Source organism: Mobula hypostoma, chromosome X1, assembly GCF_963921235.1.
Source record: "Mobula hypostoma chromosome X1, sMobHyp1.1, whole genome shotgun sequence".
In the NCBI taxonomy this organism is placed as follows: domain Eukaryota; kingdom Metazoa; phylum Chordata; class Chondrichthyes; order Myliobatiformes; family Myliobatidae; genus Mobula; species Mobula hypostoma.
In genome coordinates, this window is record NC_086128.1 from 36089383 (window position 1) to 36161471 (window position 72089).

The following is a 72089-nucleotide window of genomic DNA, read 5'->3' on the forward strand; positions in this document are numbered from 1 at the left end:
CAATGGAACCCCAGAATATTGAGCTGCCAATCCTACCCCTCCTGCAACCAAGTCTCACTAATGGCTACAATATCATAATTCCATGTGTTGATCCATCCCTGAGCTTATCTGTATTTCCTATGATACTTCTTATGTTGAAATATATGCAGTTCAGGACATAAGTCACACCATGTTCAAACTGCTGATTCCTGACTTTTTTGAGATCTTAACAACAACTGTCTCCACAACCTCTCCACTATTTGTTCTGGCACTCTAGTTTCTATCCCCCTCCCCGTGCAGTACAAGCAAACCTTCCCTATAGGATATTTGTTCCCGCCCCCCGCCCCCAGTTTAGGTGCGAACTGTCCCTTCTGTACAGGTCTCGTCATCCCTGGAAGAGAGCCCGATGATTCAAAATCTGAAGTCCTCCCTCCTACACCAACTCCTTAGCCACGTGTTAAACTGTATAATCTTCCTATTTCTGGCCTCACTGGCACGTGGCATAGGCAGCAATCCTGAGATCACAAATGTGGAAAGTGTTAGCACCTAACTCCCAGAACTCAGTTTGCAGAATCTCGTCCCTCTTCCTTCCTATATCATTGGTCCCTATATGGATCATGACCTCTGGCCTCTCACCCTCTCATTTAAGTATGCTGAGAACCCATTCTGAGATGTCCCTGACCCTAGCACCCAAGAGGCAACATACTATCCCAGAATCTCTTTCTTGTCCAGAGAACCTCCTTTCTGTTCCCCTATCTAACAAATCCCCTATCACCACAGCTGACCTCTTCTCCCCCTTCCCTTCTGAGTCATAGAGCCAGACTCAGTGCCAAAGACCTGACCACTGTGACTTTCACCTGTTAGATCATTCCCCACCCCCACCCCCATTAGTATCCAAAGTGGTATACCTGTTGTTGAGGGGGATGGCCACAGGGTTACTCTGCACTGGTTGTTTAACCATTTTCCTTTTCCTCACTGTCACCCCAGTGTCCTGTGTCCTGCACCCTGGATGTAACTGCCTTCCTATATGTCCCTTAGCCTCCCACATGATGTGGAGTTCATGCAGTTCCAGCTCCAACTCCTTAACGCGGAATGTTAGAACCTGCAGCTGGATGCAGCTCTTGCAGATTAAGTCATTGGGGGACGATGGAGGTCTCCCTGCTTTCCCACATCCTGCAAGAGGAGCATTCAACTATCTTGCCTGCCACCCCTACTGCTCTAACTGTGCAATTATAAAGAAGGAAACAATAAATAAACTGAAAAAAAATCTACCTACAGCTCTTTGCCTTCTCTCACTCCAGCCTCTCCTCGCTGAAGTCTTAAGGAGCTAAAGCTTCAAATCCCCACTCTATCACTATCCACACCAACAATAGCCGCTCAAACAAAGGCTGCTTCATTTGCCCCTGTCTTTTTTTAAATTTGGTCTTACTAATGAATCCGATCTCTGATTGGCCACTATTGAAATGCCGAAACTCCCGCGAAGCGCTGCTTTTTAATGCACACTCGCCGACTGAGTGAGTCACCTCTTCTCTCACTCCCGATCTCTGGTCGCTGTTCAAATGCCGAAACTCCCGCGAAGCGCTGCTGTTTAATGTGCATTCACCAACCTGTGTGAGTCACCTCTTTAACCCTAGTCTAATCACAGGACAAATTATAATGACCAATTAACCTACTAACCAGTATGTATTTGGACTGTGGGAAGAAAGACACATTCTTCATGGGAAGGACATACAAACTTTCTTACAGAGGATGCCAGAATTGAACTCTGAACTCCGATGCCCCTAGCTGTAATAATGTCGCGCTAACTGCTACACCGCCATAGAACCCATCTTGTGCAGTTTTCCTCTGAATGTTGTGGCTTCTTCCAACAGTACGTCAACTGTATAGCTGTGTTTTAGCATTGCAGTTGTGCAGCTATCAATAAATAAATGCAAGTTCGTGGCAAAAAGGATCAAAAGGGAGTTGCTATGCATGTAAAGGGAGAATAAATTGCTGGTGTCCAGGGGAATGAGACTAATTGCATTGTACTACTGGGAGCTGGAATGGACCAACACGTGCAGAGTGTTGGAGCATCTATGGAGAGTTCAAAGTTCATAGTTCAAAGTAAATTTATCATCAAAGTGCATTTGTGTCACCCTGAGATTCATTTTCTTGTGGGCACACTTAGTAAATCCAAGAAAACTAATAGAATCACTGAAAGACCACAGCCAAAAGGACAGACAAACAACCAACATGCAAAGGACAACAAACTGTGAAACTACAAATGAGAAAAATAAGCAATAAGGGAAGAACATGAGATAAAGGGTGTTTGAACATTTGTGGTGGATTCTGTACGTAGTGAAAGAGTTCAGTGATTGGGCGAGTGAGGTTGAGTGAAGTCATCCCCTCTGGTTTAAGAGTCTGATGGCTGGGGGGTAATAACTGTTCCTGAATCTAGTGGTGTGGGTCCTGAGGCTCTAGTACCTCCTTATGATGGCAGCAGTGAGAAGAGAGCACGGCCTGGGTGGTGGGGGTCCCTGATGATGGATGCTGCTTTCCTGCGACAGCGCTCCATGTAGATATTCTCAATGGATAGGAAGGCTTTACCTGTGAAATTCACAGGCTTTACCTGTGAATTTTTGTAGGATTTTCTGTTCAAGGGAACTATTGTTTGCATACCAGGCTGTGATGCAGCTTGTCAAAATAGTTTCCACTACACATCTATAGAAGTTTGTCAGAGTTTTAGATCGCATGCCAAATCTTCACAAACTCCTAAGAAAGTAGAGGCACTGCCCTGCTTTCTTCATAATGGCACTTATGTGCTGGGCTCAGGGCAGGTCCTCTGAAATAACACCGAGGAATTTAAAGTTGCTGACCCTCTCCACCTCTGATCCCCTGATGAGGACTAGCTCATGGACCTCTGGCTTCCTCCTCCTGAAGTCAATAATCAGATTAGTCCAGAGGAATTAAACAATTGGTGTTTTGGGCCGAGATCCTCCATCAGGACTTTAAAAGGGTGTCGGCCCGAAACATCAAATGTTTGTTCCTCTCCACAGACACTGCTTGACCTGCTGAGATCTTCCAGCAGCTTGTGTGTGTTGCTTTGGATTTTCGGCATGTGCAGAATCTTTTGTGTTTATGATTTGCTGGCGTGGACGAAGTGGATTGATAGCCTCCTTCTGTAGTGTTACGTAAGGTAGGAAATCACATAAAATCCATCAACATTAAGAAAAGATGCAATAGATATGACATGGCATCGCTTTTAACTCTTTTAACTCAAGTGGTGTTTATAGTTTTATATTATATCCATCAGCGCAAAGGAATAATAACAGCCCACAAACAATAAATTTCTGTCTATGAGACTGATTTTTATTATGAATTGTTAAGCAAAACGAAAGTACAGTATATAGTAGGCAAATATTAGAAGTCTGCTGCATAATGTTTATTCATAATTGCTATTGCTGTACTGACAAAATTGTAAGCTAAATATAAATTCAGTTTTTATATGCCTTAACATTCAGATATTCGATATGCCATTTACTTTCTTGTTTCATGCTGATATCCAGAATACAGTCATACATTTAAGGAAACTATTCAAAATGAAGTCAACACTTTATAGAAATATACATTTTGGAAGTTTATATTCTGTTGAAAAAATACATACTGCAAACATAAAACTACTCTCTTCATTCTGCATCAGCCCTTTTGCATTCAGGTGTGACAGTATTTGAAGAAAATTGCAGTTTCGTTTCACAAAGACATCTTTAAAGAGGAAGTTATAAGTTGCATGACTTTCAAAGCAAAAGGAAGAATGTCTCTAAACATGTGGATTGGCAGAAAATGAGGATATATCATTGAAAGAAACAACAAATTTGTGGAAAAATGAATTTGGTAAGCTTCTCCTGAGTAAAGACATTGCAGAAATGCTGAAAAGCATAATGAGTGATTGACTTACTGAGATGGAACATGTTAAATGGTCAAAAACCATTTATCTCTTCACTCTCAACCACATGCTCTAATGATCACACACTGTTACTAACTACCGGTACGCATTTGGATCTCAGGTGTACAGTATAATGTCCAATTTCTAAAGTATGGTACTTGGAAAGTTTTTATACTTATTCCAAAAATATGTCATACCAAAATATTTTAATTGCAGATTTCCAAGTGTCATTGAAAAACAGCAGATGTGTTTATGGAATCCAAGCTAATCAATAATTGGTACATTAACCATGATATTGTATTGTATAGTAACTATGAGAATTTAATACATTTGTATAAAATGCTATTTCTACTAATTGAACAGAGTCAATGACCCTTATATTTCAAACAAGCATTTATTATAATCACAGACAGTACTTCATATAAATGTTTAAATGTTAAGAGTTTATATTTTAATACATATGATATATTTCTGTGGTCATTAACTATCAGAAACTTGAAAGTTTTTTTCATCGGTTTGTAAAATATTACTTATCAATCTCCAATAATTTTACTTATGGGCAAATAAATCTAAATAGGAGCAAAAGGCAGAGGCTATTTAAATCAGAAAGCACAGGCATAACCCATTTTAAGGTTATACATTTTGCCTTTGTATTTGAAATTGGTCTGTCCACATTTACAATGGACATTGGCCAGGTGGATTTGTTTTGCTCTTTATGAGTTCGTTCTTGCCAGTGGTGACTCTATAGCACCTCTGTTGGCAGGAATATGCAATTACAGTACTACTAAATTTATAACAGTAAATCTAGTGATAATATTGCATATATAATTACTTTAATATACTGATAAATGCAAAAATCCCTTGTATATTACTGCATAGTGTTAAAAAATTATAGTGTAGGACTGCTTTTCAGTAAAATCGTATACTGTTAGAAATTCCTTGATGAACTGCAAAATCTCCTTTCCAAAGTTCAAGGTGTTACTTATGCAACTCATCAACTATCTTCTATTACTTATAAGCAGCTGCTACAGCAGGTAAATGCAATAAGTACATAAATTCTTAAAATGAATTTTTATTATTATACAATAGTGATGCAGCTTTAATGCCTGTGTCATGCAAGACTCTACAACTCTGCCTGCTAATCTGGTTACTGCGTGTAAAAGCAAATTACTAAAAGCTGGAAAGGTAAAATGTATCCAGTAATTGATTTATCTGCTATGCATGGATGCAAAAGATATTTCATTTTATATAGACAAAAGCACTGATGTCATACAAAGTCTCTTTTTTCACCCATTGGCAAGAGCAACATTTCATTCTACTTTTATCATGTTCCATTGCCATAGCTATAACAAAGCACATTAACCTTCTGAATCGTTCCCCATTCTCTGGCCTTCTTTTCACATCCTTACTGGACCAAGTTTAACCCTTCTAAATAACAAGCCTTAATGTTATCTTTTCCCTGCCTCGGTTATAATATGAATAAAATATTTTTTACCTTTTAAACCTTCCATTATACAGGTATATTCTTTTCTCCAAAGCAGAAACTAATTGCATAAACTTTAGGTATCCTCTTGATTACAATTCTCCACTTCACTTTGGAATTAATATTTCTCACACACTTAGTTCTGAACACACTTTACATTTGATCCTTGGCCTAGATTTTGCTGGGTTTTGCCAAAAGTTACACAGAAAACCATCAGCATATCCACTATCAGGTTCGGGGATTCAGAAATCTTTATTTAAATGCTGAAAACTGCTGCAGGATCCATAAGCCTATTTATTTGAAAGGGATCCGTGGAAGATATGGATAAGATTACAATGTTTCTTTTTGAATTGGTTTAATGATTTAATTATTCAAAATTATTTGGAAGTTAGCTTATTTGCCTTTCTAAACTTTAGTGGTCATTTTTTATTTGTTTCAGTTTATTTTTTCAAGATGTCTGAAGTTCAGATACACTATAAAACAGTTTTGACAGCCAACAGAATTGGAGCATAGCCAAATGAAGAAGACTTGATGGGCAGGGCTTATTCTGGCTCACCCATGTGACTTAAATATGTCACATCACATCTTGGTGTGACCCTGAGTTTAGTCCCTTGAGTTGGTGAAGTTGACCTTTAGGATCTAGGGGAGGGTTGGCAATTCCAAGTGGTGAGTGAAGGTCATAGGTCCCACTCAGGAAAATCTAGCTTATTATTTAATGTACTCATAATGTAACTTATAAAGTCATAAGTACATTTTTAAATGGCTGTTTCCCAAAAGTGATTTGACTGGGAAATGAAATCCTGTTCAGTATTCTAGTGATGAAATGACAAACAGCTTGCTTTATTCATCAATGAAATGCTTACTGGCAGTGTCCTTAGATTAACTAAGACAAGAGGGTAACGAAGTTGTGCAATATAAATTTCTTAATGCATTCAAACTTTATGATCTACTGTTCCAAAAACATTTCACTCCTTCCTTTCTATTTGCCTCAGCCAACTAGCAAGAGCCAATTGACATCTCTTCCACTAAATAGTCATTACTCAATTCTTCTTTTCTGCAGCAGGTGTTCGGTCTCATTATCTGGATCCTCCTCCAGTGATTCCTCATGGATTTCTTCAATAAGGAGGTCGGTGTGGTCTTCATCTTCTGCAGTATGATCTTCTCCCTGACCTTCCATCATCTCCACCTCTTGCACCACCACATCCCCATCTCTCATCTTTTTAACCCAGAATGTAAATGGTGGGATCCTGTAGACAGTTGTTCGACACCGTGCTGGTTTTTGATGATTTGGTGTGAAGGACTTCCTCAGCCTTGATCTGGAGTCCCTAATCTTCTCCCTTCGCTCCTGTGTTACTATCTTGCTGCCAAGCTTGTTCATTTTCTTTTCAAGTGTAGTCTTTGTCTTTTGCAGATTTTCCCTCGTTGCTTGCCTGGTCCTCTCCATGTTCTCCTTTGTTCTTATCCGAGTCCTCTGCAGATTTTCCCTTGTCCTTTGCTTGGCCTTTTCCATGGATTCCTTGGAGAATGCTTTCTTGAAGTCATCCATTCGCTTCAGGCTGCTCTTCTTCAGACGAACAGCTGTTGTTTCCTCTTCAATGACTTCGAGTTCAATTTCTTCATCAGAGGAGAGCGAGATGGCTTCACCTTCAGGTTTCTGCTCATCAGACACAACCTCTTTCCCTTCCTCACTTTCCTCAGGTGCTTTCAGACTTTCTTTTACAGACTTCCCAAGGCTCAACTTCGCAGGCATTGGCGTTTCATCCTGAAAAATACAAAATGCAACATTATGATTTTTTGACTAAATTCATTTAAGCATATTCAGACATTGTATTTGGTTATATATTTTTGTAATTAGCTGCATGAGTACTGAGTGAGTACCTTTCATTCAGATTAGCTTATGTTCATAGACACCAGGGAGCAATAAAACTCCTTGTTCACATGTTACTCACAGAATAAATAGTATACATGATAATATTAAACACAATGAATAACACAAAGTAGCAGAATTGTGCAAAGATTGATAGGGAATATTCTACTACACTTGAACCAATGGTCCAATAACTTGACCTGCAATACCTTATGCTCTACCTCAAAATCAAAACGATAACAATGCGTTATTTGTGTCAAAGCAAATCAGCGAGGATTATGCTGGGCAGCCTGCAAATGTTGCTATGCTTCTAGCGCTAACATACCAACTGTGGCAGGAATCAAACCTGAATGGTGATTGTCAGTGCTGTTAATGTGTTACTCCAACCGCTATATTACCATGCCACCCAACGTGATCACAATAATTTTAACTCTGTAGATGAGAGACCTACACCTTGCCAGCATTACGCACTCTTCTGGCTATTGGGCGTGTACCAACAATGCAAGGAGCAACACAATTATTACAGTGAAACAGCTGCCCAGAATATAGGGCCCATACAAGACTGAGAATGTGTCTCTCCAATGGTGCTAGAAAATAACCAGCAAACTGAATGTCATTCTTGGAGGTCCCCAAAAATCCCATGACAGCATAACGTTTTACAGTGCCAGTGACTGGGGCTTAATTCCCACCGCTGTTTATACATTCTCCGTGACTGCGTGTGCTTTGATTTCCTTCCACGTTCCAACAACGTATGAGTTAGTAAATTGTGGGCATGCTATGTGAGCGACGGTTGCAGGCTGCCCCCAGCACATCCATATGTTGGTCACTGATGTAAAAAAAATGACAGTCTATTTCACTGTATGTTTCAATGTGACAAATAAGGCTAATCTTTTAACTTTAATCTTTATAAGAAAAGGCAGACTATGCCCAAGCAGAATCATCAGTCTCTTATGACTTTCTTCCAGCATTTCAACATTAGTCAAACACTTTGACAGCTAATAGCTGACTTGCAACTTTATTGTCCAAGATGTATTTGGTCGAAGGACTGACCACTGAATCTCAGGATTCTAGCCTTCTGCCAACAATGCAAATATTGGAACATATTGAATGCGATATGGAAAATGTACCTCGTCATTGAACAGAGGGGGCATCGAGATGTTCCAAGTTATCGAGAAGAGCAGTCAATGAGCTATGTTGCAACTTCCTGCCCTGAACTTGCATTTCATGGGGTAGTGAAGTAGTTCTCAAAATTATTCAGACAACAGACCTCTAAACCTCAATGTATTCCTTTCACCTTCACCTTATCTGCTGTTGCTTGTCACCACCACACAAAAGAAGAAACATGAATCACTTAGAAGAGATCATTCAGCCATCAGGTCTGTCAGGTCAAATTAAAACAATCTTGTCAGTGCATTGCCCAGCCCTGCAAATCATTCTATCTTGACTTCCAATCCAATTCCCTTAAGAAGGCATTGTTTAATCTTATTTTCACCATCATACAATAATTAATGTCACATCATAAATGACTTCTATGTAAATTTCTTTTTCTTAAATCCCCCTTGTATCTTTTGCTCAAAATTTTAACCTGTTCCCTCTGCTTCAATCATTTGTTAATAGGATCAGTTTCCTTCCATCTAAAACAATCATGTTCTTGCACACCTGAAAAAGAAATTAACCAGCAAATGATTCACTGCAGTCAACAAAAATGCCTTTCTCGTGCATTTATTTCAGCTGCCTGAATTATCTGTCTCATAATCATGAAAAGAAAGTACAATATAACTCAGGAATTCCTGATGCTTGATCAGTAGGACAAGCAGACGTTCAGCATGGGGAGCTGAATTCACTGAACACACTGAACAAATTACATAGTAGCAGCCCTGGCTTTGCAGTTAAAACCCCGTTGCTAACTCGGGAGGAATGTGTTCAAGATCCATTCCAGAGAAATGAGCAGATATTCTATCTAGGGTGACATTTCAGTGTAGTAGCCCTGAAGGTGTCAGTTTTCAAGTGACACATTAAACTGAAGTCCTGTTTATCTCTTGTGCTGTGTGAGTATTCAAAATAGACCAGTAGAGTTCTCAGGTCCTGTGGATTATTTCTAACTTACCCAATGCCACCAATAACATATTATCTGGTCACTACTCTCATTGCTATTTTATATTCATATTTCAGTTTTCCTTCTTATAAGACAGCATCCATTATTCAGGACCTTCATCACCCAGGGCATGCCCTTTTCTCATTGCTACCATCAGGTAGGAGGTACGGAGGCCTGAAGGCACACACTCAGCGATTCAGGAACAGCTTCTTCCCCTGTGCCATCCGATTCCTAAATGGACATTGAACCCGTGAACACTACCTCACCTTTTTAATACATATCATTTCTGTTTTTGTACGCTTTTTAATCTATTCATTATACCTATACTGCAATTGATTGATTGATTGTTTATTATTTTTTTCTTCTTCTATACTGTTGCTACTAAGTTTACAAATTTCACGACACATGCTGGTGATAATAAACCTGAGTCTGATTCTGATTTTGATTTAAACAGCAGATGGAGGGAGGATATTGAGTGAAAATTGTACAGTTTTAAATGCTTATTTTCACTGAAATCTCAGGGCACGTGAAATATGGTTCTTTGCAATCAGAGTCTACATTAATGCTCTTTCTTTCATGATGTAGCATAAAGTAAAAGCATCAGACAAAATCTCTGACCTTCATCAACTATAAATAGTGTGTGATACGGGGAGTCTGAAATAAATCTTCAAGGAGATTTACAAAATACAGCAATTTCCACACAATTTGGGGTGGGATTTTCCCTAGAGTAGGCAAGACCAGATTTACTACCAATGACTGTGTTATACTGATGGGGAAATCCTACCCCCATCTGCATTTGATCAAACTGTTTCAGAACATCTGCGTGCAAAGATGCTGTGTTTTATACTGTACTTGAACCTCTAATTTGGCAGCAAGAGGAATTGGATTTGCGGGCTCAGTTGTATTCAACTACACATGTTGCACAGACTGACCAGAAGTCTTCAAAGCAGTTGGCTTAACTTTTACCCAAATGGAAAGGGGCCTCACAGTTCATCCTGCAAATATTCTGTGCGAGAAGGACTGTATTGCATCATTTTTAAATTTCCACTTCCTGTATCCATATTAACTGAATTACCCAGAACCTGTGATAGAGGAGATTCCCCAACTGTGACATTTTTCGCATTGTTTATATTGGCCAGGATGTCCACCTTGATCTCCAGCATGAGCAAGAAGGAACGCACTGTCACTGAGGCAACAAAATAGCATGGAGCCCATTTACAGGGCAGTGGGACCTTTACTTTTGTGGAAAGAAAAGTTTGCATTTTCGCATGAAAGCTACAGAAGAAACCGAAACACCCACCTTGTAGTTAATTAAGTGCCTCCGAAGTGTAGTCACTTTTGAAAAAGAATAAGAATTACACCCAATTTATGCACAGCAAGCAATGACAAACAATTACCTGATATTAGACACATAATCTGCTTTTAACGATGTTAAGTGATTCCTAGACTCCTAAACCTGGTACACAATACCTCTCTTTGCAACTACATTCTTGTTTCCCGAACAGATCACAATCAATAAGGATAGGCAGTAACACCTCCTCCACAATTATCCTCAATAGTGGTGCTCACAAAGCTTCTCAGCCCCCGACACTTCCCCCTCTACACTCAGGACTGTGCTGCGGCATTCTACTCCAATTCCACCTATAAATTTGCAGGTGACAGCACTGTAGTAGGCCAAATCTCAAATGACAATGAATTGTGGTACAGGAAGGAGATAGAGTGCCCAGTATCATGGTATCATGACAACAACCATTCCCTCAGTGTCATTAAAACAGAAGAGCTGGTCTATGACTCCAGGAAGGGGAGTGGTGCACAATCTCCTGTTTACATCAATGATAATGAGGTCAAAACAGTTGAGAGCTTCAAGCTCTTAGAACATCACCAAAGGCATGTCCTGGTCCAACCACATTGATGCCACAGCCAAGAAAGCTCACCAGCACCCTTATTTCCTCAGGAGGCTAAATAAATTTGGTATGTCGTTTCTGACTCTTCTCAATTTTATCGATGCATCACAGGAAGCATCTTATCCCAATGCATCACAACTTGATATGGCAACTGCTCTACCCATGACTGCAAAAGACTGCAGGGAGTTATGGACTCATCTCAGCATATCAGAGAACACAACCTCCCTCCATGGACTTTACACTTCTCCTTACCTCGGTAAAGTAGCCTGCATGATCAAAGACCCCACCTACCTTGGACATTCTCTCTTCTTCCCTCACCTCCTATCAGGCAGAAGACACAAAAGCCTGAAAGCTCGTACCATCAGGTTCAAGGACTGCTTCTATTCTGTTGCTATAAGACTATTGGATGGTTTCCTAGTACGATAAGATGGACACTTGACCTCACAGTGGGTCTTCTTATTGTCTGCCTGCACTATATGTTCTTTGTAACTGAAACACTTTATTCTGCGTTCTACTATTGTTTCACTTTGTACTACCTCGATACATTGGTGCAATGAATTGATCTGTAGAAACGGTGTGCGAGACAAGTTTTCCACTGTACTTCAGGACATGTGACAACAATAAACCAATTTACCAATTTAATTGAAGGATAAATTGACAAAATTGTGCTATTGTATCTTTGACATTTAATTGAGACAGCAGAAGAACCAGCTTAATAGCTAATCCAAGGGAATCTCTGAAAGTATAGCACTCCCTCAGTGGTGTACAGAAACATCAGCCAAGACTTCTGTGTTCAGGTCTTTAGAAGGGAAACCTTCTGATTCATGGCAGAATGAAAGTCCTACAAAGCTGAGTGAGTACTTTCACGGTAACTGAGGGAGATGAGATGGCAATGGTCTTTGTAAATGGATGGAGACCATTTATAGCCTTAACCTCTAAAAAATTTCACCAACCATGGGTCTTGCCACCAGTATCAAAGGTCCACCACAACTTCTGATTTTCCTGGTACCAGTGGATATTGAGCTGAGTAATGCCAGGGGGCAGAGACTTTGCATTGGAATTTCTTTTCATATTCATTTTAGGATGTAGGCAGCACCAGCTTTTATTAACCTAATCTAATTCCCTGTGAGAAGGTGGAGCAATTGAGGTAATGAGCCTTCTTGAGTTGCAACCTCTGTAATATTGGCTAGTGGTTCCAAGAGTTAGATCCAGCAATTATGCACATATCTGTTGCAAATACATGACTCTGGCCTGTGAGTACCTCTGGAATCTAGGGGTGAGTGGGAAGAACAAACTTATACTGCCAGCTGTGTATTCTGATAGCTAACACTCCAGCAAGCTACAGTGGAGCTCTCTGCTTGCCTAATTCTTAATGTTGAGTCTATCTAATTTGGAATTGTTTGAATGCAATACAAAAACCCTTGAAAACTGAGCTGTTTTGTAGATACAACTATTCTTAATTTCCACCAAGATGGAATTACACTGCAACCATCTGAGGAACCCATCTGGAATCATTAAGGACCTCCATCACCCAGGACATGCCCTCTTCTCATTGCTACCATCAGAGAGGGGATACAGGAGCCTGAAGACACACACTCAATGTTTTAGGAACAGATTCTTCCCTGCCACCATCAGATTTCTGAACAGACAATGAACCTATGTACACTACCTCACTAATTTTTTGCTCTCTATTTGCGCTATTTATTTATTTTAATATAGACATATATCTTATTGTAATTTATAGTTTGTTTTTATGTACTACAATGTACTGATGCCACAAAACAACAAATTTCACAACATATGACTCTGATTCTGAATAAGTTCCTCTGTGTCTCGTGTACTCCGGAGTCAGGCTGAGATCTGACTCCTTTGCACTTACTGTGAAATATGAAAGTGACGGGATAATTACAAATGTTCTTGCAGATGTTTGTGTTTTAAGAATATTATTTAATTATTTTAAAATTGCAGATGTTTAAAATTCTTAAAGGTTATTTTACTACTTAGCTACTTATTGTGTTGTGCCTTCAGTCTAAAGCTATAGGCTCTGCTACATCCAGAACAATTACAATTGCAAAGTCTTTGAATAGCTTGCTGGTGCCCTCTGATGACAGCCACTGTGTACTTCACAGCACAAACACAGAAAGATAGGATCAAGAAGCTTCTCATCCAAAGACTCGTACGGCAGGGCTGTTTTCCAGTTTGTTTTGTGAACAATTTTTGATTTTTATTTTGGCAGACAAGATGGAAATGGTTGCATAATATTTCAAAGATTTTGGCTCTGATGTTAATACAACAGCAATTATGGTGAGTCATTTAATGTCAAGATCCAGAAGTGACGTTTAAAGTTTGGATTTAATCGCTATACTGATCATTGAGAAAATACCGGGATCATTCCATGCACTCTCCAGAAATAATTGAAGGCTTTAGTGAAATATATAAATGAAGAGTGTGTGAAGGATTCAGTTTATAAGTGAGTGTGGAACAATCATGAAGTGAAATGTTGGAATGTCCACAACTGAAGGTTTTTAAAGGTTTTAAAGATTTCTCCATAAAAGGCATAAACAAGCACTGATATTGCAATCAGTGTCTGTGTGGCAGCAAAATACCAGGGGTAGGGAATGTGAAATATCTATGCTTGCATAAAGCCAAAAGTAGGTTGGAAAATTACTTTTAATGCTCCATGTGGTTGAGAAGAGCCAATTTTAAACCTATTGGTTAAACTTAAAACTCACACAAAAGCAGTTGTTGGAAGTAGAACCTCAGGGGATTATAATAAAAGGTAATATAATATCTTCTTAGGGATTAAGTCAATGATACAGGCAGAAGCCTTGGCCACAACACCTAAATGTGACAATTTAGAAGGAATGGTGATTAAGGGAGCCTCCCCAATGTTACCTGATACTTAGGAAACTCCTTTCCAAATATTTAGGCTAAACATTGGAAGGAATTCGAAGCTCTGATTCAATTCAAATAAAAATATCACATTTCTATAGTGCACTGAATCCATCCTGGTGTTTTGCATGGAATTATGTGGAATTTGCTTCACAGTAACTTTCCATTTGGCCCAATCTATGCTGGTGTTTACACTTACGTATCCTTCTATCCTTCTTCACCTCATCTCTTCTGTCTTTGTCATAGAATCACAGAATAGCTACGATAAAAGGGAAGGCCATTCAGTGTGTTGAGTTCATACAGTTCTACATAATGTAGCTAATCCCACTTCTCAGTCCTCTCTCCACAGCACTTTCTGATATTGGTTCAGCTTTCTTTTGTACGCAGCAATTGAACCTGCCTCCACTAATAAAAGCAGAGCGCTTGCTGTTTAAATGTTGTTTCTTGTGTCACTTTTAGAGATGTTTCTCCTCATGGGGCACGTGATGCAGCAGCTGGCTGCGTCCTCATACTTCTGGTGGCTTGGGTTTGATGCTGACGCATACTGTGGTATACCTTGTGGGTTTCTGTTGGATGCTCCAGTTTTCCCCCACAGTTGTGCTGCTTGGTTAATTAGTTACTGTAAAAAAATGTCCTTAGTGTTTGTAAGTGACAAAAAGAATCAAAAGGAGAGTATTGAGGGATAAGTTGCAATGGTTCAAGAGAAAATATGGAACGGATGGGACTACTCTGCTCAGAACTGCCATGGACCTGATGGACTTTTTTAGCTTTTGAAAAACAACACTCTCATTATCTTCTCAAGCAACACACACAAAATGCTGAAGGAACCCAGCAGGCCAGGTAGCGTCTATGGAAAAGAGTCCAGTTGACTTTTTGGGCCCAGCAGGACTCATGTTCTCATTCCCTGTATCTATTAACCACATCATTTATCTAGCATCCCCATAAATACCATAAAAAAACAGAAATATAAATGTTGGAAACACTCAGCAAGTTAGGCAGCATCTATGGAGAGAGAATCAAAGATCATGTTTCAGGCCAACGACTGTTCACTGGATCTATTGAAAGGTCTCGTCCTGAAATATTAACTATAATTTTCATATTTCCAGTACCTGCAGCATGTTGCTTTAATATATTTTTATCTGATTCCTCTGCCAGGAGATTATCTGAGAAGAACTTTCTCTGCATTCCTTATTGGATTGGTTTGTTGCTTCGTCCACTGTTGATTCAACTAAATTTATTGTATTAGAAAGACAACATCACTGTACTTCTAACTATGGATAAATGGGATCAGAAGAGCAATGCAGTGTATGGCACTGGATAGTAAACTAGAATTGGGCGAACAGTTATGTCATGCTATAGCATGGGAGGATGTAGGATTGAGCCTCTGATTACTTACAAGCTCCCAAGTGAATGGTTTAATGACTTGGAAGAATATCTGAGGAAAAATCTTCAACAGTAGAATCTCAGAATGCAGCTCCAGAGCAAGACGGGACCGGGATCGTATTGTTCCTTGAGTGAAAGATGGGGCTTTGAGTCAGGAGACCATAAAGAGAAAAGGGAAAATTTGAAATGAATTAGTTGGGAAAAAACTAAAACTTAGCAGTGGATGTATTATCTTCAGGATGTATTGGGACAAAGCACATATCAATCCAAAGAGACAGTGTGCTGTCTTGTACGTAACTCTTGTTTAAACTCTTGGTGCAAACTGAATATCTGTAAAGCTATTGTTTGAGAAACTGGCAAAGGACACACTATCCAGTATGATTGCAATGCTAACATACCAGTGAATACAGGGAAACAGTATTTTCCATGCCGAAGGAGATATGAGGTAGATAAGCCTAAGAATACTTATATTTACCATAAGCACATTTACTTAACAGTTAAGCCTTTCCTTCAACATCAAAAGGTTCTAAATACTGGACCCCACTAACAATATAGGCTGCAATAAGGAGGAGGTATTTAAGAATGGCATTAAATGTTGCCCTTGCCAGCTAGCCCACCCCTGACAATCAAGTATAAACAAAATAATCTATTCCTGTTAAGCAATTTGAGGAAACTCATTTTGGAAGTGAAGCCAAATAGATGCTACTGTAGGTGAGAATTGCTTTTCTGCTCATCTCCGAAATCTTGAGAGGTTCAAACAATTTATGGCACATACAATTTTCTTAGTATAAAGTATACGATAATGACTTAGCTTCTTCTTCAAATGAGTCAGATGTCAAATAGCTGAGTCTACAATACCTGGGTACTGAGAATATTCAATCCCCGATAATTAAAGTGAATAATAATAGTTTAAAGTACCATACTTCTACTCCCTTAACTGATAAGCAACCATTCTGTGAGATCTGGAGGAGGGATGAGGAAGCCATAAATCCTTTTAGAAGTGAGATTCTTTCAGTTTACAATCTAGTGGTTGTGATGAATAGCTGTCAGATCAAAGTTAATTCAAACTCTTAGCAGCATGGGTTATCTTTTTTATATTTATTCACTTACAGGATGTGGGCATTGCCCGCTTTATTGCCTATCTTAATAAGCTGCAATTGGCTTTAACAAGTGGTATAGGTAAAAAAAAGGTGGGGAAATGGAAGGAAAAAGGTCTGCACTTAAATTCAGATGAAAAACAACTGAATCTTTACACCTGGGCTTTCTGGTTTGTCCTATGAAGCATGAAGTGCTGAGAAAGGTCGTCCCACACTTACAGAAAAATGAATGGTGATGCAAATGGAACTTCTGAAGGTTATTGACAGGATGGATGCAGAGAATCTAAAAATAGGAGGCACAATCAGAATAAGAGGTTGGTCATTCAGGACCAAGATGAAAGGAAATTCCTTTATTCAGATGATAGGAATTTTTGGAATTCTTTCTACAGATGTTCACTTATCAAGTCAATTCAAGATCAACAGACTTTTGGATTTTCAGTTGGGTGATACAGGATGAGACATTAAGATCAGTCAAAAGCATATTACTGAAAACAGAAGCCAGTTTGAAGACCCTTATTCCAGGCTCTGTTTCTTACGTCACTCAGGTGAGAAACTGCTAGAAAGTTCAGCAGTCTAATGAACAAGGAGGCAATTAAAAGAGAAAGAGAGTACGGCGCAAGCTGGGACACGAGCTGGGAAGTCACCGTGGTAACAGCTCAGAGCAGTTGAGCTAACGGACACTGGAATTTTGGATGGAATATAAAAAGTTGATCCTTTGGTCTGATAACGGCAGAGGAGACATGATGCGAGAGAACTGGGGAAGCTACCCAAGAAACTACTGGTGGAGTTTAAGACCACCGCGAGGGTGGAGGCGACGGACTGATTAATTTCCACCCGTGATTACCAGTGCGGGTGACATCTTGCCCGTGGGGGTCTGCTGGTGGTGAACCCGTGCCGCGGGTTAGTAGACCATTCCCTAGAAGGGGCTCTGCCCATCTGTGTCTGTGTGGGGATCACACGAAGTGACTCTGAAGACTTCAGAAGCAAGAACAACTAAAGCTGCCAACTTGAACATCAACTCAATTAACTCTCTCTTTCTCCATCAATTCAGCTCGACGCAACACAAGGTGAACTGAACTGCTTAAACTTACCTGACACCGTAACAGTAAGTCTGATATCCACCTCCTGGACTATTATTTTTTGTATCCACACACACGTTTACGGATATATATATACACACACACACATATATATATATATATATATATATATATATATATATATATAATAGTTTATAACCTGTATTGTATTATTCGGTTTAATGATATTAATTCGTAGTAGTAATAAATATAGTCTTAATTTATAGTAAACCAGACTCCAGGTGTGTTCCATTTCTGCTGGTCCTTTTCAACCCGTCACGGGGTTCGTGACACTTACACGTAGTACATGAGATGTTACAAATCAGCTGAGTTCCGAGAAGGAAGGGTGGGCGCATGGGAGAGGAGGGAAGCACATTCTATTGGCTAATAGTTAACTGTAGCATTTTTGCTGATCTCAACCTCAACATTTAAATGGAGTTGGCACAATGGATTTTTAAGCAACCTCTCAGTTGAAAAAAAGCAGATTAAATAAGAGGCCATTTCTAGTTTGTCATCACATGGGTCTTGGATTCCAAGGAGCAGTTAAGGATCCCAACAGTCTCAGGTGTCTGTCCTTCTCAAAACAGTTAAATATTACCTGGTTCCTATCACAGTGGTGCACTCAGTTGCTTTGTAATGCAGGGCTAAAAGCAGACACTACACACTAAATTTACCTTTTGAAATATCTGGACATCCTGAAATACCTTCCAGCTAATGAAATTATTTTTCACATTAGTCCTCACACGCAGAGCAGCCAAAATGCGCATAGCAAGGTCCTACCAACAGCAATGAGATAAGCTCCATTTATAAAAGGGGTAGTGAGCACACTTTATTCAGATCATGCTGATCTGAATAAAGTAATTGGATCATTTCCTTTTACCTTGTTTCAGCATTTCAAAAACTAGATGCTGTCACAGTGTCGAGAGAGTGCGGAGAGAATTGACAAGGACGATGATGAGGACCTGAGTTATAGGGAAAGCTTGAATAGGTTAGGAATTTATTTCCTGGGGTGTAGGAGAATGAGGGGAGATCTTATAGAGGTAAACAAAATTATGGGGCTTATAGTGTGAAAAGTGAAATGTTTAAGGGGAATCCGAGGGGGAACTTCTTCACTCAGAGGGTGGTGCGAGTGTGGAATGAGCTGTTAGCAGAAATGGCAGATGTGGGTTCGATTGTAACATAAGAAACAAGTTTGGATAGGTACATAGATGGAAGTAGTATGGAGAGCCATATGGTGCAGATAGATGGGACTATGCAGACCTGGCCAGCATAGACTAGATGGTCTGAAGGGCTTGTGATGCTTCTAGTGTTTCATGATTCTATTTTTAAATCTTTAAATGTGGTTCGAACACTTGATCTTCTGATTTAGGCATGAGAGCAACTTCTTAATCAAGACAATTGTCAATTAGAATTAAAGATTTTTCTACTAAAATTATGAATGCCATTCAAATTCAACCTGATTCCCACACAATAGATATAAGCCTGAAATCAATGTTTGTGCATCAGCTGGAAACTCTTGTCTGCAGTTGCAAGGGTTTTGACTGTTTTAAACCATCTATCTGGAGGTGGACATACCAATCAATGTTCCACCCATGGGAGTAGAATTCTGGACAATGTCCAACAATCCCTCCCATCAAATCAGGGCGTAGAGTTGGTGCGAGTCACGGAACAATCTCTCCATTTCTGCTGGTGGAGGGCAAATGCTGGGGAGAACGCATTGAAAAAATACAAATGAAAAACAGTTCTGTGAAATACATTCAGCATAGAATGTTGGAAAAAGGAAGTCTGACAGAAGGAGTGTCCTAGGGGCAAGTCTATTAGAAGTGGTATATACTAAAAGACAAAGGCTCAGCTTAATATTGCCCCAATTTACAATTAAATTTTGTTTTATTTTTCCAAAGCTTTGCCCACACTTAGAACTAAACCATAAAATGGATAGCTTTAGTTCAATGCACAGAGAGATTAACTTTAACTACTTGCAAAGAGCTAATCAGAAGCAGAGGGGATAAGAAACCAAGTTAACCACAGAGGGAATGTACATTCCAACATTCACAGCCATCTTAACTGCACACTCTCTAAGATGGATAGCATCTGAGTATGGATAGAATGCCCATGCTAGAGTGAAACTGAAAGCCGACAAATGTAATAACGCAATTTCTTAATTAATCGTAACTAAGTTCCACTGCACTGTTGGGTTTGACTCAAGCTCATTTCATAATGCAGTCCACTCACATTCTGATCCATGAAGTCAATGGAAAGTAACGTGGCAGAAAATTCCTCAGTTAAAAATTCTATGGTACGTTTCAACTCTTATGTGTACTACATTAGAGAATTCCATTGGAAAATCAACTGGAAGGCATGATCAGTGATTTACTGAAATTCTGAAACATATTTTGTTCATTAGGAGACACAAGAGACTGCGGATGCCAGAATGCGGAACAAAAAAAACAAACTACATGAAGAATTGAGTGGGTCATGTGGCATCAGTGGAGGTAGGGGGACAGTCAATGTTGCAGATCGAGACCCTGCATCAGGATACATTCTATGTTGATGTGTGTGACTGAAATACAAGTTTTGACTGTGCTTTTGTAACTTATCACTACTATTTAAAGATTATTTGAAAGATTGATACTTTTCAAACAGTACTGCATAATCTTTCAAGTGATTGTATATATAGAACTACTGTCAGTATTTACAATAGAGCCAAATGTGGAACCAAACAAAAACTAATAATTTGGAAAATATGCAGAGCTCCCTCAAAATCCTCAAAATCTGCTCTGAGGTAGTTAGCTCCAGAGTAGTGAACATTCTCTACAGAAGGGAAAATTACCTTGGAATAGCTTTTAAAAGGTATGCCCTGGGAGACCTGCCTGTCCTGTAGAATTGGGATAAACACTCATTTAAATGTTCCGCTAAATATTGTGGGCATGCTATGTTTTGCGCCTGAACGTGTGGCAACATTTTACAGGCTGCCCCAGCATATCCTTGAGTGTGTGGCTGTTAATGCAAACAGCGCATTTCACCATATGTTTTGATGTATAGTACATGGGATAAATAAATCTGATTCTGAAGCATTTTGAAGAAATTTGCAAATTCTGATTCTCCCTCTTTCTCTCACAGTTTGGAATGTGTTCTGAGAAGTGATTCCAAGCTACAATCCTGACTTTCCCTGGCACAGGGAGATACCGTGACAACTGGTAACATAGCACTGCCATATCGTAAAATTCCCAAAACAGCTCTCTGCTCTGTTTTGTCTCTGCTTTTTTCACTGGAGTTCTGCGGGCAATTTGCCCACATCCCTAATGAGCAGTGTTCCACGTTTCACAAACAAGAGGGAAATTCTCTGGGAAGTTGTCAGCAAAACAGACTCTAATAGCAGTAAAATGCAGAAGAATGCTCACTCTGTTCAAACTTTCCAGTCACTTCCACCCTGTTGACATGTTATTTTGGCAGTTGTCTTAGCAACAGTATGCTCATCTCCCCTCCCCCATATGATTTTATCTGTGGATGAGTCATGAGATTAAAATCAAAAGCTTTGGAAACACATTAACAGTCCAGTGTTGAATATCAATGCCATCCCTTAAACTCTGTTGGATGTGTCCTCTTTTAAACTCTATCCACCTCCTACAGTTTAGATCAGGGTGTGCCCTGGTATTTGCTTGCATTTTACACAGTATCACAAAATAAAATCCTACTTCTGTGCTCAAATCCATCCATGACCTTGATCCTTTTTTCCTCTGTTACATCTTCCATTTTACAATTGTCTGAGACACAAGACACCACAGGTGCTTGATTATGGAGAAAATAATGAGGAATCAGTGGTAGCATCCACGTTGGGAAATCCTGGGCCCAAGAGAGTCTGTCTTGGGCCCAAGATGTTGATGCAATCATGAAAAGGGCATGCTGGCCACTATACTTCATTTGGAGATTTGGTATATCATCAAAGACTCCAGCAAATCTTCACACTGGAGAATGTTGTGACTGGTTGCATCACTACCTGGTATAGAGGCTCCTATGCACAGGTCAAAAGAGGCTGCAGAGGGCTGTAGACTCAGCCGACCCTATTACAGGCACAAGCCTCCCCACCATTGAGAAGATCTTCAGAAGGTGATGCCTCAAAAAGCTGGCATTCATGATTAAGAACTGTCACCACCCGGGACATCTTCATTTCTCATTACTACCACCAGGGAGGAGGTACAGGAGCCTGAAGGTACACACTCAGCATTTTAGGAACAGTTTCTTACACTCCACCATTCAGATTTCAGGACCAGTGCAATGGTGATCCCCAACTCACTTTTTCCTCCCTCACTCTGATGGCACAGAGGTGAGATAAGTGTCAGCGTGTGTCTCAGTACCTGGTTATTGCTCCAGGGATATAGTCACTGTGGCTACAAGCATCCATGAGAAGGAACTGGGACACTTGGCAACATTGTGAAGGGACTCATGAAGAGCCCTGTTGATTGGTCAGAACTTGTAGCACTGAAAGGTGTTACCTGGGAAAAATTCAAACATGTTGGGCTACATTATTACTAAATTATTCATTATACCTCAGAATTTCCTTGCATGAATAAAGACCTTTTGGAAACCTAACTGCGCTTACTTTCTTTCATCTTCAAAGTCTGTTCTATTCAAAGAATTAGGACACCAAAACAACCCAAGCTTTTTTTGTGAGATGGTTGTGGTGGGCCATGATTATAAATGTAAGTATTTACTTTTATCTATCAGTCTTGTCATTAACAACTCTTTCCGATTCTTGCATCCTTCCAACAGTGCTGTAGTGGTCAGCGGAACACTTTACAGCACCAGCTGTAAGATCGGGGTTCAATTTCTGCCATTGTCTGTAAGGAGTTAGTATGTTCTCCCCATGACTGTGTGGGTTCCCTCGGGTGCTTCAGTTTCCTCCCATATTCTAAAGATGTATGAGTTAGTGCTAGTAAGTTGTGGGCATGCTATGTTGGAACCGGAAGCATGGCGACACTTGTGGCTGCCCCAGCACATACCGTTGCAAACAACACATTTCACTGTATTTTTCGATGTACATATGACAAATAAAGCTTATTTTTTAATCTTTATCTTTAAACTGGCTGGCTGCCTTTGCGATCCTTATAAACAGGATGAGGAGTAGCTTGATTCCACGTCGGTCATTTTGCAAAGAAGACCACACAGGAATGGAGCGCTTTGCTCTGTACGGCCACACCCATACTGCTGAAGGAATTCTCTGCAGCAAATAGGGCAGCCGAAATTCTCCCCTGGAAATTAAACTTTCTGTCTGCAAGGATGCACCAGATGGAAAAACTCAGCATAAATTCTTTTGCCCCTTTGTGACTGACTGCTGGACTGCGTACTTGCTGATAATATGCATAGCAATATATAAGCCATTACTGTGCGATTGCCAGCATTCTTCATTTTAATAAATTGTTTGCATTAATTTATAGAGCTGACTATGGAAAAGCCAGAAAATGATCTCTCACTACTCTATATTTGGGAATCCCATATACTTAAGCAATGGCGCAAATTCATCTAATGACTGTATTTAGGAGGTCATGAAACATTGGCAGTGTGCTGTTTGGTTTGCAGATTAAAGTTAATAAAATCTTCATTTTGCACTTACAAAGTGAACATTCTTTTTTGATTCTTCACCTCCCAGCAGCTTGGGACTACCCCACCCAAGACAGCTGCAACCTGATCTGACTGATATTCACATGTCCCTGACGGAAGATCACAGGAAAATTCAATGTGCATCTGCCACAAAGCCGATCTTTGTCTGTACTTACACCTTTATCTCAAAGGTTCCTCTACAGTGATTTTTTAACTGATGGTCTTTATTAGTATTCCTCCTGCAGGTGGTCTGACAGAGCAGTACTAGGAACCATTAGTCCCTTCCAGTACCATTCTGTGATTGGTGCAGATGAGGAAGTCTTGAGGGAAATGACCCAAGGGTCTGTATTCACAGGGCGGGCCTTTGGGGACCTCAAACCCAATCACTGAGATGAATCATGAGAGAAAGATAAGCAGACCTAGGGCAGGGTGCTGACCCTCAGAAGAAGGAACAAGATAGGGAGGTTAGAAAATTTTCTTTGTTCACTTAGAATAGAGTCAAATCTGATTCTAAAAGGACAATATTTTGGGAGAAGAGTACCACTCACAGCTGCTGCTTTCGTATGAGTAAAATGAAGCACAAATACTCAGTGGCCACTTTATTAGTACTTCTTATGGTATACTTAATAAAGTTGCCACTGAATGTGTGTTTATGGTTTTCTGCTGCTGCAGCCCATCCACTTCAAGGTTCAATGTGTTGTGCATTCAGAGATGCTCTTCTGTACACCACTGTTGCAACACGTGGTTATTTGAGTTACTGTCACCTTCCTGTCAGCTTGAACCAATCTGGCTATTTTCCTCTAACTTCTCTTGTTAATAAGGCTTTTTTACCCACAGAACTGCCACCCACTGGATATTTTATTTTTGTTTTTCCACACCATTCTCTAGACTCTAGAGTCCCTAGAGAGTCTTTAGAAGATCAGCAGTTTCTGCGATACTCAAACCACCCTGTCTGGCACCAAGAATCATTCCATGGTCAAAGGCACTTAGATCACATTTCTTCCCCAATTTGATGTTTGGTCTGAACAACAACTGAACCTCTTGACCATGTCTGCATGCTTTTATGCATTGAGTTGGTGCCACATGATTGGCTAATTAGATACTTGCATTAACATGCAGTTGTACAGGCGTACCTAATAAAGTGGCCACTGAGTATCGTACTCATTATGAACTGGTTGATCTTCTGAAGTGTGAAGAAGGTGCTGGACTGTTGATTTAACTTCAAGAACCATGAGATAATAACCCTGGTTAGACCATACTTGGAATATTGTGTTCGGTTCTGGTTACCTCATCATAGGAAGGATGCAAAAGCTTTAGAGAGGGCTCAGAGCAGATTTAACAGGATGCTGTCTTATTAGTGAGCATGTCTTATGAGGATAGACTTTGCAACCTTGGGCTTTTCTCTCTGGAGCAAAAGAGGTGACTTGACAGAGGTGGACAAGATGATGAGAGGCACAGATCGAGTGAATAGCCAGAGACTTTTTTCGCAGGGAGGAAATGGCTAATAAGAGGGGGCATAATTTCAATGTGATTGGAGGAAAGCATAGGGGGGATGTCAGAGGTAAGTTTTTACATAGAGAGTGGTGAGTGCATGGAATACCCTGCCAGAGATTGTGGCAGAAGCAGATATATTAGGGGCATTTAAGGAACTCTTAAATAGGCATATGGATGGCAGAAAAATGAAGGGTTATGCAGGAGGGAATCTTAGAATAGGTTAAAAGGTCAGATTAACATTGTGGGCTGAAGGGCCTGTATTGTGCTGTAATGCTCTATGTTCTATAAACATTTACAAAGCATTTGTAGAGTAATAAATACTGAACGTCATTCCAGACCTGCCATCTGCTTTTAACATTCACAGAATTCTATTTTTGTGGAGATAGTTTTCTTTAAATTATCCGAAATGTTTAGAATATCAAACAGAGTTTGACAAGTGACTTGATTAAGTCTTTTAAAATTGCATTTGTTTATTTCTTGTCTGTTTGTTTAGTAAATGAACTGATAATTGGACTAAGCAAAAAAAATCTATGAAGCTGTACTTGAAATTGAATTCAGTGGGAGTGGGAGTACACTACCTGGAATGAATATCTTTACTGTATATCATGTTGCAGTGGGGTTGGCTTCTCTGGGACGTGACCCGTATCTGTCATTTGGGGGAGATAATTGAAGCAGCTGATAAAGCAAAGCTTCAGTAATTCCATTCATCAGCTGACGTTCCTATTTGATTAATGTCAGCTTTGAAATCTCAATCCCACACAACCATTCAATCCATCAGATTTAACTCCATTGCTACTGAGGCCTAACAATTAGGTGTGGCGATGTTTGCTCCTTTGCAGGAAAATAGCTGCTCACAAGCCTCCCTTGATGATGTGGCCTGGTCCCCTACTAAACGCAAGTGGTTGCCCACCGGTGAATGTAGGGATTGAAGACTAACCTCCAAAACACTCTTGCAAGCTCTTTAGGAGAAACTCATGACAAAACGTGTCCATCTTCTTTAATCAATTTACTAATTCACAAAAATTATAGATGGTGGAAGGAATAGAAAACGTCGGGGCGGTGAGAGGTTGCTGTTAATGGTGGGGTGGCTGACAGGTAATCGTCAGCATAGGGAAGATCAAAGCTTTATTTGTGAGAAATTGAGAGCCAATCCTGCTTCTCTTGGCCCGGGAGAACCTCCCAGATATTGTAAAACAAAACAACTATACTGGGCATTTCTGTGTCGACAACGCCCAGTAAGTTTGCCCAGGCAAGGAAACTACAAGTCCTCCCCACTAAGGCCTCAGGTGAAAATAACCTACTGTATAAGTCCCAATGATATTACTGAAGCATGACTGACATTTAAAAACGTCCTTACCGGCCTGGGTGAGGATCCGTTGCATCTGCAATTTAAAATGGTAGTTTGCCAAATGTGGCAAGGAATCAAGTGTTTAAATCTATCATCTATTGAAACAGCTAAGAGGTCACTGGGTTAAAGGTTGTTCACGTTTCCTCAAAGATTTATCAATCAAATCAAAAAATATCAGTTGCAATAAACCAGTCAAAAGGATTTTTAAGAAGTCTTTCAGCATACAACTCTAGTAGCTACTTAACTTGATCTCCCCTTCCCCAGACTGAACCCAGGGTTGCCAAACTTCAGGGATTCTCCGGGGGAATCTAAGGATTGAATTCCAGAATACTCCTGCAAACAACTTAGGAGAAAATCATAACAAAATGCATTCATCTCCTTTGATCACACCGAGTTATTATTTTAAAAATAGAGATGATGGAGAAAACTCCCACTCAGAAATAACCCAATTACTAAACAGATTCAGTTCCCCTTTGAATTTAAAAATTTACCATTGATAGCTAGTACAGCAACAGTGAGGTCCAAGTTCAATTTCCAAAATTCGGTTCAGCTGAAGTCAATAGTTTGAATGCATCTTTCCAAGACTTAACTTGTCTTTTGATATCCCTGCAGCTAAATGGTAATCATACAAAAGCCAGATCAAGTAAAGATTGCGGTTACCTTACCGAAAGGATGTTCAGTGAAGTGGATTGATTTTTATTAGAACAAGCATGTTCGCCACTACCAATATTGCTGCTTCAAATCGAGATTACTGAATTAACTGATTTCACCTTCCTCAGCTGCCATGACAGCAATTTGAACACATCTCCAAATCCTCAATCCAGAACCCCAGACTATTTGAACAATAACTTAAAGCAATAAATTTGCAAATTGCAAGAAAGACTGTGGGCTAAAGGTAGCTTGCAGATTGGAGTTTTTTTTAGGGGGGAGGTGATAAACTCTGCACAGAACTTTGAAAACTTGAGGATATGTTCAATTTGGAAGTGAAGCATTTGGTACTTGGAGAACAAGAAAGGGAAATTTGGAGGGACAATTACTTTGGTGGAGCGTAAGATATATTGTGACTGAGAAAGGGAGGCTACAGATAAGGGAAGGTTCACTAATTGTTTGACAAGCTGCCTGAACTTTCTATTTTGTGCAAAGCAGAGCACTAGGTATGTTGCAAAAGGGTGGAATAACATCTGATGGGAAATACTAAAAACAGATGCGTGATCCCAAAGTGGGTGGAAGAGACACAGTTTTTCATTAATCCCCATCTGAAAATAGTATTCAGTCACTGCTTGTAGCACATCTTGTTTCAGATAAATTAAGCAGTAGTAACACAATAGCATGAGACTGCATGATCACACCAAAATTCCATCTGGAGTAAGTATAGACCAACCTCCATCCTGAAGCCTCTAACAGAGCATATTCAAAGCAAAGCCTGCGCTGTATTGGATATATGTTTAATGGTTTAGAACAACAAATGCAGTTAAGCTCCACAGCTGTGAAATTTGTTGATGAAGTGCTTTGAAGTTAACTTCAACATTACAGTTTGATGTCTGGTTTTGGTTTTAATATTCTTTTAAACATATCCTAAGCAAATCCCTGAAAAATGTCCCTTTAAGGGAGAATCTTTGCTGGGAGTTTTTTTGGCAATGCCTTAAACTAAACAGTCTCACTCATAGCATGGAAAAAATTACTGCTCTTGCATCCCCTGGGCCCCTTTGATAGTCTGATGGAAATAGAATTTGCAGCCGGCATACAAAGGACGTGTAGTTTTTTAAGCTGAGGTTTAGTACTGGAAACAGTGAAGAGACTTGGCATTAAACAGCAGTGCTTGATGTGTTTGTACTTGAGGTGGCTGCTGGGCAGATGAAATCACAAGGAAAAAATTATACACCTACTATTTCATCAAAGTGTTCAATTTTTGACATGCACTGTTTAATACAATTCCTCAATCTTACTTCTCTACTGAATGCAAAGCGCCATTATCTGGCTGACAAACTATTTTCTGCTTATTACTGCTTCTCTTCTCATGAAGCCACAGACTTCTGCTTGGTTATAGTGTCATGGCCTAACCATTAGCTGCTATGTTGGGTGTGAAACTGGAGAATGGGTGTTGATAGCTGTGAGTGTGAGAGAAAAATATTTGATTTTCTGAAGCCACATTTAGGTCATTCCCAATGTACCTTACAGCTAATTAGTGACACTGAAGTGTGGTTGTATTGTGGGAAACATCACAGCTGCTTAGTGCACAGCAAGCTCCCACAAAGAGCCTCATGATAATGATCAGATAAACTGCTTTAGTGATTGTGGGAAGCAAGGAGAGAATTTATAGGAGCCCTGGCTGTGATAGAGTGTTGTGCTTTTACTTAAGAAGGGCTGCAAAGAAAAACCTAGGAACTATAGACCAGTAAGCCTAACATCTGTTGTAAGTAATTTACCATTGGTGGTTCTGAATAAGATATAGAAGCATTTAGGAAGACAGGGGATGATTAGAGACAGTCATCATGGCTTTGTGTATGGGAGATCATGTCTCAGAAATTTGATTGAAGTTTTTGAAAAGGCATCCAGGAAGGTCAATGATGGCAGGGTGGTAGATGTGTTCCAAATAGACTTCAGAAATGTCTTGAATAAAGTTCGGCTTGGTAAGCTATAATGGGAAGTTAGATCACATGGGATCTAAGGAGAAGTAGCTAATTGGATACAGAATTAATTTGCTGATTGGAAGCAGAAGGTAACAGTGGAAGGTTACTTTTTCAGACTTGTGCCGCATGACTGTTGGTGTTCCTCAGTGCTAGGTACAATGTTTTTTGTCATCTCTGTCAAAGATTTGGATGAAAATGTACAAGGCATGGTTAGTAAGATTGCAAATAACACTAAAATAGGAGATGTCATTGACTATGAAGATGGTTATCACTATTTACAGAGGCTTATTTGATCAATTGGACAAGCGGTCTGAGGAATGGCAAATGGAGTTTAATTTGGACAAGTGCAGTGTTGCATTTTCAGAAGACAAGTAAGGGTAGGACTTTCTTGCTGAATGATGGGGTCCTGGGGACTGTTGTAGAACAGAAGGACCTGGGAGTACAAGTACATAATTTCCTGAAAGTGACATTGCAGGTAGACAGGGTGCTGAAGAATGTTTTGGTTTCCTGCCCTTCACAGGTCAGGGTATTGAATATAGAAGTTGGGGTGATATGTTGCAGTTGCACAAAATGTTCATGTGGCTATATTGTAAATATTGTGTTTAGTTGTGGTCACCTTAGTGGAGGAAAGATGCCATTAAGCTGCAACAAGAACAGAGGAGATTTATGAGGATGTTGTTTGGACTTGAGGGACTGAGTTATCCTTGAGCAGGTTGGGACATTTTCATTAGAGTATAGGAGAATGAAGGGTGATTTTACAGAGGTGTATAAAATTATCAAAGGGATAAATAGAGAGAAGGTGCACAGTCTTTTTCCTAGGGTTGGGGAAATCAAGAACCAGAGGACATAGGTTTAAGGTGAGTGGGGTGAGATTTAATAGGAAACTGAGGGTCAACTTTTTCATCTATAGAGTCATCAGTATATAGTCAGAGGAAGTGGTTGAGACCGGCACATTATCAACGTTCCAAAGCTACTTAGACAGGTACATGGATAGGAAAAGTTTAGAGGGAAGTGGCCTAAATGCAAGCAAATGGGACTTGCTGAGATGAGAATTTTAGTCAGCATGGACCAACTGGGCCAAAGGTCCTGTTTCCGTGCTGCATAACTCAATGACTGAAGGGTAAAATTCAGCAACTATCTTGAAACTAACTTCCTGCTCTTCTATAAAATACAGGGTGATGTGCTGTGCTTTCTATTTCTCCATTGTATTTTTGAGTACATTGGCTTTGTCTTCTTTGCAACAGGTTATTTGCTTTGAGCTTATTTGCAACAAGTCAACTAAATAATTGTTGTCAATAAATTCTTTGTTTTCTTTCAGTGTCTGATGAGATTATATATTTTAATGATTTCTTTTAAGGAGCTCTAAGCTTATATTGTAACGGCTCTTACAAGAGTAAGTGTGATAATCCCCAAGATCAGAGGGAGGGATATTGATAGGCATTGATCGTAATGTAGGAAAACTTGCGCTGCCTGGTCATTATAATATTGTCAGCATTCAGCTGAAGTTCAAACAAGGTACTGATTGACAGATCAGGTAGAGGTCAATGTTGCAAGTGCTTTCTTCAGTTAAAGCTATCTAGCAGCTCTTAAAGGGATGGCTGAGTCCGTAGCAGGTATCATAAATTAATTCAACCTGGAAAACGATGAAGCATGTAACAATATGGGGAAGAGAAAGCTCTATAGTTTACAGATGCAAACACGAGGAATTCTGCAGACGCTGGAAATTCAAGCACACACATCAAATTGGCTGGTGAACGCAGCAGGCCAGGCAGCATCTCTAAGAAGAGGTACAGTCGACGTTTTGGGCCAAGACCTCCTGACGAAGGGTCTCGGCCCAAAACGTCGACTGTACCTCTTCCTAGAGATGCTGTCTGGCCTGCTGCGTTCACCAGCAACTTTGATGTGTGTTGCATAGTTTACAGAAGATGCTTTGAAGTTTTGGAGAAGGTGTAAAGCAAATTAGATGTTCTGATCAGAAAGCTATGGGAGGAGGTAACCTTGGAGATCAATAAAAGGAGTGAAACCCTTATCAGAATTTGCACATGGACTTGAGGAACCATTATCTGCAGGGCAATGGACATGACTCTTGGAAACTGGGTCAGCAGAGAGCTGACACATATGTGATGGACTGAATAGACTCCTCCTGCATTGTAAACTTCCAATGAGTGCTGTTTTACTAGGAGCCGAGAGTTGTCATCATTCTTTTGACAGTTTTGGTAATCCTCAACATCTGTTGGCCACACTAGTTTGCAGAGCTTGGAGATTCACTGGAATCGGGGCTTTGGCACACTTTTAGACCGAACCCTGACGCAATAACTGATGGCTGACATCGGAACTGCCATTGCAGCACAAGCAAAGGCTGCCTACCCTCGGATCACTGCAACAGAAACTCTGACTGTTCCAGTGTGGCTGTGGACTGCATGGTGCAAAGAGGCTTTGAGGGGGTCACAGTAGTTCAGAAGACCGTCCAACAGGCCTCTTCACAATGTTGAGTTCCTGACTCAGGGGACCTAAGAGTCTGTTCAGGACTGCAGGATAGAGGCTATCCTTGAGCCTGGTAGTGTGTACTGGACGGTCTGATGGTTGAGGTATAGCTGCAGCAAGGGCTGTCCTCTCCTACAGAGGGCTGACGCAGCAGACAGACTCCGATCTCGCCTTCTGATGACTACTAAAGGCTTCTCCAGTTGTATGCCTGTCTCATCAGACTACATGTAGCAGCATGAATTCGTCTGTACGCACACAACACATTCATACATCTGGGGGCTTCAATGGAAATCCCTTGTCATTAAAAATCCGCCATCTGGCTTTCTGTAGCTTGCACGGCAGCTGTTGCAGAATGGAGGCATTGAGACCGTGGCCAAAGTGCCAGATGGCGATCAGAATGATTCACTACCTGTGGCCAGAGAGCAGCTGCCTTTGGTGTTCTTGGTGCCAACACACATGGCAGAGTTGGCATGAGTTACTCGCAAAACAAAATGACGAGATTAATGACACCCTCAACCTGGAATCTCAGTAAGGCTGTGTGCCTTCTTCATCTGTTGGTCTATACAGCTTATGACACCTAACTTATGTACAGCCTGCAGAGACAAAGGAGTGCTTGGGAGACCAGTGGGATGGATTTGCCAGCTGTTGCAAGGCTGCAGTCGTCTTTGGCTGCGTGGGAGCTCGGTTCGTGGCCACATTTCTGATTTGTACCCTGTCTGGATTACGAATAATTCACAGGAATCAAATCCTACCCGTAATTTGGGAATGACCTGTCTAACTAACTCTCTTTGAATGGAGAGGCTTAGTGACCTGGCTTGTGAAACTTTGATCACAAAATGGCAGGTTATTGCAAATGTCTCCCAAGGAAGGGTCAAGACCAATATGCTTGCACTGCTAAAACCTGCTTGACAAGCAAGCACTGATAATGCTGTCCTGGTTCTGCCCTAAAGCTTTAATCGCAGCTGCAGCATCTGGAACATCACAATGGGGATGTCCTTTGTCAACTGCTGACACCTCACATGTTGTTCATTACTATAAGTTCAGAGAGGAGAATGAGTCACTAAACGCTTTGGGTCAAAATGGTGCCTTATCTTCTTCCCTCTTCTGTGGTGGTCCTGCTCATTTTCCTAGCCATGCTATATTCTAAAGGCGATGCCAACTAATACACTTGGATATGGGTGAGGATGATTTGTATTGAAGCTTTGGAGCCACCAAAAAGTCCTTCAGCCCCTGCCACAAAATAAAAAACGCATTACAACAGTGATGTGCAGAAGAGCATCTCTGAATGCACAACACGTTGCACCTTGAAGTGGATGAACTATGGGCTACAGCAGCAGAAGTCCATGAGCATACACTCAGTGGCCACTTTATTAGGTACAGCGTGCATATCTCTATCACAATGCCCCGCCCGCACTTAACCTCCTCCACTCCAGGGTTCTCATCACTGAACTGCTCCAACCCAACATCCAGGTGAATCTTCTCTGAATCTCCAGTGCTATCACATCCCTCCTATATGTTGGTGACCTGAAATGTACACAGAACTCCAGTTGAGATCTTACACAGTTGGAGCATAACCTGTCAACCTCTATATTCAATGCCCTGACTAATAAAGGCAAATATCTTGTATAACTTCCTAACCATGTTGTCTACCTGCATTGCCACCTTCAAGAAATTCTACTTTCATGATGAATATCCTAGCCTCATTAGTGCTCCCAATATGCATCATCTTACATTGGTCATTCTCTTGCAAAACAAAATGCAGCTTCTCCTTCTGTGAGCTGTTTCTAGGAAATGTGTGATGTCACTGCATTGCTGCTAGTCTTTTCATCTGCAGACAGGACTGACTAATATGGTACCAAATTACAATCAAACACTACATCCCTCACTTTGCCCACAACCAGACAGCATCAAACTCAGGAGCAAAAGAGTCATCTTAGATCTTTAGGTTCATTAGGTTACTAAACTACACATTTGAAGGTAGCAATAAAAGCAGTTTCATTAAACCATTTCTCAGGATAACTCAAAGTGCTCTCAAAGCATTTTTAATCCCTGTCAAGAACAAATCCTCAGTTGTCTTTATAATCCTGTAGTTCGATAAAATATCGCACTGTTTGAAAATTAGAATGGACAAATTTATCCATATTCTGTACTACTATTCATGAAAATGGTAGTAATTTTGACTTTGGCTGATTTTCATTGAAGTCAATCAATATTTAAAATCAGGAAAGAAGGGAGGACATTATCAAGACAACAAAATCAATGCCAGACACATTACAAAGGTTGACGTTTTCCTTAGTATCATTTCAAAGCCAAAGTAATCAAGATAATGCAAGACTAGGCAAAATCCAGGAAACTGTTTTGTAAAATGCAATGTTCCCCGGTCTCTTGACTTTGGTGGAAACACATTGAAATCAATTGTATTTGTCAGTCGTTTTACATCAACATGAATTTCCAAAAGTAAAGCCAATAAATTGGATTGTTTGCCAGATTGTGTGCTTATGTCCAGGTCTTGCCAAACATAGAAGCAAACATTCCCTGCTTGCATTTGTGTTAATTATCTGGACTGTAAAGGTGGAAATCAGCCATTATCTTTCCATGCCTGGTGCCTCAGACACGATGAGTCGCAGCATGGGACTGGGTATATAGCACAGAGAAAGGCCATTTCACCCAGCCAGCCAATAACTGTCTTTATATTCCACTCGAACCTTCTTCTGTCCAGTAGTGTAATCTTCCAACTATTTTTCCCTCATGAGCTTATCTCCCTAAATGTTCAAGTTTATTATCATCAGCATACACACCCAGGGTATGAATGCCATGAACATTAGTGTTCTGCAGCAGCAGCAGCACAGTACATTACAAACATGACAACACAAGTTAACATAAATTTAAATCGACATAAATTATGCGAAGTTTATTTATTTATTTATTGGGATACAGCATGGAATACGCCCTTCTGGCTCTTTGAACTACGACGCCCAGCAATCCCCTGATTCAATCTGAGCCTTATCATGGGAAAATTTACAATGACCAAATAACCTTCCAATCTGGAATGCCTTTCGACTGTAGGAGGAAACCAGAGCACCCGGTTTCATATCTTTATTGTTTCATATTTAACAGTCTGATTCACTCTTGAGACCAGAATCTCTGGATTTCATCCCTGCCCACTCAATGCCATTCCTCAGACTCACCTATTTCAGCAGCAGAATCCATGAAACAAACCAATCACATCCCCGAAATGGGGTCATGAGCTACTTTCTGTCAAGGGATAGATGTTAAAAAAAAAATGGCTACTGAATTAAAACTCTCCACAATCAGGAGATACTGGAATGATTAACAATTAACAAAGTAATTTAAGCTGTTTTCTTCCCAGAGTTACCACAGTTGCTGAATTTTTGAATTGACCATGGATGGTAAGAGAAAATATTCCTTTTCTGCAACTCTGTTCTGTCTGCAAATGAGCTGCTGTTTTTTTTGAAAGTTATCCTCAAATTGAGGCGGGCCATATCTGGAATGCATTTGCATCAAACATCACAGAACCACTTGATTTTGTGGTGCTCCTGTGCATGTGATCTTGTGCACACATCAGTGGCAGTGATCCGTGTGCAATGCACACCTGACATTATGCCTGCGGCATTCGAGTTGAAATCAAGGCTTGATGGAAGGAAGCACCCTTAAAGGGACAGGCCTTTGTGGCGAATACAATACAGAAAGCACCAATGGATGCAACAATGCATCAAATTTCCTGAAACTTAAAAGGCACCATCATGTTTTGTGTGTTCGTGTGTGTGTGTGTGTGTGTGTGTAGGGCCGGTAGAGTCAGGGGATGAAGTAGGCTGGGGGATGAGTTCTGTTCTTTTTCCCGGTGAACACTTCTGCTATCACTATATTCGGACGAGTGTCAGTGAAGTGGGATGCCTGCTCCTGCTTAATTCTTCTACTCTTCATTTACTCCTACATGAAGGTGCCAACTACTTTCAGTTGAGAATCATCACATTAAAAGCTCTAGGCATGACAGGATGCATGTTGGGCCTCATTGCAACAGTGCAGGGGGGCTACTAGTATCAGATTGCATGATTTTAGTACCAAGAAATTTCTTCAGTGTTTTGTTAATGACTACATTGTTGCATGTGGCACTGAACCACACCAACTCAGGGGCAGGGGAAGGGGTGAAGTAAAGAGCATCTGTAATGCCCCCTTCACCATTCCCCATTCCCATTTCCCTCTCTCACCTTATCTCCTTACCTGCCCATCGCCTCCCTCTAGTGCTCCTCTCCCTTTTCTTTCTTCCATGGCCTTTTGTCCTCTCCTATGACACTCCCCCTTCACCAGCCCTGTATCTCTTTCACCAATCGACTTCCTAGCTCTTAACTTCACCTCTCCCCACTCCCGATTTCACCTATTACCTTGTGTTTCTTCCTTCCCTCCCCCCCCCCCAATCTTCTTAATCTGACTCCTCATCATTTTTCTCCAGTCCTGATGAAGGGTCTCAGCCCAAAACGTCGACTGTACTTTTTTTCACAGATGCTGCCTGGCCTGCCGAGTTTCTCCAGCATTTTGTGTGTGTTGCTTGGATTTCCAGCATCTGCAGATTTTCTCTTGTTTGTGATGGGACAAAAAGTAAATAACCAACAGGACAAGGAAAGAGAATAGAGCCTCACTGCAACCTCAGTCCCTTTGGAATCAAGATAAAAGCAATGTTGGTCTATGTATATTGAAATCCTTGGCAAAAACCAGCCAGCTTTACCAAACCTTTTGAAATGGAACATCCTTTCATTTTTGCACAGAGAAATTGTGCTATATGCTTGCATATTTTATGGCAATTTTTTTTGCAGATGTGCATCTGTTTGTAAGTTTAAATTATTTTATGGGGAACTTTTCAAAGAATTTCAAAGGGCTACCTCTTTAACCTGCTCCATAGTATAACCTGCAGAATGAGCGGGCTCTCTTGCTATGAATAATTTCTTCCATCTTATTCACTGATAATTTAAAGATGAATTTTACATATGCTCAGTGGCCACTTTATTAGGTACCTCCTGCACCTAATAATGTGGTCACTGAGTATATGTTCATGATCTTCTGCTGCTGTAGATCAACCTCTTCACAGTTTGACATGTTGTGCATTCACACCACTATTGCAACGTGTGGATATTTGAGCTATTGTCAGCTTGAACCATTGTAGCCATTCTCCTCTGACCTCTGTCATAACAAGATGTTTTCACCCACAGAACAGCCACTCACTGGATGTTTTTTGTTTGTTGCACCATTCTCTGTAAACTCTAGAGATGGCTGTGGGTGAAAATCCCAGGAGATTAGCTGTTTCTGAGATACTCAAACCACCCCTGCCTGGCGCCAGCAATCATTCCATGGTCAAAGTCACTTAGAGCACATCTCTCCCCCATTCTGATGTTTAGTCTGAATAACAACTGAACCTCTTGAGCATGTCTACATGGTTTTATTCATTGAGTTGCTGCCGCATGATCAGCTGATTAGATATTTGCATTAACATGCAGGTGTACAAGTGCACCGAATAAAGTGGCCACTGGGTATTCACAAACTCTTTCTGTGCTCACAACTTGCATTCTGATCCATTTTTGCATTGTCAGAGAATCTGACCATAGTACACTCAACACTTTTTTGTAAGTCAGCAATATAACATAAGTAGCTGAAGCCAAAGCAATGATCCCTATAAATTACAGCTTGGCAACCTGAAAGTGATCTGTTTATTCTGACTCTCTATTTTCTGTTGTTTGGCTAATCCTCTAACCATGCTACTATCCTAGCAACAGTGCCATGAGCTCTTGTACACTCAAACACTATAATCAAACATATACAAGAACCATCAAGTATTCCCAAGTTCAAAGTCAAGCAAATGCATTTATTATCAGAAAGGGTTGGACAATATTTGTCCATTTCTTAGCTTATCAATCCATCTTATAATATATTGGCCAATTCAAAGGATGAACAATGTTGGAGCAGTTCCTGAATTTTATCCTTGCTCTACAGAGGAAGTGCAAGGAGGGTGTAGATAGCTTCTCTAATGCCTTTACTCTCTGTGCAACCTGAAACCAGATGAGTGGAGAAAACTGGATATGGTCCACAAAAAGCACATCTCAGGAGTCTTTTAAAAAGAATTTTAAAAAAACAACTGTAAGCCACAGAAATAGTATAAACTGAAGAATCTACAGATAATATGTCACAACCACGAATTCAGCAATTGCGCTCGTGAATACGCATATGTCAGCTAATTATTATTTCAGTGTGATAGTACTTAACTCCTTTCTTTTCGTCGTAGTGTTTGTCGAGACTTGAACAAAGCACAGCAATGCTTCACTGTCTGCTTGCATATGGCCTTGCCTGAGAAATTGGTCTGTCAAGTCAACTGACTCTGAAGACTAGCAGTATTCATTTTATATTTAGCTATTCTTTTCAGCCACAGTGTTGGCTTCATTTTTCATCTCAGAGTTTTAGATAACAGCCTTGTTTGGCCTAGTGTTTATGGTCTTCTTTTCCCTCTAACTTTGTTCGCATTAAAGTCTGTGAACTATCGACCCACTTCAGTTTTTCTCGCTCCTCACTTGGGCCGTATCTAAACGTAGTGACAGCATGACATTAGCTGCTGTGTGAAATCATTGACATATAATATATAAAGCTTCAAGCTATTGTACTCTATGTATTTTGTACACATCTTTAAACCTTAACTGTAAACCTCATTCTTTGCAAGCCATTCTTTAACTTTAATTATTACTTGCTCTTTAATTTTCAATGTTTTTAGACACAACTCACCCTGACAACCATTCTGAATATGCAATACTGCGTCTAAGTTGCTTTCTTTCTCTGAGTTTCTATCACCCATGCTAACTTCATTGATTCAGCCTTCCCTTTAGATTGTCCCAACTCCACCCTGTTTGTTTACTACAAGACCATGAATTTTCTGCTGTCTAATACAACAAAGATGTTTGATGGAGGTAAAGGTTTAAATTTATCAGCATTCTACTCATTATGAACAATTGTCTCCCCTGCTGCACCAAAGCCAATTTGTATTGTTTGCAAGAGTTTTCACTTCAGTCAATTTATCATACAGCAAAGGTCCAGAAGTAAAGTGTACGACTATAAAATCAAATATTGCAAGCTTTCCTTTCCAGCTTTTAGCATGTTTGTAAAGTTCAGGACTGACACCGGATAGTTAATATGGGAATGGTGGTGGTAGTGGCCCTCAGTTGGTCGAGGTCAACCATGAACGTTGCGTAATAGCTGTCAAATTCAATACGCAAACCAGGGCAGTACGATATGGAGAGCAAGCTGTGGCCCATGCAGCAGGCTTCCTGGCTCCGCACAGCTGGTGAATCCAAAGGAACGGCAGAGACTGATACAGTTCGGCACCAGTGGTGTCGCAGGAGTTGCCAGCCAGCAATTAACTCAGTGTAGGACTGCTTTAGGAAGCCCAGCTTTGGATTTTTCCTCGGGGTTTACGCCCAAAGCCTTCCCCATGAGTGGGTATAGTTGCAAGGCAGCAGAGATTTGAGAATGGTTTTCCTTCTCCTCAGTGAGCTGCCAACCACGGCTGATGAGCCCCATCTGCCCGAAATACGGGGGTGGGGGGAGCTAGGCTGGGAAAAACTTCTGTATGCACTTCAGATTTTAGGTATTCTATGCTGGATCACTCAAGGGTATCTGGCTTCCTTGGAATCTGCAATAACTAGTTTCAAAGAGATACAGGATCACAAACATGGCTTCATTAGAAGAGTTGGACTCAGCAAAACCACGCGTTCATCAGAAGACAATGAATCATCAAGATCAATCTCAGACCAAATAATATCTGCTTCATAATAATAAAGCAGATTAAGGCATCTTTGATAATCCATCTGCTCTAATTGCATGGAAGCTACTATTCTCCTATTTTTGTCCTAAAATAAACGTCATTTTATTTGACACAATATATTGCTTTCATTTGCATCGTGGAAAAACATCTCATGATGGGAAGAAATAATTTTGTCAATTTGGCCTGCTTCTTTAAAAGCAATCACATGCAAGGGCACTAGATTTATGGTAAATATACTTAAAATTGTTCATTGTTGGAGATGAGTCATCCTGTACAATAACCATCAATTTTCCTAAACAGGTTAATGTATGCCTACTAGATCCTGGTGAGATGCCAGCATGTTTTTGCTTAACTGGCTGCTCCTACTTGTGGAAGTGGTTAATGCAGCGACAGAGAATAGTATAATTTGCCTGATAGCTTACTGGAATGCTTGAAGTCTATTTCTGTGTAGTCATGTAATGAGTGCAGTCGTGAAGGATACCTACGGTAAGTGGCAGAGTGTGGAAGGAACGGCTAGAGTTTACTGTCATGCATGTGGTATTTTGTTCTGAGAGCAGACAACTCCAGGAAAGATTGCAAATGATTTGTTCTGGGAAGAAGCACATTGTGTGTTCCTGTTAATACTTTAATTACTTTTAAAATAAATTAAATGATCTTTCCGAAATGCCATAATTAGTTGCTTATCTTGATAGGAGTGTGATATTCACAGAAAATATAAGATAAGGGAGTTTACAAGTAGCAGAGAGCATGCACAGTAGGATTTTAGGGAATCAAAGTTAGGAGGCAGAGGGAAAAGGGTGAGGGAGAGATTATGAGCCTCAGTCTGACCTAAAATGCTATGTGTATTGCTATGTTGAACCTAGGCTGTTTAGATCAGTATTGTCAAAGATTTCACCCTGCAGCCAAGAAATTAAGTCGAGCTACATTCATTTTTGGATGCTAAATCTCTAATAACCAGCCCCCCCATGGCCAGTACATTGTTATACTGGTAAAATCAAAATATACTGTACCACTAATAGTGCCCACATCTTAATTTGGCCTCATGTTTTTTGCACATGCTATATCTGTGATGTCTTCCACTTTTAATTAGCTCACTGACACTCAGTAGGTAGCTTCAGTGAGTGGTCAAAACTTTGGCAGATGAAGAACATATGAGGAGTGGAACACACTCACACACAGAACAGTAGGAAGAATAGAAAAGTAAATATTGCTTAAATAGAAAAGGATCTACAGAATGCTGTCACAGAGATGGTTCTCATGCAGGGAACACTGAGAGTCAGCATGCAGGTATAACAGGTAATCAGAAATGCAAGTGGAATTTTGCAAACCCCTTACAATTGTAGGGGCATCGGGTGATACATCTGCTTACAAATTTGGTCACTTTATTTCATGGGGAATATAGGTGCATTAGATGATATTCATTAAAAGTCCATGAGTTGATTTCTAGGATGCAAGGCTTGCCCAGTGAAGAATGCTTCAGTAGATTTGTACTCATTGGCATTTAAAAGAGTGTGAAGTGATCTCATTAAGCATGCAAGATGTTGATGGGGCTTAACAGGGTAGATGATGAAGAATATTTCTCCTCATAGGGGAATCTGGATCTTTGGAGTACCTCAGAGTACTTAAGATAGAGCTGAGGAGGAACTTCTTCTTTTTGTGGGTTGTGAATATTCAGAACTCTCTACTGAAGAGAGCTGTGGAGGCTGAATCATTGAATATATCAAGGCTGAGATTGCCAGATTCTTAGTTCGTAGGGTAGTTGAGGGGTAGCAGGGAAGCGGATCTGAGACCAAGGTCTTATTGAATGTGAAACTAGGCTCAGGGTCCAGAGGAACTGGCCCCATTGCTTGATGCTTAGGCTCTTGACCAAAGCTTGCAAGACAATCATTTCCTAATTTAAACATCTTCTTAATTCCAAGAATGTTCCATATAAAATCAATTCTAATAAGATTTTACAATTTCTGATTTGCATATCATAAACTTTCTCATCTTATCCTGCTGCTGAGTACAGCAGGGCAGGGCAAAACTACCATACAAACTAGACTTGAGCATGTGGACCCCACAGAGGAATGAAGGGGTTCCAAGGTTCGTAACAAGAGTCAGGTTCTGTTCTGCAACCCACTGAAACACAATATAAAATGGTTTGCTTCCATTGAGAAGCCTGCATTTATTTGGGGGGGGGGGAATTGATTTTTTTTTGAATGTTCACTTGCAATGATCAAAATTTGAAAGTCGCTTTAAATTCCCCTTGTCTCTTGTTTGTTGTCTCTCTTACAGGGGTCATGCTGATAGGCTAGTGCAAATGCTTTTCTGACAACTGAAATTTTATTTTAGTCTGGCTGAACTAAAGCTCGATTTTACATCTGGGGTGAACCACGTATTCTGTGCAGTGCAAAGGCTCCAAAGGCCAGCTGCAAAAGGACGGTTGCCCATGGGGCTAGCGACCCCACCCCATAAAAACCCAGAGCTACAGAAATTCCGAAAGAAGCACCAAAGGCCTCATCCATGGGAGAAGAAGATTATAAGATGGGCTACACCTGGGGACAACTTAAAGGACTGGCCCAGGACAAAGGACTCTGGCAAGCTGCTGACAGTGGTCTATGCCACAGTAGGGCTGAAGGCTTAAACTAAGCTCTGAACAGAGGTTTCTAGGTATTCTATCTGGATACACAGCCTGTTTATAAGGATAAAAAGTCTTGCATTTCTACTGCACTCTCCACTTCAGTTTCAATACGTCCAAAATCTCTGTCATTGAAGGATATTTGAAGTGTAATCACTGTTGGGATATATGAATTATTGTAATTAACTACCATGACTACCAGATAACCTGATTCAGTGGTGTTAATTGTGAGAGAAATATTGCCTGTCAAAGAAATTGCTCCCCTGTTTCTTTTTTGAGATTATGGAATCTATTCAATGATCAATAATCAGGGATTAACTTTATTCGTCATATACAATTACATATATTAGGAATTTGCTGTGGTGTATTGGTCAGGGTGAGACATGCAACAAAAAACAACAACATTCCACAACTATAAAGAATAAGAAAAATAAAAAATGAATTATATATAATTAAAAGCTATCAAAGTTAGAGGTTAAAGTACGGATATGGAAATAATCTCCACCTGAAAAAATACGTGTAGCTTTGATTGATGTCTCATTGAAAGGACAAGATCATTTCAATGCCATATCAACCTTTGTACTTAGGTCTCTGGAGTTGAATGTAACTGGAAAATTCTGATTCAGGATTGATAGTGCTGTCAACTGAGCTGGACCCTGACCCCAACAAACCTACAAATTTGATATTGGGACACACCTGTGGAAAATCACAAAGATTCTCTCAAGCACAGCTTGAGATCCTCCAGATAAAGTTCACCCCTGGCTTCCACATGATCCTGCATTTCAAAGATAAACTAAGCAGCCACAAAGAAACAAAGTACAAACCCTTTATTTAATGAGCAAGAATGAAAGGGTACATTCCTTAAAAGAACAATATCAGGAACAGGCAAGTGTTTTGTTGGAAAATACAAGTTACTTCAGAGAGGAATTGATTGTTTTAGCTTTTAATCAGCCTGTTTTTTTTCCACAGCTTGTAACAGGAGCTGTGCCACAGTGTTATGGCGACCAACTGAAAACTCTCAGAATAGGAAACAACACTGCACGCAGGGGCCTGTTCGCTGACTGGTCTGTGAGGTCCCCTGTTGCTCATTGTTTTACTAACAACAATGGAAATTGGGTGTGAGTCTGAACACTTCCTTTTCAGAAAATGTGGTGCTAAGTGCCCGAATATTTTGCACAGTTACATTTACACGTTCACTTTCAAAATTGCTTTCCCCCACTAATACTTCTGTCTTTGATCACTGAAATAAACGGGATGCAAATTCCTGTTGATATTAATTTTCACATGAGCAGCAAATACCATCTGTCAGACCCCAATGAATCACTTGAGCCTGAGCCAGGCTACAAATAGACTGCTCTTGGATGGGATCTGCAGCTGTAAGTGAGTCTATGCAAAGGACTGGCCCTGGGATTTATTAGTCATGCACATTTCCACTAGGGAGGGAGGGCCTGGTGAATAATAGAGGACAAATCTGGAACGCAAGAGCTGGACCGTGGCTTTGCTTATTGAACCAGAGGAAATATTTGTTGGAACTGGAGTCTGTTAATGGGTTGTTGCACCATATCCAAAGAAAATAGAAGAGTAGGATTTTCTAATTTTCTCAGGCATTACCCCAAAAAAACCATGTCAAGTGTGAAGTCTAACTGTTTGCTAGAATAGTTGTCTCATGTCTGTAAAGGAGAGGAAAGGAAGAAACTATTCTGCTATGCCGTGATTGAAAAATACACTTTGAGACACTGCACAGAGATTGGCTATTGATGAAAATCGGCTAGATGATTTTGAGATAAACACTGCATATGGGTGAGGAACAGCATCCAGATAATCAATGCAAGCAATAGATGTAGTGTGGAGAGCATTCTGACAGGCTGCATCACTGTCTGGTATTGGTCAGGGGGAGGGGGACTACTGCACAGGACTGAAAGAAGCTGCAGAGGGGTGTAAATCTAGTCAGCTCCATCTTGGGTACTAGCCTACAAAGTACCCAGGACATCTTCAAGGAGCAGTGTCTCAAAAAGGCAGCGTCCATTATTATGAACCTCCAGCACCCAGGGCATGCCCTTTTCTCACTGTTACCATCAGATAGGAGGTACAGAAGCCTGAAGGCACACACTCAGTGACTCAGGAACAGCTTCTTCCCCTCTGCCATCCGATTCCTAAATGGACATTGAACCCGTGAACACTACCTCACTTTTTAAATATATATTATTTCTATTTTTGCACGTTTTAAAAATCTATTCAATATATGCATATTGTAATCAATTATTTATTTATTTCTTCTTCTTCTTCTTCTTCTATATTTATGTATTGCATTGAACTGCTGCTGCTAAGTTAACAAATTTCACGACAACGCCAGTGATTCTGAAAGGTGTGAGCATTGGGGAATATTATGGCTGGCTCTAGAATGATTGGGAGGAAATGATTTACAGTATTTTAGAATGATTGAGGACAGGACCGGGTATGGATGTTAGACCTATACCTTCATGAATATCCCCACGTCTGCATCTTTTAGAGGAATGACCAAGCTCAGAAACCAGTTAATATCTACTACTTTTATAATTACGGTAAAATATGACTTTATTTACTTATTGAGATACAGCGCGAAGTAGGCCCTTACTGCCCTTCAAGCTATCCTCCCAGCAACTCCTGATTTAATCCAAGCCTAATCGAAAGACAATTTGTAATGACCAATTAACCTACCAACTGTTACGTCTTTGTACTGTACTTTGTACCTGGAGGAAACCCACGTGGTCACATGGAGAACAAAGTCATTACAGGCAGCAGTCGGAGTTGAACCTGGGTCGCTGGTACTGTAAAGCATCGTGCTTACCACTAAGCTACTGTAAAACCTCTGACTCGGTGGCAGGAAACTGTTGATATAAACCTGTATGCGTGAATAAGAGCTCACTACTATATTCTTACTCAACCACAGGTTCCCTAAAGAGCTAACTGCAGTGTGCTTCCCTTTGAACCAGTGCTCAGTGTGTGGTTTTCAAGTATGGTGCTAGTGTTTTCCTCCAACCTAAGGGGGTTATGGTCGAGACCAGAAAGAAACTTAATATGGAACTGAAAGTGGAGGCAGATACGGGATGGTCTCTTACTTGAGAAATGGCAAGAGGTGGCTAAACAGGTTGGCCTTCAAAATCCTGAGGTAAATGTACTAGAAGGATTGCCACAGACTGTATCCACATAATTGAGTGGATGAACCATATCTTCTACTTCTTGAAAGTTTAAAGTAAATTTATTATTGAAGAATCTATAATGTATGTCACCATATACAACCCTGAGATTCACTTTCTTGTGGGCAATCACAGGAAATACAAGAAGCGTAACAGAATTTTTCTGGGGGAATTAGGAATGGGCAATAAATGCTCACCTTGTCAATAATGCCAGCATGCCATGTACAAATAGATAATAAAATTATAATCTGTTTATTTGCCTAAATGATAATCTGTTAGTAGTCAATGCTAGATGAATGTTAGCTGGACACTGTTTGGAAAAGTAACATCAACCTAAGAGGCAGATATGGCCTATGTCATCTGAAGGATGAAATCTTCAATAGTGCAGCAGCTGTCCAGTCTCTGTTTGTTATGTTAAACACTTCAATTATAATATAAATATATTTGTGAACCCAGGATTACAGGAACAATGACGACAGCTATCAAGTCTTGAGTCAATTGGTTATCACAAACTGAAGAATCACGAGAACATTTGAACTACCTTGTGAAGAAGTCTTAAAGGGGGGTTTATGATCCAAAACCAGGATCTGATGCTTGAACCAGAGGGGATGACTTCACAAAACTTGACTTGCCCCATCACTGAACTGTTCCCTCAACCATAGACTCACTTTCAAGAACTCTTCATCTCATGTTCTCTATATTTATTAATTACTTATTTACTATTATTATTACTTTTTCACTTTGTTTTTGTATTTGCACAGTTTGTTTTTTTTTGCACATTGCTTGTTGTCCATCCCTTTGGGTGTGGTCTTTCATTGATTCTATTGTGTTTTGCTTGTGTCTCAACCTGGCTGGATCATTTCACCGGAATGGGAATCTTCCAACTGTTTATTGACTGTTCGTTTCCACGGATGCTGCCCAACCTGCTGAGTTCCTCCAGCGTGTTGTGCGTGTTTACTACTCCCTTAGTATGTTTAGACCTCCAGAGGGGACTTGAGATAGTAAAACACTGATCCACCTAAGTAGAACATATAAGATTTAACTTTGGAATGGCTGAAGACAACAAATACATTATCAGGGGCAACCCACAAAAAGCTAAAGGAACTGAAAGTGTTAGATAGCATCTGCTGAGGTAAATGGACAGTTGATGTTTCAGACTGAGATCCTTCACCTGGTTTGAAAAATGGAGAGGAGGTAACCCATATAAAGGGAGGAGAGAAAGGTTGGATCAACAGCTGGCACGTGATGGGTAGATCCAGGTGATAGGAGGAGGGGTAGATATGCAGAAGCAGTAAGGGGAGAGTGGGAAGTCATCAGAAGCTGGGAGGTGATTGATAGGGATGGAAGTGACAAAGAGCTGAAGATGATGGAGTCTGATACGAGAGGAAGGTGAAGCATTGAATAAAGGGAAGGAGGTGGGGAGGGGAACCAGTAGGGGGAGTGTGGGGGTGATAGGCAGATGGAAATGGTGAAGGAGAAGAAAGAGACGTGGCAACTGATGCCAGGGATTACATTATCAGCCTTGCTAGCTGATTCCTCTTTACCCTGGCATGTTTACACCAGTGCCCAAACCTAAGAGACAAGCATATAACCTACAAAATCCGTGATATAAAAACCCTAAATAAGCTGGCCTATATCAGTAAACAGATGAAGTAGTGGTTATGGAGTCAGACGGAATCTGGTGCTTCTGCATGGAATCTGCTGGCAGTTTACAATTGTGGGAGGCACAGTTTCTTGGCAGTTTGCATTGCTACTTCACCGCACCAGCAGTTCAGGTTCGAACCTGACCTCCAGTACTGTTCATATGGGGAGTTTCTACATTTTCCCTGTGACCAAATGGATTTCCCCGGGTGTCTGGTATCCTCCCACTTTCCAAAGGCATGCAAGTTGGTAAGTTAATAAATTACTTTAAAAATCCCCAAATGTGGGTGGATGATAGGAAAATCAGGATGAAGTGGTGGGAACGGTGGATTGATTATGGGCTACAGGGAAGTATGTGAAAAAAAGTTTGATGGAATTTATCTGAGAGCTGGCACGTACTTAATGGGCCAAGTGGCCTCATACATGGTAAGGAAACGAAGTTTTTTTTGAACCATAGAGGTTGATGACAAAGGCTGCGGTAACAATACTGGACTCTGTCCTACTTTGTTGTTGATTTTTCAATGCTATTTTGTAGTTGAAACCAGGTAAATGTTTAACAGTTTGCCATGACCTACAATGTTTAGATGGAAATCTGTGTACCGGCAAGTCAGTGAGTATAATACATCGGAATTTTTAAATGTGGCTCAGTGTTATGTTTGGATTATGCAGACTTTTATCTGGACAAGTCTGTACCAGTCTACAAACCCCACAAAAACAGAGATTTGATAGATGTCCTTATCTATGATATGAAAGAGGCTCCCTGAAGCCAAAAGAGAACTTAAAGGAGTGAGTTTGAATAAATTTTGTTCCTAAACTACCCAATTCTATAAACTCAGACAGGAAGAAAACAAGCTTACAAACCTGGAAATTGGCAATCTAAATAGAAATGGTGAAAGGAGAGGGGAGATCCATCAACATCTGGAAACAACACAGGACACGGCCAGCTCCTTCAATCAATAAGATCATGGCTAATCTACCTTCATTCCACTTTCCTGCCAGATCATCATAATGATTGGTTGTGATAGTGTCTAAAATAAATGAAGGAATGTGCTCTTTATTTTGAAATACAAGTAATTATAACAAAGAAAGGGGTACATCAGCTAGACAATGCATCTTTTCACTGGAGGTGGCTTCCTGTCGCCAACTTAAAACAGAACATTTCTTCAGCAACAAGAGAAAATCTATCTGCTCTTTTTTGATGTTCAAATGTCTCGACACCACCGAACTGTTCAACAACAATATCCTAATATTATAATTAACTAAAAATCAGGGCTCCTGCAGTGAGTGACTCACTTCCTGATATCCTCCCCAAACATTCCACCATCTACAAAGTACAAGTCAAGAGTAAAAACAGGAAATAATGGAATTACTAAGTAAGCCAGGCAGCACCCGTGGAGAGAGAGAGAAGTTAATGATTTAAGGTTGCTAGAACAGAAAAACAAGTTGTTTTTACTTTGTGGAGGGCAGCGGGGGTGGTTTGGGGCTGCATTGGGGAGATGGGTTGGAAAATAGGAGTATCTGTGATGGGATGAGACCGGGATTGCCATGGGGATAAGTAGTGGTTATTGGGTTATGGCAGTAGTCTGCAGGTGATAACAAAGACAAAAGGAGTACAACATGTTACACAATGCACAGCTGTCAGGCTGCACTAATGGTGTAAGAAAAATGAGCCAATATGTTATGTCACCCATCACTAAGTCTGCCACAAACTTCAACTTTTATTTTTATAAGGATTTCTATGCAGTAAAATGTTCACAGGAATGCAATTGAGTAAAATATAGCTCTGAAATAAGAACAACAAATGCTGGAAGCATTAACAGAGACCTGAAATGTTAACTCTTTTCCCACAGATGCTGCCTGACCTACTGAGTGTCTCTAGCATTTGCTGGTTTTATCTCATATTTCCAGCATTTGCTGTTTTCAACAGAAAATTTCAGAATGTGGCACTGAGCTACGTAACCAGAGGCTCAGATTTGTGGAACTCTTTAATGGAAAGAGCGATAGAGAGAAAATTCCAAACATCATGCACCAAGCAGCTGAAGGCCTTGGTATCAATATTGAACTGGAGGGTCAGAGATTGCAGAGGTTATTCACTGTTGTATTGCGATCCAGTGACTACTTGGGTCATGTATGTTTTTATTACACCTTGACTAATTCTAGATGTAGGATCCAGTTATGGAACGTCATTTTCTGTCTAGCATTAGCAATCCGGTCTGTGCCCGAGGTAAGAGAACAAGTATACATAGCAAACTTTGAAAAGTACAAGATGGAAATAAATCTTACAAAAAGAACCACATATCACTAACATGTTCCTAAATAAGTAATAGTTGTGTACTGCCTGACCCTGTTTGAATAAGTGCAAGCCTTAATTTTCAGCTTTGACAAACATTGTGTAACTGATTCCAGCTACTTGCTTGAAGACATGACTGGAAAAAGATAGGAGAAAGAAGAGATGGGAGTTCCTTTATGAATGGGTGACCTGAGGGGATTTTGACTTTATGTTGAAGGATGGTGAATTGACCAACTCAAACACACCATTAAGGTGAGCTAAGTGAACTCTATCTCAAAACTAGGCACACAACCATTTATTTAATCTTCAAACTGCCCATAAATTGGCACCAACTTCTCAAGCTTGCTCGACAGTCCAATGACTCTCTGGGAATTTCTGACTCAGTAATGACTAACGTTTTTGTGACTGCAGCCAAGCTACCATCGTAAAAACAAAAGTCACAAAATAAGAATGCATAGAGATGAATACAGCTTTGTAAATGCACTCACACAAAGACTATAGGTTCAAATTCTGGTGAGAAGGTAGAAGACACTTTCAGTGGATTTTTGTTGAGTATATTTTTTTCACAATCTGACTGCATGGAAACTTCACAAACAAGAAGCCTGAAACAATCTTGACATAAGGATTAAGTATTCGGAAATGCCTTGATTCTGACTATGATATCCAGCATGATGCTGCTTTATTAAGGATAAACCAATCTGACATGACATCTAATTTATTTTTTAAAATTAAAGTCTCCTGATAAATAACTGAATAAATCAGTTTATTGCATTGCGTCAGGCAGCAGACACCACTGCTTAGACGAGCTGGAAGAACGAACCAGTCCCAATACTTACTGCCCGGCTGTTATTGCAGTCTGCACCTCAGCTCCTGAAGAACATTCCATTCCCTTAATCTCTCCATAGAACGTGGTATATTTTATAATACTTGCAAGTTTCTGACATATTATCAAGTTGTAACATCTCCAGCATGAATTATTTTTGAAGTGCTTTTACTGTCGTTACGTAGGCAAAGCTTTCAACACAATAAAGAAATTGTTTTCTCCGAGCAATAAAATTATCAATAAATGTATGTCTCTGAAATTATGTATCTGTTTACATGTGTCTGTAAGTTAATGTGCTTCTGTGCGTCTGCTGCATAGTGTCTGTTCGCCTATCTATAAGATAGTGTCTTGTGTTCTTGTTGGGTCGCGTGTGAAGTTTTATGTGTCTGTTTGCTTATTTGTATTTTAGTGTATCCGTATCTGTTGAATTGAGTCTTTCTGTGCATCTGTTAGTTCATGTGTGTGTGAGAGAGCCTGTCTTTTGCATCTTGTGCATGTTCCTACTGGATGATATACTGTATGTCAATTGGATTGGGTGTATTTCTGTATATTTGTTGAATCTTCAGTATATAGCTAATGTGTGCTATTTTGCATTGTGCGTTTGTGTGTCTTTGTTTCTCTGTTAGCTCATTTTTTGGGACCCATGTACTTGTGCATGTCTGATGGATCATATGCGTTTGACATATCATCTGTATGACATATGTCACTTTACAGCTACACATTCCAGCAACTATGCAAAATCCCACAAATATCCAATCTGCCAGAGTAGTAACAACATCATATATTCTGTAGTTCAATAACCATATAAACACATACAGTATAGCCTAACAAACACAGAAAGTACTCAAATAAGTCAGTCTGACTTAAGCATTTACTACAATAAATACAAATGCAATCTTGCGCATACAGTATATATATATATATATATATATACATATATAAAATCAAACACACATACTAATCCATCCATAAAAGGAAAAGGTTAATTATAGTTGCATAACTTTCTTATGACTTGGTTTCCTAAGTTAGCTTTTAGCAATTAAGGATTGAAAAATCCTTGGACACTGAACTGAGGAGCTTGGTAACTTATTAATAGCATCTGCATAATAATGTGAAACAATTTAAAAGGATCAACACAGCAGATGTGCATAATGTTACCATCCTCTTCAGTATTGTCCGAGGGTCTTTATTGCAGATTAATCCAATGCCAAGCCTTGAGGTGACTGACCCTCTGAAATAAATCTATTATCTTGTTTTATTATAACCTAGCTGTTGAAAGGAAACCTCACTTATGGCCAAAATGACAGATGATATTTACAATTGAGGGAACCAAAGAAAATCTGTTCACTTCTGTGGGAAGCGAAGAAGTGGGTGCATCAATCAATATAGAGTACTGTGCAAAAGTCTTAGGCACATGTAAAAAAATCCTGTAAAGCAAAGATGCTTTCAAAAATAATGAAATGAAAAGTTTCTAAAAATCCACAAAATTACTATAAAGAGCAGTGAACAGTAAAAAACTAAAGCAAATCAATATTTGGTGTGACCACCCTTTGCCTTTAAATCTGCATCAATTCTCTTAGGTACATTGTCATGCAGTTGTATAAGAAAATCAGCTGACAGGTTGTTCCAAGCATCTTGGAGAACTTGCCACAGTTCTGCTTCTGTCCCTCCAGGTAATTCCAGACAACCTCAATAATGTTGAGATCAGGCCTATATGGAGGCCATACTATCTGAAACCATATAAAAAATCTGGGGTGCACAGTACTGTAACCCACCAGTCATCAAAACTCGCAAATGCTTCACTTGGTATGTAACTTAATATACATTTGGAATACTCAGTGATTGGGGGTTAAGAGTGAGGGCAGAAGGTTGAAATGAGCATGAATGAGTGAAATTCAGCTTTAGGGATAGAACAATATAAGTAGCAACTTGTTAGTTGTCTTTATGGGCCTTTTCATTATTTCATCTACATACTTTGCATTAACTTCAGTCAGAAAGAAAAATTATGGAGGTTTGTAATGATTGGTTGATCCAAGATCACAAGTCACATAACTACCAGCACTGAATTTCACTCTTTTTCTCATTCATTCGCTGTTTTATTGGTGAAACTGCATCATAGTTTTTTCGGTCTTCTTTTGCTGTCACTACCTTGCTTCCTCTCTAGCCATGGTATCCAGGTAACCGTCAAAAAACTACATCAGGCTGTTTGCAAACTGATATTGTCTGTGGCACCAATATTGCCACCTGTGAGATTGCCTACCATGACTCCTACAATACTTTGTCCTGTGCTTTCATTGTCCATGGTTGACTCTTCCTTCTCACTTTCTGCTGGCATCCCACAATCTACAATCTGCAAACCTCAGCTCACCTTCACCCAAGGCTTTGCTATAAAGGTCCTAATTTGTATTAGAACTGGTAAAATCATCAGCTTCCCCCAACAACATTAGCTCCCTTGAGCTTCCCAACCTGCACTACCCAGACCCCAACCCACTGAGCGCACTCACACTACAATGATTGACTGAGCAGAAAAAAAGGTCTTTGAGCATGTTGACCATGCTAAATTGCTTCAGTTATGCCCTGGACCCCTTTATATGATAGGATTTTACACTGGTAAGCCCTTGAAGATACTTTAGATGAGGAAGATTAACGTGCCATTCCAGGTACAGAAGACTTTCTCCGCCACTAAATATTTTAAACATTTTTCATGACAGAACCATGCATAGTGAGTAACCATGTACAGTCAAGTCAGATAGATTCTTGGAATATAGGCAAATCCAGGATCATACAGGGAAACTTGCGTTGATACTAAGGTGAACCCAACCATGATTTAATTGAATGGTGGAACAGTTCCAAGGGAGATTATGGCTTACTCCTGCTCATTGGTAGACTATGTGAAGGATGATTTTCTTTGGGGCTCTTCCAGCTGAGAGTGGGTGCTCACCATCCAAAAATGTAAATAATGGCAAGTCCAACTCCCTGCCCATGTGGGAGGACAATCCAAGAATACATCAGAGTGTGGCAACTCCTTGTGAGTTGACTTCAACACATCTCTTCGTAACATTTATTATAATCATTCTACTTCTAACTAATAACTAAATCCAGAGAATTTAAGAATAAATTGAAGCACCCTGTAACAGATTTAAAAAGTCAGCAATCCTAGTCCTGTATTTCTTACTTCCAGCATTCAGATTGACCTTTCTCTCCTGGTATTTCAGGTTTCCTTCAGCTTCTCCTCCTGAACCCTTCCTGAGGCACACCTTATCCCCCTCTTTCAGCCAGTAGCACCTTCAGTTGTGAGGTTCAAGTTTCCCTACTCTCTACCGTATCACACACTTTCCCTTTTCTCCTCCTTTCTGCCTCATTGTTTTTCTCGCCACATCTGCTGACTATTCCCAATAACTTTTGTTGCTAATTGTGAGCTTTAGAACAGGTTTGCAAAGGACACAACTTAGGGACATTTCTCATTGGTCAACTAGCTTTTACCATACCACACCAGCAAAGAACAGTTATCTCCCCGCAGGTCAGTCTTAGAGTTAAACAGATACAGTATACAGCACAGAAACTTTCAAAGCTCAGATTGCTCATTGCGATGCCTTTCTACGCTTGTCACATTTGCCCATATAAGGCCTGTGTCTCTCTACTTCTCTTCAATCCAGTACCTGTCCACATACTTTTCATATACTGTAATTGTATCTGCCTCTCCTCTTCCTCTGACAGCTCGTTCCATGCAATTACCACCCTCTGTGCAGAAATCCTAGCTCACAACTTTTGAGCTTGGACCAACCAATGCTTCTGAGCAATTGTTTTCAAAGGCATCCAGAATAAAGTGGGAAGAGTCCCGCATCTCAGATCACAGTAATGTGTCAGTTTGTTCTCTCAATTATTAGGGCAGACCAGAGGATATGAATGTATCTGACTCGGATAATCACCGGCTCCGTCACAAGGGACAGGCTCAGTCCTGATGTTCCATCTGCAAACACGACAAAGATAGTACTTGGAGTAAGCTGGGGACCTTCATAACCTCAGCAGTGCAAATGGTACAATAATTCTCTGCATGGTTCAGAAGCTGAGGCTTGTGATAACAAGCACATAAGAAATTGTAGGTGGAGACTGCAAAACAGCTTAGATCTATTCACCATTCAATAAAACATTGGTTGCTTATCTACCTCAGCTCCTACCCTTCACCATTATCTTTTGATACTTTTAGTCTCTGTAAGTTTATCACATTCAACTTGGTCAACAGTCACAGAAAATCCTGTGTGAAGGCAGCAACTCTCATTCTCTCTTCAAAGCATTGGGTGGATTGTTCAATGTGGCAAGAGAGGTTAATGAAAGAATTGTTAGATTGAAAGGCCATAGTAAACTGACTTTTAAGCGGAATGTTTTGGCATCTCTGCTGAAGGTGGGTGTCTGATTTAGGCCCTTGTTTTAAAGCTTGGCTCCAATCTTGCTGTTATGTCCAAACCCAGCACATTCTTTTCTCCATAGCAGTACATTAATCCCTTTTGTCTATAGTGACACAGAGGGAGCAAAGAAATCTGAAGCAAACTCCCACTCCCACTGAGCCTAAGTCCAAAAGATGAAAATCACTGCATGTTCAGCCCAATCTTTTTCTCTGGAACAGTGTGTTTTCTCCAATAAAATTTTGAAGTACTGCAGACTCTGCATCATCAGCAGTCATATAAAATAAAGCCATTGCTGAAATGGGGACTGGCTGTGTGCAAATTTCGGAAAAGAATCTCACATGTGTTTTTTATGGATTCTGACAAAGCTCCAGCAGCTCTTTTGAACTCTTTCAGTCCCAATAAGACTTTAAAAAAATCAAGCCAAAACCAAGTTTAACCAAGAACATATTATACAATAAATATTACTGATCATTAATATTACTGATTATTATGTATACTCTGCTATTTCTAAGCAAGGTGAGTGTAGATCATACAGGAAAGCTGAGGGTACAACTGAATAGGTACTGTTAAAATTGCTGTGCTCTAGGGTTGTGTGGGACTTTATAAGACTCTGGTGAGATTTGATGATGTGGAAGGAATTACATTACTGGATGTCAACTGAACATTCATCCCAACAATTCTGTGCTGTTGTTTGTTCCACAGAATCCTTTCCTATCTTAATTTATACTCCTGAACTTGCCTTTCTAGTTCTTTAGACTGGAGAGTAGCTGGACAACCGGAGCCTTCAGCATGTGTCAATATGCACCGGGTTAGGTTTAGGTTAGGTCCAGTCATCCCATATTGACCTGGTCCAGTATTTTATCCAGGTCATGATTAAATACTGAGTTTTACTGCATGTGCAGTCTGCTCTTCATCAGTTGCAGTGTATGTGTGACATAGAAAATGGGATTTTTTCCCCACTTTTTTGCAAATGCCTCTGAGTCAGATTGGCTGTGGAGAAGTTAAAACAGCGCTGGGCAGGGGTTAGATTTGGACTGACTGCTGTTAGAGCAGAGTGTGCAAGTTTTAATTTTATACCCAAACAGATCCCAATTTTCTGCCATATGATCTTATCTAGCTCATGTGGAAATCTATCTTCACTAATCATCACAAGTACTCCCCATGTTGCAGTCTCCACAGTTTTCTAAATTAAGGAGTGATTCTTGATTCTCTATTGACAATTATGTGATATCTACAACTCTGGGCTTTGGGCTCCCCTCATCAATGGAAGAGATCCTATCATCAAATAACAAAAGTAAGTGTATTGTTTTCAAGATTACGTAAAGTATAACTGTGAATAGGTACGTCCCCACTTGGCCTGTTAGGGGATAGTTGCAAATACCTACAAACTGTTAACAATTAGAAGTTATTTCCTGCAGTTGGTAATTTTTTCTGGCAGATGTTAATGAACTGCTGGTGTGTTCTCATAGGCTAATGTAACTGGTTTTTCTTTGTTGCTATCTGCATTGACACAAAACTTTGTATATGTGGCAACAAAAATGTGAAATTTTCACTTAGAAGCCACTTTATGAGGTACCTCCTGCACCTAATAAAGTGGCTATGAGTGTATGTTTGTGGTCTTCTGTTGTAGCCCATCCACTTCAAGGTTTGATGTGTTGTGCATTCAGAGATGCTCTTCTGCACACCACTGTTGTAATGTGTGGTTAGTTGAGTTACTGTCACCCTCCTGTCAGCTTGAACCAGTCTGGCCGTTATCCTCTGACCTCTCTCATTACAAGGCATTTTTGCCCACAGAACTGCCGCTCACTGGATGTTTTTTGCTCTTCTCTCCATTCTCTGTAAACTCTGGAGACTCTGTGTGAAAATCCCAAGAGATTAGCTGTTTCTGACATAGTCAAACCACCCTGTCCGGCACCAAAGTCAAAGTCACTTAGGTTACACTTCTTCCACATTTTGATGTTTGGTCTCAACCTCTTGACCATGTCTGCATGCTTTTATGGGTTAAGTTGTTGCCACATGAATGGCCGATTAGATATTTGCATTAACGAACGGGTACAGGTATTTGTCTCAGAGTTTGTCTTTATAAATCAAAAGTACAAATGCAAGGAAATCATCCAAGTTAAGCCAGCTCTTTCAAATCCCCTTTCCACTTGGTGATGGCATATTCTCAAACCCTTAATCTTACCTCTTCTGTTATTGTCGCATTAAGGTATCTTTCTGCAATACTTCAGTTTGCATCACTGTAGTTTGCGCCATTCTGCTTCGCACCCATCACTATCTCTATTGCTGCATTTATTATTACCATATATATATTGTTTACTTTGTGAGCTTCACACAAGCTAATAATCTGAAAAGTTAAAGTGTAGAAAGAAGTTGCCTGGCATATTCTAAGTTGTCTTATCCAATTGCATTCTCCTTTCCTTTCCGCCCTATCCACATAAGCATGCTGTTTCTTTTAAATGGTCTTTTTTTTTCTCCTTATGCTATGTCAAAAGCTGTTTGAATAAAGGAGTTATATTTGCTTACTTGTCCAATTTCTTCCATTTCCCTTCTCTGATATGTCTAAGTATATGTTCAGAGTTGAGGATTTATCAAAACACTGAAAACAAGCTTTTGCATTGCTGCATTTCAAAATATTTTGCCATTTTAAAAGATATTATTACTTTCTCTCTTAAACTTTGATGAAATTCCTGGTTTCTGAGCTTTCCTTCATAACTACAATCTTATATTTTTGATAGCAAGATAGTGAATCTTCACAGGTCATTCCCGGGCTCAGTTATCAGTCCTATCAGAGATGCGCACAGAACCACATACGATACTCTAACTGTGATCCAATAAATGCCTTGCACCAATTTAACAATCCTTTTCTTTCATAGTCTACACCCTCGCGAATAAATCCTACGGCCACACTCACTTTTATTTCCCTTAATTTTAATTTTAAAATTTTTGAATTCCATAAAAGTTAAAATTGAATTTCAGCTTGTTAAGTTTAGTTTGTTTGACTGCTTCTCAAAGGCTTTGGATGTTTTAAGGAATAAACCTGAGGAAATGTTTAACAAAACTACTTGAGTTGCACCTGAATTCCTTAATATTTTTATCCTTTTTTTTTGGGCCCCTCCCAGATCAAGTATTGCTGTCAGTTGCGGACAACTCCCACTCCCACTATCTGCCCTCTGCCACTCTCTAACTGAAGTTGTGCTGAACATGGACAAGTATTTCCCTTTTACTGATGTGCAGGAGCAAAACTCAACATAGAGGCTGTGAAATTTGATTCTTTTATCATTAATATTACATGTGATTTCTAGTCTGCATCAGATTGACCGAAAATATATTCCTAGCCAAGAAAAAATATTTGTAATATCCTTATTGCAGCACCAATTACTAACATGTAGGCAAGATAACTGTGCAGAAATAGATGTTTGAGGTATTTTGGAAAGAGTTCCCTCAGTATGCTATATTAGTGATGCTAAGTGAAGCAGCCACCTTAGAACACCTTTAGAGTTTCACTTTAATAAGATTGGAAATAATTGCTTCTAATACAGAGACAGACAATACCAGACAATATCTTCCAGTTTATAATTTGCTCACTGCTCTTTGCATCTTAAGTTGAATTGTCTGATGCGCAGTGAGGACCTGAGCTTTATTTGAGTGCAAACTGGAGTCTGGTTATACGCCGGGGAGGTCGCTGTGAAAATAGTTCAAGTAACTTGTTACACCAAAGAGGTTATCGATCAGCATTCCTCCCAGTACAGATACAGTTAGCTCTCACCCCAGATAACAAGCAATCCCACCCCATTCTTGTCTACTTCTGAATGAAGTTTACTGTGATTACTCTTTATTAACATTAAAACAGTAAGCCTCAGGTGAAAATAGACTCTTTGATGGCTAGATACATGCACGAACTCTCATCGCAAACCACCCCCCCCACACACACACACACACACACACACACACACACACACTCTTCAAATCAGCAAACATCTTACCTGATAAACCATTACTTTGAAGTTATTCCGTTTCAGTAGCACGGCCTCATTCGCTTCGAGTTTCTTGATCTGCGCTGCCTGCTTCTCCATGTTGTGCTTGATGGTCTTGACGTTGACACTGACTTTCCGAATCTTCTCCAGCATCTTGTTGACGCTGTTGCTGGAGGTTGCCTGCGACTTGGTGAGCTTGCTCAGCTCGTTCTGAATGGTGAAGACGGCGTTCTCCATCTCCAGATGCCGCTGCTCCAGCTGCTGTTGGCTGCTTTGGATCTGATCGACCATGCCCACCACTTTGTCCAGGAGAGTGAGCACCAGCACGCCATTGAACTGAGGGTCTGGCTTTGAGCTCTCCTTCTGCTTCTCTGGCTCCGGGACATCAGGGATGTTCTGCTCCCACTCCTGCTCTTGCTCCTGCTCCTGCTCCTGCTCCTGCTCTTCAGTCTGCATGATGTCTGCCATGGTTGCAAATATCAAACTAGGACTGAAAATACTGATTGAACCTAGGTTCACTGTGCTGGGATGGAAGCCAGTCCCGTGAAGAGAGAGAGAGAGAGAGAGAGAGAGAGAGAGAGAAAGGAGCCTGTACGTATGTGCTCTCACTCCAGTTACACAGCTGCTCAAGAAGTGTCCAAAAAAAAATCTGCAAGCTTAAAAGGACATCAGCTACTCCACCTAGCTGCACAGAGCGAGACTGCTGGAGTTCATGCCAGCCCCCTCCTTAAATTGTTTGAATAGTTGGGAGGGAGTTGAAGGCTTCCAATGCAAGCACAGGCAAATCTAACGAGGAATGCACACTGCCAACAAAGAAAAAATCCCAGACCTGAGATAGGAATGTTCAGAGAATTGGGCTCTACACTTTGCATGCAGACTCTGGAAATACTGCTGGATGAATCCGGCTTCGAAACAGACTGCTGCACAAACCAGCTACGCATGCCTACTCATACAAAGGGACAGCTGTAGTAAATTTACTAGTCTAAGCTATTTTGCTTTATAAAGAAAGGCAGTTTCTAGTACAGACAGTAAAATTCAGCAGCAGTTAACATCAATTTCCATACTTAGCAGAATGAGCACAAATCTGCATGTACAATAGATTCTCACTATTATCTGCATTTCTCTGAAGATGATAACACTTCTCATCTGTGGAACATTCTGCTCATGAAGCAGGCTAGAAACAGCTGGAAACAATTCCCGAAAGAGGTTTTTCTTTGAATCAGCATGCTAAAATGACATCAAGCACGTAGGACTAGATGCAAAAGGGAATCTTTTTAATGATGTCTTTATGCAAAGCATCAGAGTGAGTGCAGAACATGGAGAATGCTTTCTTTGCTTGATTACACTCAGTGGCCAGTTTATTAAGTAAACCTGTACACTTGCTTATTAATGCAAATATCTAAGCAGCCAATCATGTCACAGCAACTCAATGCGTAAAAGCATGCAGACATGGTCAAGAGGTTCAGTTGTTGTTCAGACCAAACATCAGAATGGGGGAAGAAATGCGATCTAAGTGACTTTGACCGTGGAATGATTGCTGGTGCCAGACAAAGTGGTTTGCATTTCTCAGAAACCGCTGATCTCCTGAGATTTCCATGCACAACAGTCTCTAGAGTTTACAGAAAATGGTGTGAAGAACCAAAAAACATCCAGGGAGCAGCAGATCTGTGGGCGAAAATGAGGCAGGTCAGAGGAGAATGGCCAGACCGGTTCAAGCTGACTGTAACTCAAATAAGCACGTGTTACAACAATGGTGTGCAGAAAGCATCTCTGAACACATAACGCATCGAACCTTGAAGTGGATGGGCCATAGCAGCAGAAGATCATGAACATACACTCAGTGATCAGATACTTCTTAATGCATTTCAAGCATCTTGGAATGAGTTTATTATATTTTTCTTCATCTATCTGCTCTGCTGCAGAGAGGGCATTTTCTCACTGGTTCCATCTTTGAGTGTTCTTCCAGGTGACCATTTTCATGGAAAATAGCATTTAGGAGAGGAATTAGGGAGTGTTTTCTATATGCTCTAATAAATCAGCCATGATGGAATGGCAGAGCAGACTCGACGGGCTGAATGGCCTAATTCTGCTCCTATGTCTTATGGTCTTATTCAACCGCAAAAAAAATCACATGAGCAGTTAAGACCATTCCTTTTCTTCCTTAAGGGAAAGGTTTAAATACACACTTAAGCCCATTTCTCTTACTGGGGCATAGGCCGCTGACAGCAGCTCACCAGAGTCTTCTGTCCTGGGCCAATCTTCCAAGTTGTCCCCTGTTGTAACCCATCTTTGAAGATCCTTCCCCTCCCAGGGATGAGGTCTTTGGCATTTCTGTAGCTCTGGGTTTTTATGGGATGGGGTTGCTAGCTGTGTGCCCAATCCTCCTCCTTTCACAGACGGGCTTGGAACCGTCCATGGTAGAGTTAAGGGAAGGGTTTGCTGTGTTATTATTTGTGACAGCATCCTATCATGTACGATATGCTTGAATACTTTCAATTCATATACAAATAAGGATCAAAGTCCTGAGGTTAATTATTCTTGACTGGGCAAGGGATAGTTACATTGTCCTCATCGTATGCTGCCACCCACACAATTTGACTTTTGATAGCTTAATCCAATGGTCCCCAACCTCCGGGCTGCAGACCGATACCAGGCCGCGAAGCATGCAGGGGTGCAGTGGTAGCCGGGACGCATCCAGCACATCTTTAAGAAAAAAGCCAAAATAAACAAGTGCGTCCTGGCTACCACTGCACCACTGCATGCTTCGCGGCCCGGAGGTTGGGGACCACTGGCTTAATCCATGAAAAGGGCCTTGGTCTGAGGAATGGGATTTGGAGAGTGGAGCACATCTAAGAACAGCCAGGCAACAAATAATTGGTACAGTGCTGGAAAAAGCATGGGGTGGAAGGGTCTCAGTTAGCTTTAGCTTACTGTTTGTCTCCTGGTGTGAAGGGTCTCAATGCGCCAATCAAATAATTTTCATGGATGTATCCTTTGACAAAATAAAACAAGGAAATGATTACAGGAATAAAAAGAAGGTATGAAACACAGAATTTAGAAGAGATCCCCATCTGAGCAGGATAGTCAGGATTAGTACTTCTGAACAGGGGAGATCATTAAAATGAGCAAATGTGGACAGTATTTCTCTTTGGGTGGAAAAAGAACTAGATGCCATCAACATAAGAAAAGGACTAAGATTTACAAAGGTCATTAAAAAATAATTCTTTCCCAGAGAGTGGTGCAGATGAGGGACTCTGGATAAAGTGAATAGCATTGATCGACATAAGGGTGGGCTGGGTAGACACTAGAAGTGAAGGCTCATACACACTCAATGGCTACTTTAGTAGATACACCTGTACACCTGCATATCAATACAAATATCTAATCAGTCATCAATCATGTGGCAGCAACTCAAAGCATAAAAACATACAGACATGGCCAAGAGGTTCAGTTGTTGTTCAGATCAAACATCAGAATGGGGAAAAAATATTATCTAAGTGACCTTGAACATGGGATGATTGTTGGTACCCAATGGGGTGGTATGAGTATCTCAGAAACTGCTGACCTCCTGGGATTTTCATTCACAACAGACTAGAGTTTACAGAGAGTGGTGCAAAAAACGACAATAAACATCCAGTGGCAGTTCTGTGGGCAAAAATACCTCGTTAATGAGAAAGGTCAGAGGAGAATGGCCAGACTGGTTCAAGCTGACAGGAAGGCGTCAGTAACTCAAATAACCACGTGCTACAACAGTGGTGTGTAGAAGAGCATCTCTGAATGCACAACATGTTGAACCTTGAAGTGGTTGGGTTACAGCAGCAGAAGATCACAAACATACACTCAGTGGCTACTCTATTAGGTGCAGGAGGCAGGTGGTGCAGGGTGATGAAAGACAGCTAGAGGCTTGAGTTAATTCCAATTACCAGCATGGCCTGGTTCTGTGAGTGCCACCTAAAACTATGACGGCAGAATTTGAAATGGCTTCCTGCTCCTCGCTAGCATAATAATGTTCCTGACACCTTTGCAAGTCCAAACTCTGCTCTGTGCATAAAAGTCCCAGAAAAACATACAAGGACAAACAACTGGTATTGCAAGGGGCAATTCATAATGAGGTTACCACAGTTTTACAGAACAATAGCCAATAGATGAGCATCAATAATTAACACAGAAAATGTGTGTCATTACCTCACATTACAAAAAACACTATTGTTACTTCTGCATTCATTTAACATTGATTGCCAATGTCACTGGAAGTCAACCTACCTTATCATTTTGCCATCCCTCTGGTCACACTGCTTATCAGAGCACACTAAACATGGACAAGCATTGCTGGGATTTCAAGCCCTTGGAGCATTGGGAACTGAGATATTTTGCAATGTTTAAAAATTCAATTAATAGGTTGACTCAACAAAAGTTAATGTTTTTCTCTGTTTTCACAGCTGCTCTGACAAGATGTGCTGATGTTGGATGGTGGAAATTTTTCATAGTTTACAGTTGTCAAAGGGTAATAGTTACAGAGGAATTTTTCTAATATCTCCAATAAAACTGACATAGTGTCCCCTATAGGTAGTTGGTGGAATCAGCAAGAGGCAGCTACAGTTATTAACGAAGGGTTGAAATGATCTATTTCATGATCAGTGTTGTACATCAAAGCTGGGTCAATCAACATGCCAATTCAGAATATAACTAGTGATAAACACAAGGGATTCTGCAGATGCTGCAAATCTTAAGCAACGCACACAAGAACTCAGCAGGCCAGGAATGAGAGCAGAATAAACAGTCAATATTTTGGGCTGAGATATATTCAAGGCTCAGGTAGATTGTTGCATAGAGGAGAATTAAGGGTTATGGGGAAAAGGCAGGTAGGTGAACCTGAGTCCATGGCCAGATCAGCCATTATCTTATTGAATAGTGGATCAGGCTTTTTGCTCCTATTTCTTATGTTTGTTGTCTCCACATTAGAAGACTTCAGTTCTGTTTTTCTGTTCTGTTCCTCTTTTTGCAATCATTCTGCTTCTTCAAATTTGGTCTGTTACTTGAAGAAGCAGAATTAGAGGCCTGGTGGGATTCGAGAGAGCAACAGCTCACTGCATCTGCATTCTTGCTTGAGCTTCTTACTGGTCCAGGTAGAATTGTAAATTCTGATTGGATGTGTTCCTGGAGGTTATAGTTCATGACTACCTGTATTGTGTCACCTGGGCTTCATTCTTCCACTACTTGTTCATCCTCCATAAGGTACAATTTAATTAAAAAGGGAACAGATTATATGAGGGAAAATTTAATAAACGTAGTTGTTTGCATAGTATCAGGTCTTAGTGGGGATTGTGTGAAAAGGAGGGAAATTCCAGATGCATCAGTGTTTCCAACTCAGCAACTTTGATATTGGCAGATGGATACATGAGTGGGCTGCCAATCTGTGCCCACAAGCCAAGGTAGAATTTTAAAGATGTCAGTATGGATGGAAACTTCTGTTTTAACCTGTTTAACACAAGCCTCTGGAATTCCAGCATATGAAAGGATGTGAGGATAGTCTAGAGTTGAAGCTAAGTGCCTTTTCAGCTGTGCTTGTGGCTCAGAAAAAGTATGAGTCTCTCCTTCCAACTCCCCCAAGCTCTTCTTCATCATAAACCCACCAGAGCTGTCCTGTGGTCCCCCATGAGTCTGGAATTGCAGTCCAATTGAATGGTTCTTCCCCTAAGTCACAGAATAGGCCTAAATGGTCCTACAATCTATACAGAAGTCCTAAACCTGCCAATCGAGCTAACTTTCAGCTGGGTTTACCATCCACATAATTTGGCCCATTGAACCCACCATTCCTCTGCTATCCAAATAAATATCCAGGTCATTGGAGTCCTCTTGGATTAATTGTGACCATTAATGAAGCACCTCTTTCCTCCACCATCACCAACATGTTTGCAATTGGTCAAAAATAAATTCCCTGAGATTTTCTTCCTGGGTCACTCAAAGCAATTTTATTCCCAGAGACTCCAAGATATTTTGCAAAATTCCACATGATCCCACATGACTTGATAAGATACAGTATATACATGGATGAGGTTTGCCTTGGCTGTGATGACAAGAACCAAGGGTTGCAGACTCAAAATAAGTGTCAGCCAGTCAGGTCTGAGAAACAAAGACATTTCTTCACCGGGAGTGAATTCATGATCTTACTGACTGACCAAACTAGATGACCAGTGCGGACCATTGGCAAATGATAGGAGAGCACACATAACCAAAGCTCAGATGAGGGTTGCTAGCTCTTGACCCTTTCAAAATATAAAGAGGTTGTAAATTCATCTTAAGTGGCTCATATCAAAGGTATACCAGAATCCCTGACTACTCAAAGTTCAAAGTGAATATCAAAGTACGTATACGCTCATTGGCCACTTTATTAGGTAGAGGAGGTTCGTGGTTTTCTGCTGCTGTAGCCCATCCACTTCAAGGTTTGCCATGTTGTGCACTCAAAGATGCTCTTCCACACACCACTGCTGTAAGCTGTGGTTGTTTGAATTATTATTCAAAGTAAATTTGTTAACAAAGTACATATACTGTACATCGCCATATATAACCCGGAGATCAATTTAATTGCAGACATACACAGTAAATCCAAAAAACATTATAGAATCAATGAAAGATCGTACCCAACATGACGGACAAACAACTGATGTGCAAAAGACAAACTGCAAATACAAAGGAAAAAAAAGAAATAATAATAATAAATAAAAAAGCAATAAATATTGAAAACATGAGATGAAGAGTCATTGAAAGTGAGTCCATTGGTTGTGGGAACATTTCAATGATGGGGCAAGTGAAATTATCCCCTCTGGTTCCTGTTGGTTGAGGGTTAATAACTATTCCTGAACCTGGTGGTGTGAACCCTGAGGCTCCTGTACTTTCTTCCTGATGGCAGCAGCGAGAAGAGAGCATGCTCTGGCAAGTGGAGGTCCTTAATGATGGATGCTGCTTTTCTGAAACAGCGCCCCATTTCAATGTGCCCAACTGTTGCCTTCCTGTCAGCTTGAACCAGTCTGACCATTTTCCTCTGACCACTCTCATTAACAGAGCAAATCCCAGGAGATCAGCAAAAAGCTATTCATAAACAGACAAAGACTGACAAACAACCAATGTGCAAAAGAAGACAATCTGTGCAAATATATAAAAAATAATACTGAGAACATGAGTTACAAAGAGTTTTTGAAAGTGAATCTGTAGGTAGTAAAAGTAGTTCAGAGTAGTGGTGATTGAAGTGATTCACACTGGTTCAGGAGCCTGATGGTTATAGGGTAATAACTGCTCCTGAACCTGGTGGTGTGGGGCCTAAGGCTTCTGTATCTCCTTCCCAATGGTGACAGCGAGAAGAAAGCATTGCCTGAATGCTGGAAGTCCTTGATGATGGAAGCAGCTTTCTTGTAGGAGCACTCCATGTAAATGTAATCAATGGTGGGGAGGGCTTTGCCTGTGATGGAGATGAGCTGTATCCACCGCTTTCTGTAATCTTTCCCATTCCTGGGCGTTGGTGTTTCCATACCAGGCCATGATCAACCAGTTAGGATATTCTCCACTGTGCAGCTATGGAAGTTTATCAACGTGTAATACCCTGGGAAAGGTTTCACTGCCAATGTAATGGTCTTTCTGTAGCACCGGTGTTTGGGTTATGGCTAGAGATAACGGGGGCTTTGGAATATTCGCTGTCCAATGAAGGGAATGTTTTTTTTCTGGCTGTGTGCCTGAGACCGGGGTGAGCTGGGTCTTTTGTTCGGTGGAAGATGAAGAGAGAAGGTGCCAGAACAGGGAGGCCGTAGACACCAGGAAGGAGTGGACTTGGAGTGGGGCCGGGAGTCGATGAAGCCCAGGGAACTCGATGGAGGACCAGCGGAAGGGAAACCGTGAGCTCCAACTTGTGCACATTAGACATTTCATTAAAATAGGCCCTTTTCTTTTTGTTTTACTTTACTAACCCTTTAGTGAAATTAAAAGCTATAAAGCTGAATTGTTTAATTGTATATGGTGCATAGTCTGTTACTTCATGGTACTGATTTGTAACACTTTGGGCTGTGGTAGCTGAAGGTTTGGCTGCCAGTAGTAGAGACATTAAATACTAGTATCAGTATGGGGAACGCAGGTATAGGGCTGTGCAAAAGGCTTAGGCACACATACTGTACAGTATATAGCTAGGGTGCCTAAGACTTTTGCACAGTACTAAATTTGTCAACGTGGAGTGGAGACTGAGTTTGTAAATCTGGTGGAGCAAAGGATGCTGTGAATGGCGAGGTTGAGGCAATGTGGGAAGGGTGTGGGACAGGTGGCGGGGAAGGAGTGTCAGGGGCGGCGGTTAGCATGAACACAGACACACCCCACCTGAGACACCAGAAAAGGTAATTTGATTCCAAACAATTGGTTTATTGATCATTACAGAATGTCTCTCTGGTGCTTCCCGCTCCCACTCCTTCCCCTTTCCCCACCATGATTCTCCTCCCCCTGCCCCCTTCCCACTCTCAGTCCACAATAGAGACCCATATCAGAATCAAGTTTATCATTTCTCACGTATGTCTTGAAATTTTGTTTTTTTTTGGGTCAACAGTACAGTGCAATACATAAAATCAGTACAGTACTGTGCAAAGGTTTCAGTCACCCTACCTATATATATGTGCCTGAGACTTTTGCACAGTACCTTTTGGGTTAGGGTTAAACTGTGGGCATGCTATGTTGGCACCAAAAGCACAGCAATACTATATCTCAGAAATGGAGGAAGTAATAGGCACAGGAAGCAGAGAACAAAGATGAATAAATCTGAAATGGACCAGGATCCAGAGCAGTTCAAGTGAATGGGACATGTACCTGCTAAGAATTGACAGCAGATTTTTGGATACATAGTTTTCTGGAGAGCAGGACAAGGGAGCACAACAGATACAATATCATATGGCCAAGATTTTTTGCCATCACAAGGCTGCACGACTATGAGCCTTGCTACATAGAGCAATGGACAAAATAGTTACCATTGTGATCAAGGGACTGGTTGGCAGATGAGGAAATGAAACAGAATAAACGTCACCCATTAGGGAACATTGGCTGGTTTCTGATTCAGGTGAACGTATCTGGGAAGATTTGTAGTTAGCTGATTTGGAAAACCCACAGGCCACTGGTTTCAGCTTGTCATAAAAGCAAATTACCACACCAGGTATGCTCATGTGCTTGGAGGAGGGCACTGCGTCCTTTGAACCTGGAGTGACCTGGGGGCTCAGATCCCCAGAGCTCTGGAGATTATCACAAGAACCCAAGTCAAATCCGGAGCATGTGGCTCATGACCTGGACTTTGGAAGTCTGGTAACAGTGTCACTGCAAAGTCAAAGTATTTTTCTTTTAATTCACAATTACCACATGAATCCAATCTTAAGCAGCAAAAGCAAACATTGAATTCATTGGGAAAAAATTGTATCTGATGGAATGCATCATCAAGCATATCTGGCTAACTTTAATTCAATCCACACTGTCTACGACAGATACAACAGCCTGTTGAACTAAATATTGTTGCTGTATTTAATTGTGAATCTGAGAAAGATAGGTATAAGATTTAGAGCTGATTCCATCATCAATATGCTTGTGGTGAATCTATTGGCAACTCTTTGCCTTGTCAACATAACATAGCTTTTATTTTTAAAATTGCTTATACAGCAGGCAGTGGAAAACTGATTTCCTCTACTTCCTCTTTGCTGCTGATGGATTAACCTTGGATTAACGTCACTTCCTGTCCTGATTTTTGTTGGAAATGTGATCAGATGTAAAATCATGCTAAACTACAGAACCGACAAACAGAGAAAATGATGAAGTAAATATGTAAAATACTCCCAACAAATGCTAACTTTTTAACTGGAACACTTTGCAAAAATGTCCTTGTTGCATTGCACCGCTGTTGAATAGATTAAGATTTTATTTCCTGGAATGTAGGAAAATGAGGGGAGATTTGATAAAGGTATGCAAAATTACAAGGGGTAGAGATAGGATAAGTACAAGCAGTCTTTTCCCACTGAGGTTGTGTGAGACTAGAACTGGAGGTCATAGGTTAAGAGTGAAAGGTGAAATATTAAAGGGGAACCTGAGGGGAAATTTCTTCACTCAGAGGGTGGTGAGAGTGTGGAACGAGCTGCCAGCACAAGTGTTGGATGCGGGTTTGATCTCAATATTTAAGAGAAGGTTGGATAAGAACATTGATGGAAGGGGTATAAAGGGCTCTGTCCAGGTGTGGCCTGATGGGATTAGGCAGAATAACAGTTTGGCTGGTCTGAACAACAAAAGATGGGCAGAAGGGCCTGTTTTTGTGTTGTAGTGCTCTATGACTCTATGACTTTCTGGGAACTCAACTAGGAAATCCAGTAAACAACAGGAATTCTGCAGATGCCGGAAATTCAAGCAACACACATAAAAGTTGCTGGTGAACGCAGCAGGCCAGGCAGCATCTCTAGGAAGAGGTGCAGTCGATGTTTCAGGCCGAGACCCTTCGTCAGGACTAACTGAAGGAAGAGTGAGTAAGGGATTTGAAAGTTGGAGGGGGAGGGTTCTTTGGTTCTTCAGATAGCTCTATTAATTGCACAATTGCATAATTGCATAAATTCCTTTGTGCAAGGATTACCCAAGTGGAATAACGAAAGGAAATTAAACAGGTAATTCATGGCCACACAACAGAAGGTGATCACCTTATCTGTGTACAGGGTATGAGCAAAGCCACTTATCATTTGTTTACTCTTCAGTTGACCTGGAAATCTGGACTCAAAGCACTGTTGTAGATTGTACTAGTCATCTGAAAATTGATTTCTTCTGGAGTGGAATCTAATTGCATACATTGCTGTTTGAATTGCCCCTCCCCCTCCAACTTTTAGATCCCTTACTCACTCTTCCTTCAGTTAGTCCTGACAAAGGGTCTCGGCCTGAAACGTCGACTGCATCTCTTCCTAGAGATGCTGCCTGGCCTGCTGCGTTCACCAGCAACTTTTATGTGTGTTGCTAGGAAATCCAGTTCCAGCAGAGGGTTTAGGGCCTGACATGTTCATTGTTTTCTCTCCACAGATGATGCCTGAGCTGCTGACCTGCTGAGAGTTTCAAACACTTTACGTTTTGATTTCATATTTTCAGCATCTTAGTTTTTTAAAATACTGTATTCATTTACTGCAAGACAGTTTTGCTGTTCTCCCTATCACCAGGAGAGGGAGATTGCAAACCTCTATCAGCTGTCATAATTTATAACAAAATTAGGTTTATTACTAGCATTGTAATATATTCCCTTAATCTTCAGATTTTCTTGCATTTGGAAAGCAGTTTCTATTATGATCCCACTCATTGACAGATAAATAATGTAACAGTTTCTAAATATACTGAGTTAATTATAACCCTAGCGTCAAATTCTGGACTGTGATAGTGATTCCTGGAGGAGCTCAGCTATTAAAATCCTCCACATCATAATGTGAAAAACTAATTTCCTTTGGTTCTTCAGATAGCTCTATTAATTGGCTAACAATTCCTTTGTGCAAGGATTACCCAAGTGAAATAACGAAAGGAAATTAAACAGGTAATTCATGGCCACACAACAGAAGGTGATCACCTTATCTGTGTACAGGGTATGAGCAAAGCCACTTATCATTTGTTTACTCTTCAGTTGACCTGGAAATCTGGACTCAAAGCACTGTTGTAGATTGTACTAGTCATCTGAAAATTGATTTCTTCTGGAGTGGAATCTAATTGCATACATTGCTGTTTGAATTGCACCTCTATGGGAACTCAACCGGACATTTTGGAGTAGATTCTCGCTACTGTATTTGACATGATTTCTATATCAAACACGCATGGAGTGATACCATACCCTGAGCAGTGCTCGAGGAAAATTAGTTCTCATTTTATCAAGAGTGTCCAGTGGTGGGCCTTCCCAGGAAAACCTGGTTTTACTGACACTCTTCTGGCCTGAGATCTCATTCAGCATGGTTCTCCCTTCCACCCTCAGCCTTCATATTTAACAAATCATCCTCTGCCATTCCCAAATTTTCACTGAAAGAATTTCTTACCCCTCCCTAACAAACATTCAGAAGAGAGTGGTTCCTCTGGCTTACTCTGCTAAACTCCTTATTCATCGCTGACGACGTGGCACCCACTCATACAGTCGCAGGTGCAACCCTATTGGTTAAATGTGTGGGGGAGATGGGAGTCTGCAGGCAGTAGATGTTGTGGGAGAGTAGTCTGTCAACTCAGACAGCTTATGATAGACCCCTCTTGTAGACTCCTTCAAATCTCAAGTTGCTTTGCTTCTTCACTTGTTGTACTGTCATCTTCTTTGGTCTTGTACTATTAGAACTGAAGTCAGTGCGTATCACTGAAAAAAATAATTCAAATGGTTGGAATCAAACTCCATGCCAAGAAAGGTGGACTGTGGTTGTCACAGGTCAATTCTCCCAGCCCCAAGACTTCACTGCAGGAGTTCCTCTGCCCGGTATCTCCTGTCTGACCATCTTCAGCTGCTTCATTTGTGACCTACCTTCCATCAAGGCCAGAGTTGGGAATGTTTACTAATGACTGTACAATTTTAAGTTCAACTCACAATAGACAGCAGTTAGCATAGCGACCGGGTTTAATTCTGCCACTGTCAGTTATGAGTTTGTACGTTCTCCCCAACACCATGTGGGTTTCCTCTGGATACTCTGGCTTCCACTCATATTCCAAACAACTACTGGTTAGTTGGTTAACTGGTCACATGAGTGTAATTGGGTGATGAGGGCTCATTGGGCCAGAAGGGACTGTTACTGTTCTCTATTTCTAAAAATAAATTAATAAGTATCTCACAATTCCTCAGCAAATTAAGCACCCCATTCCTGCATATAGCAAGCCTCAGTAAACACTTGGGCCTGGGCTGAAAAGTGGCAGTAACAACTGCAGGAAATGGTCATCTTCAAGGAGAGAAGATCTAACCACCTAACCTTGGCATTCAATGGCTACTATCACTGTGTCCTCTACCATAATATTGTGATGACAAGAGTAGGTCAGAGGTTGTCTCCTACACCTCAGAGTCTCTCACCATCAACCACGCAAGAGCACCCTGGATGAGTACAATACCAGTAGCTCTCAAGAAACTCTGTCACATTATCCACAGCAAAACAGCCTTCTTGATGGAAACCCCATTAATTACCCTGAATATTCATTCCCTCTGCCATGGCCTCTTGGTGTGCACTGTCTACAAAATGGCCTACAGTTACCAGCTCAGGCTACTCTAATAGAACCACCCAAACCTATTACCTCTATCAGAATGAAAGGCAATGGCAGCAGACAGATGGGAACATCTTTTCCTCCGTGCCCCTCTCCAAACTGCACACCATCCTAACTTGTTACTAAATCACCTCTCATTTGCCCTTGCACTGTGAGGGTACCTTCAGCAAAAAGGAAAACAGCACTTTAAGAAGGCAATACACACAAAATGCCGGTGGACCGCAGCAGGCCAGGCAGCATCTCTAGGAAGAGGTACAGTCGACGTTTCGGGTTGAGACCCTTCGTCAGGACGAATGGAAAAAAGAGATAGTAAGAGACTTGAAAGTGGGACGGGGAGGACACACACAAAATGCTGGAGGAACTCAGCCGACCAGAGAGCATCTATGGAAAATAGTAAGCAGTTGATGTTTCGGGCCGTGGCCCTTCATCAGGACTGGAGAAAAAAGGTGAGAAGTCAGAATAAGAAGGTGGGGGGAGGGGATGAAAAACACAAGGTAGTGGGTGATAGGTGAAGCCGGGAGGGGTGAAGTAAAGAGCTAGAAAGTCAATTGGTGAAAGAGATAAAGGGCTGGAAAAGAGGGAATCTGATAGGAGAGGATAGAAGGCCATGGAAGAAAGGGTAGGGGTGGAGCACCAGAGGGTAATGATGGGTAGGTAAGGAGATAAGGTGAGAGAGAGAGATGGGAATGGGGAATGGTGAAAAAGAAGAGGGGAACCGTTACCGGAAGTTCAAGAAATCGATGTTCATGCCATCAGGTTGGAGGCTACCCAGGCGGAATATAAGGTGTTGCTCCTCCAACCTGAGTGTGGCCTTATTGTGGCAGCAGAGGAGGCCAGGAA

General features: G+C 40.7%; 1 protein-coding gene across 1 annotated transcript; it reads right to left on the reverse strand.

The window, feature by feature from the left end:
* Positions 1 to 3312: 3312 nt before the first annotated feature.
* Positions 3313 to 58711, reverse strand: LOC134340653 (caveolae-associated protein 1-like). The gene is made up of 2 exons (XM_063038109.1): positions 58017 to 58711; positions 3313 to 7146 (listed from the first exon to the last, which is right to left on the reverse strand). Exons 1-2 carry the CDS (start codon positions 58473 to 58475, stop codon positions 6421 to 6423), a joined length of 1185 nt encoding a protein of 394 aa, XP_062894179.1. The 5' UTR covers positions 58476 to 58711; the 3' UTR covers positions 3313 to 6420.
* Positions 58712 to 72089: the final 13378 nt, after the last annotated feature.

Coding starts and splice junctions, on each gene's coding strand:
- LOC134340653 (XM_063038109.1), bottom strand. CDS start 58,475: ATGGCAGACATCATGCAGACTGAAGAGCAGGAGCAGGAGCAGGAGCAG. Junction 7,147..58,016: donor TCAAAGTAATGGTTTATCAG/GTAAGATGTTTG, acceptor TGTATTTTTCAG/GATGAAACGCCAATGCCTGC.